The sequence below is a fragment of the Notamacropus eugenii genome, chromosome 5 (genome assembly GCF_028372415.1).
Source record: "Notamacropus eugenii isolate mMacEug1 chromosome 5, mMacEug1.pri_v2, whole genome shotgun sequence".
NCBI lineage: Eukaryota > Metazoa > Chordata > Mammalia > Diprotodontia > Macropodidae > Notamacropus > Notamacropus eugenii.
Window position 1 is genome coordinate 68,477,915 of NC_092876.1, and position 56,915 is coordinate 68,534,829.

Sequence of the window (56,915 nt, forward strand, 5' to 3'; positions counted from 1 at the left end):
CTCATGAGGCCCCCCATGAAACACCAGGGAATCGAGGAGTGAGACCGAGCTATCTCGTGTATTTCCGCCTCTTCCCGTGAGAAACGTGATGGGAGGAGCATCCCCGCCCTCAAGACTGTCCCGGATCTGGGCACACCTATTGTTATCTAACAGGCACGGTATTCAGGTGCAAACTACACGGCCGGAGAGCTTAATTAGGGTCAGGAAAGCCTGAAGGCGCTCTTAGCTCGGAGGGGCCCTGACAGGACAGAAGGCTCCGTTTTTCCTCTCTTCGCTCTCCCCTCCCCCTCTCTCCCCACTTACACTTCTGCTTCCAATCTCTTACTGTAAGATCTTTGCCTCCTTGGGAGATTTCTCTCTTCCTCCTAAGGAAGAGCTCCCCCTGCACATGTAACCAGGACCCTGAATAAAGCCTAACCCTTGTTCGACTCCGGAAAGTCTCTTCTCTCATACGTTTATCCGGTTTGGCCAACCGAAGACCTGGGACAGGTAAGGTAAGACTCGGGTAGCCCTCAGGCCTCTAGGTCTGGCAGGGTGGAGCTGTTCCTGAGGCAACTGGGCAAGGGTAACGGAGCCCCTGTTCTCCTGTGTCTGCTCTCCTGTGCCTAAATGCAAGATGCCCCAATAGGGAAAACAAAATCCCCTGACTCCCCTAACTCAGCTGCGTGATCTTCTAGAAACTGATGAGCGAGATGTGGGTGTCCTCCCCTCCCCAAAGCTATTGTGGCAGCACTAACTGCCTGCCTGCCTTTTGCATGGGATGATTTCAAGTAGAAATGCCTGCCCTAAAAGAGTGTGTGTGTGTGTGAGCGTGCACGCACATGTTTCCATTTTTTACCTTTGCATCCTTATTTCCTAGCATAGTCAGTGGATCAGTAAACATTTATTAAGCCCCTACTATGGCCTCAAACCCTTATTAGCTGTGTGACCCTGAGTAAGTCACTTAACCTCCATTTGCCTCAGTTTCCTTATCTGAAAAATGGGGATAATAATAGCACTACCTCCCAGGATTTTTGTAAGGATTAAATGAGATAATGGTAAAGCACTTAGCTCAGTGCCTGGCACATAGTAGGCACCATAGCAATGTTTGCTGCTATTATTATTATCCCTATTATTTAAAATCCTCCTCAATGTGCTAAGCAATGGAAATACAAAAAGAGACAACAGACAATCTCTGCCCTCAAGGAGCTTATAATCTAACGTGCCTAGCACATAGCATTTACTAAGTGCCTACTATGTGCTGGGCACTGTGTTAGAGATGCCAATTCAGAGAATGAAAGAACCCTCATTCTCAAAGGAGCTTACATTCTAGGGCTTATTGAAGTGAAACAAGGGCAGACCTTTGAGGACTGGCCACCTTAGGGAGAGGGGGTGGAACCATAATAGGGGAATCCACAGAGCACATCAAAGAAGCTAGGGAAGAGAATTTCAAGGAGAAATGGGGGTGAGAGAAGGAAGGCAGATGAGTTGCAAAAGCAGCATGGGGCCATCAAGGCCAGGCCCCCTTTCATGGACATTGAAGGGGCATGCTTTCTCCCCAAGAAGGAGTGCTGCCCCCATCTCATGTCTCCCAGACAGTACAAAACCCAGGATGCTTCCAAGTCCTTCATTCCCGCCCCCCTTCCTGGAGGGATCCCTCTCCTTCATCCCTCCCCACCCCAGGGTCCCATTCCCATTGTCTGATTTCCTGAAATATTCCTCCAGGCTGGGGTAAGAGATGGGCCAGCTCCTTTTTGGGTATAATTCTGCCACAATCAGACTGTTCAATGTGCCACCCACACCTTTTCTCCCCACCCCTCTACTCCCACAAATAAAAGAATTCCAGGTTAGAAATCTAAAAACAGGAGAAAGAGATGCCCACCCACATGCTAGGTGCTAGGAGGAGTGGTGAGGGGCAGGAGAGGCAGTCCCTGAAATTCACGTTCCTCTAGCATTTTGAGGTTTGCACAATCCTTTACATACATTTCACTTGATCCCTAAGTACAGTCCTCAGGAAATTCACACAAGAATTATTGTTCTCATCTCTCAGAGGCAGCAGTGACTGCCCAAGATCACATGGCCACTACAAGACAGAGCTGGGAACTCGGACCCCGGTCTTTGGCCTCTAAGTCAGGCCCATTTCTGCCACCTGACATGAACTCATAAGATCATAAATTTAGAGCTGGTTAGAACTTTACAGATCATCTAGTCCAGGCGTTGAGGCCACATGTGGCCCTCTAGGTCTTCAAGTGTGGCCCTTTGACTGAATCCAACATTTGGATCCAGGTTTGTACTTTTACCCTTTCTTCACCTTTCTTTGTATCACTAACTTCATGACTGAATGGTAAGCAGGGAGTGTGTTGGAGACAGCGGAACCAATCGTTAAATTTTCAGTATATATAATACACTATAACTTGCAAATTGTTTTGGTGAGACTATCAAAACTAGATTTAAGTGGTAGAGCAAATGTTAACAATTCAGATTAAAATCGCTTCTGGTATACATTTTTTTCTTCAAAGAGCTGGTTGTTTAACATTTACCAGCACACCCTGAAGCCTGCGGACTCCTCCGAAGAAGGTTTTTAAATAATTAGAGGAAATGCACAGGTTGGTGAAAATCTGTCATTGTTTTCCTCTCCGAGGTCACAATACCTTTATTGATATCTTGCTTTTACATGTTCTAGAGACCTCCCTGGACCTTTTCCTTAGAGCCGTCCCTTAAATAACAAAGGATTTTTAAATTTATTTTTGATGTGAGACGTGTTTAGGAGAGAGAGGTCAGGGCTCTGGTAGGGCTCTGCATAAGACAATAATTGAGATGGGAACCCATCATGGAGCCTTGGCCCTAGAAGGGTTGAGTTTTGGTCTTGGCTTCTGCTCTGTTCTACTCTCACATACACACATGGATTGCTGGTTAAGAATCTCAGTCCTACCTAAAACAGTTCCAAGGGACTCATGATGGAAAATGCCATCCACACCCAGAGGAAGAACTATGGAGTCTGAATGCAGAGTGAAGCAGATTATTTTCTTTTTTTGTTTTTCTCTCTCATGGTTTCTCCACATCGTTATAATTCTTCTATGTAACATGACTAAAGTGAAAATGTGTTTAATAGGAATGTATGTGGAGAGCCTATATTAGATTGCATGTCGTCTTGGGGAAAGAGAGGGAGAAAATTTAAAACTTAGGAAGTGAATGTTGTAAACAAAAAACAAATTAACTAATAAAAAAATAACAAAAACGGAATGTCGGTCATTATTAGAGAAAATATGTGCCAATGAGACTCAGTGAGATCTGTGATTTAAGAATGTCACGTTGGCAACTGTGTGTGTGTTGGTGGGGGGAAGGACTGCAGCGGGGAGAGACTAGAAGGTAGAGGCCATTGTAACAGACTGTATGGTATTGGAAGTGCTTTAAGAATGTAGTAGGAGATGCATTAGAGGTACATTGGTAATTGACCAATAGAAGTAATTGATAAGAGCTGGCCAGTGGTAGCATGTGAGGATTTGGAGAAGAGGTCTTTGGTGTCACCTCACATTTCAGTGTCTCTTCCAGGACTCTACCTCCCGTTAAAAGACCTTCTCCCTCCACTAGTTTCATCTGAATTTTATTCATCCTTCAAGAAGTGAAAGAGAGAAAACAACCCAAACTGACTCAGACTGCAAACGGCAAGGTGACCAGAGGTTGTTGGTACCAAGGGAATTAGGGGAATTTGGAGAAGGAAGAATTGTGAGGAGATAAATGAGTTGTTTTGGCCAAACTGAATTTGAGACACCTTATGGTACATTCAGCAGGCAAATGGCAGTGAAGCAGCATCATGGTATAATGGACAGAATGCTTGAGTTTGAATCAGGGGGACCTGAGTTCAAGTTCCACCTAAGACACTTGCACAAGTCTCATGTGTCCCAGCTTCAGTTTCCCCAGCCCTAATAGCATGAGGATGTTAACCTGTAGCACTCTCTGAGGTCACTGAGAGGTTCAGAAGGTGCTTTGAAACTTTAAAATACTTCATAGATGTAGGTTATGAAGGTATTTTAAATATACCTTTATCGATATCTTGCTTTTACATGGCCTAGAGACCTCCATGGACTCTTTCCTTAGAGCTGTCCCTTAAATAACAAAGGATTTTTAAATTTATTTTTAAAGTGAGACTAGTGTTTAGGAGAGAGAGGTCAAGGCTCTGGTAGGGCTCTGCATCAGGACAATAATTGAGATGGGAACCCATCATGGAGCCTTGGCCCTAGAAGGATTGAGTTTTGGTCTTGGCTTCTGCTCTGTTCTGCTCTCACATACACATAGTATACCTCAGCCTACCATTTCTCCTCACCCTTAAGTCCCTCCCCTGGCCCCAATCCACTAGACCTTACATGGGGTACAGGTCCAGGGCCCTCTTCCTTGAGTGAACAGTTGCTTTTCCCTTCTTTCTGCCTTGAAGGAATCTAGAGTTAGTGACAACCCACCCCACCACATCACCATATGGCCCTCTCCAGAATGCAGGAAGAGTGATCACAGCCCAGAGTGAAGAGTTCCTTTATTGGAGGACAGCAGCCCTTGGGTAGGATCAGTGAGTATGAGGGAGCTCCCTCAGCTGGCATCAGAACTGGAAGGAGTGGGTAGAAGGCATCTTCCAAAGCTTGACCTTCCTTTTCCTCAGGGTTGGGGCACAGCCCCCCTTTCCCAGGCGGAAGCAGGGCTGAGGGTATACGAGGTCAGAAGAGCCTGGTACTACTGCCTCTGCCCCTCCCCACTCCATCTTGTCCTGGTGGTCAGATCCTGTGATGGAGATCACGGGGTAGAGAAAATATTCAATTGTACCGGGGGGAGGGGGGGACACAGAGGAGAGGGACAGGTCCCCTGGGCTCTGTAGAACACACACACCCCTACCATGAGCCTGCTGGGAGGTGGGTGTGGGGATGAAGATTCTGGCAAGAGTTCACCCCAGAAGGCCAACAGCCACCCTAGGACACCAGCAGTCCCTGATTCCTTGACAAAGATGGTGGCCCAGGAGAGCAAGATGGCAGGTTTTAATATAGACTCTGGGTACAGGGTTTCAGGAGCAGATCCTGCCCCATGCCTCCAATGCCAGGCAGCCCCTCAGACCTGGCTTCATACCACAGCACACAGCACCACACACTGACATCCATCCCTCCCTGCCTCCCTCCCCACTGAGGCTTAGAGGCCAGAATGGGGAGTACCAGTTGGGAGCTACCAGGAGAGGAGGCTGGCCTCTCCTGTCTCCAGCCTTTCCCCAGCTTTTGGAGGGACTGGTTGGGAAAGACTGTCCCCCTCCCTCCCCAGGACAGGAGCTCAGGGCAGGGAGGTGGGGCCTCCCTTCCCTTCAACACCTAAAACAAAGCAAACGGCAAACATTGGTCCCTCTCTAGTAAGCAGGGGAAGGGGCAGATCCCCTAGGAGGGTCCAGGCAGGTCATCCTTTAGGCCAGGACCTACTGGTTCTCCTCTCTGGCAGCGTGAAGGAGACAAGGACACAGGTCCAGGGTTAGTCCCCTCCCCACTGAGGTCCCTTACCCACAAGCCTTGGAACCAGAAGGGGAGAGATGTGGAAACCGGGGAGATGTGGGAACAAAGCTTTCCCCAGGCCATCACCATGCTTTCCCCCCTTCCCTGCCTTGGGAAAAGAGGATTTCACAGCTGAGAAGGAAAAAATAACTTCACACCTATCCCTCCCCAACTTCAGACTAGAAGCCCAAGGGGTCAGACAGATTTCTGGAGCTATATAGGGTAAGGGGAAAGAGAAGCTGGGGAGGGGTGAGGGGAGAAGGGGCCCAGGGACTCCCCCCACCTCCCTCCCCAGTGACCCAAGTGCCTTACAGTGTCTGATAGGTGCTGTCCTTGACCCGGATAAAACGGATGAGGAAGAAGGTTACTGCCTGCAGAGTCAGCACCAGCACTATACCCCCAACAAAGCTAGCCCCATCAAAGCCAGGTGTGTGGGAGTCCAGAGGCGGGACAGTGTCAGGGCTGCCTGGACAGGGCAGAGGAGGGGATCAGCATGTCCTGGCCTCTTCCCTCCCTCTTCCTCACATCATGCCCAGGGCCCTGTGCCAAGCAGGGCAGGGCATGAGCATGGCACAAGAGGACAGAGAGAACTGACCAGGACCTCCCCTTGGAGTACCTTGGGTTGAGCTCCCTCATTTGAATCCCATTGAGATTGAGTCAAACTTGCTCAAACAGCTAGAATACAGGGGAAGTGGGATTTGAACCCAGGACATCCAGTGTTTTCTCTCCTTAATCCACTTTAATTTTCCCACTTGTTCTCTTACTTGATTTTTCTAACACCTCGAGGGAGGCAGGATTGCTGTTAGCAGTTTTACAGAAAGAACGAGGTACTGAAAGCATAGGGAAGGCCAACATCTGCCACAAGAGCTCACCATCTGAGTGGGCAAATCAGACCTCTCTGGGTCTCAGTTTCCTCTTTTGTAAAATAAGGGAGATGGAAAGACCCTCCTGTTGTAAGCCTTCCCTATCCTAAGGACCTTTCCAGCTCACAGCTTGTAACAGCTCAGCTAGGAACCCAAGCCTTGCTGCAGCCTTATAACATTATCGATAATCCCATGTTTATATATGACTTCATCCTATGCAAGCCATCTCAATTCAGGGAACAATTTCTCCTGAACCGATCCACATTCCCATCACCCCCTGCAAGATGGGCAGAAGAAGCTCCTTTTGACAGAGGTGGACATCTTTAGGGATTGTGAGACCTGGCCTAGGGCAGGGGTCCCAGTCCCTCTCCTATGGACGGCTTCCTTCCTGAAAGTCACTCTCCAGGAAGCACTCTGGGAGCAGAGGACTTATGGGCTTTGAACCTCCCTTAGGATAAGATTTCACCTCTTGGACTGAGGCTTTGGGAAACGGCAGGTCTCAACAGGGCAAGATCATCCTGGGACAAAGGGCAGGACAGGTCCCTACCTGAGCCCAGGGATGGGATGGGTAGGAAAGGAGAGACTAGTCACAAAGAGAAATAAGAGTTGACATGGAGAAGCCATGAAGAGGGGAAGAGGAGGAAAGAAGGAAAAAAAAAACAGCAGGAAACCAGGATCTGAGAGTAGGGCCTGCTGGCAGCAGAGAGCTGGCCAGCCTATCAATAATTCAGCCCTTGGGGAGATTTCATTACCCATTGTAATTAACCAAGAGCTCCTACCGATCCCTTCCCCCACTCCCACCCCATTACCGCAGGCTCTGCCTTGTGACTTTTTCAGATGCCCACGTTGCCCCCCAACCCCCATACATAACTCCTCACCTAAAATAGGAGGAAGGCTGGGGTTAGGGACCTCCCCCTTTCCCAAGGCCTCTAGAATTGGACCTCCAATAGCTCTGGCCTCCTTGACACCTTGTCATTCTCTGGGGCCTTAGAGTTTGCTGCCCCAGAGCAGGAACTCCCACCTCCCACCCACTTGCCCCCCACCCCCCCAAGGTTCACCCCATACCTGATGTGAATGCCTTTGGTTCCTGGGTAGGTGGCTGTGGAGCAGCTGGGGAAACACAATCTATTATAATCCAGGGGAAAAGCCTCTGGAATCTCCCCCACTAACAGCTCAAACTACAGGGAGCTTTCCCCTCCACGGCCACCACCTAAAGTCAGCTTTTGTCCATTAACCTCCTTCCCCTGGATACTGGACCCCCTCATTCCTGCTTAGAGTTACCTGGGCATAGACTGGTGTGGTTATAGATAGAGCAGCCTTCCTTGATCTCATCTTCCAGGGCTACACAGTGCCCATGTGCTGGAGGAGAGAAGGAAGGAGGGAAGAGGCTGGGACAGGAAATCCTCTAAAGACTCAGCCTAGATACAAATCCCCAAGGACTTTCTCAGTCATCAGGGTCCAAAGGGGTCCAGGGCCCAAATCTGAGATAAAGGAGATTCTTGGAGGTTTTGAGAACATTGAAGATTTCTAAGTTTCTGGAATGATAAGGGTAAGGAGTGATCTTAGAACGCAGACTATCAACTAGATGAGATCTTGGAATGTGGAACATCAGCACTAGGAGGGAGTTTAGAGAGACCATCTACCTCAGGGCCTCTTTACTTGGGCCTTGTGGATTTGGTTTTTAAAATCTTTTGATGACTGTATTTCAATATAATTTTCTTTTGTAATCCTACATATTTTGTTTTATGTTTTTAAAAACCACATTCTGGGAAGTGGTCTATGGCACACACCAAGAAGGCTGAGGACCCCTGATTAGGCCCACCTACCTCATCATTTATAGATGAGAAAATAGAGGCTCGGAGAAGGGACAGGCCTTGTATGAGATCCAACAGTGGCAGAGCCAGGATCATCCCCATTTCTCCAGGTTCCCAACCCAGGGTATTACCCACTGTATCACATGTCACTTAAGTTATTTATGACAGAAGACTTCTTAAAGTAATAACTGAGAAACTGTGGCGGACTGTGTAGGAGGGGAATGGGGGTGGGTGGGGGATGCTTATAGATTTTCACTGTGACAGGTGCAGGAGTCACACACAGCTCTCTTCCCTTTTTCCAGGCCCTTACCTGGCTCCTCACCCCCACAGTGTTCCCACACACAGCCTGAGAGGTTTCGAGCAGGTTTCCCCTCCACACAGCGCCTGCAGGATTCCAGATGTTTGCATTCCCCAACAGCGGCAGGGCCCCAGATGTTAAGGCCCAGCAGGCCCTCCCTGCCCAAGCCTCTGCCTCCTTTACCTGGGGAAGGGGAAGAAGGACTGAGGCTGGATAGTCAGGGAGGGCCTTCCCCAGCCCTAGCAGACATTCACTCCTCTTTCCCCACCCCCTATCCCAAACGCACATCTGAGGTCTGCTATCTGTTGCCAAAAGGAGTAGGGGCCAGCTGTTTTCCACTCCCCACACCCAACAGCTGGTTCTTCCTGACTCTCATCCTTCAGTCAGAGCTGTGGAATTGCTGGGAGGTCACAGCTGGGGCCACACCAGGCAGGTTCTCTAGATTTAGGGCAAGGTTGGCCTCGGGCAGCTACAGGTTCAGGCCCCAGCTGGAAGGCAGGAACCAGGACTTTGCAATTTGTCTATGAGGATGAGGGAAATAGGGGCTAGTTGCACACTGGGCCTGAGTAGCTAGGGAGGGAGTGGGTAGGGAGAGTCGGAAGCAATCACGTCTCTGAGTGGTCGGACTACCTCCACCTGGCAAGAGGACGGTTGCCTGGGCAGTTTCATGCACCTGACGAGGGTTGATTGATGCGAGAGCCTACCTGGCTGGGAAGGAGGGCCCGCCCACACCTGGCTGCCCCCACCTGTCTCCCAACACTCACCGGCTGCTGCGAGCTGGGCACAGAGCAGGAGGCAGCAGCAGCCGCTGCAGAGCGCAGCCCGTAGGGCTCGGGGCCCCGGCACGGCCATGGACCCAGGGGGAGATGGCTGCTCCTGGCGCTGGGCACGGGAGGGCTGGCGGAGCGTCCCTGCCTAACACTGGGCAGCTGGGGAATAAGCCAGCACCTGGCGAGTCCCAGAGTACCTGGGCAACCTGGGGCGGGGCCAGGGTGCCGAGGCGGAGCCAAGTGAGAGTGGGCGGGGTCAGGTTCTAAGCTGGTGAGGTGGAGGGAGTTGTTTAACTACTGGGAGAGAGTGGAGGGCAGAGGGAGGACACCCCCTACCCCGCCACCTGCATTGGGAAGAAAGACCCCTGAAGGTGGGGCGAGGTCTGGCATGAACATAGGGCGTGGCCAAGAGCTCAAAGGCGGGGCCAATAGCGGGGATTGGGGGCAGGTGAAGGTGGGGAGGGGCCAGATGGAGGAGGAATCAACCCAGGAACACAAGAGGGACCACCTGGGAACGGGGCGCGCGGACCCCCGAATGCAGAGGTGACTTCAGGAACCAGACATACCTGGTGGCTTAAGAAGGTGAGTGGAGGCTGACTTTAGAGGAGAAGATTTGGGGGTTGGACCATGGGGGAGGGACATGGAAGCCGCATGGAGAGAAGGATCCAAGTCCTGGCTCTGCCATCCTGAGGAGACTCTTCTCCCTTAGGACCTGCTCCACGCAAGGTGCGTTTTTCAATCAATCAGATAATTTATTAGGCGCCTACCATGTGTGAGGCACTTTGCAGAGCAATGGGGGGTTCGAAGAAACCCAAAAATATGAGCTTTGCCTTTTAGGAGTTCATGTTCTTATAGGGAGGGTAGCTGGGTGGTGCCGGGGATAGAGCACCAGTGCAGGAGTCAGGAGGACCTGAGTTCAAATCTCACCTCAGACACTTGACACTCACTAGCTGTGTGACCTTGGGCAAGTCACTTAACCCCCAGTTGCCTCATCCTGGGTCATCTCCAGTCATCCTGATGAATATCTGGTCACTGGATTCAGATGGCTCTGGAGGAGAAGTGAGGCTGGTGACCTGCACATCCCTCCCTCACTCAAAACAAAGTCCAGTGCAAGTCATGTCATTATTTCTCTGATGGCATGGTCTTATTCGGCAACAAAGGACGAACACACTGTGAGTTCTTACAGAGGAGACAGTGAACCCCTTCATCTTACAGATAAGAGAATCTGAGGCCCAGAGAGGGCGAAGGAACTTCTGTTAATCTAACAAGCATCTATTAAGCACCTACTTTGTGCCGGAAAATGTGTTAGATGCTGGGAATAAAAGCGAAAGTGAGGTTGACCCTGATCTCAAGAAGATTATTCCTAATCACCCTGGGGCAAGTTAGTCACAGAACACAGATTTGAACCCAGGTAACCCGCCTCCTAATTCAATTCACAAACCTTAAGTTTTGCCTACAAATAACTCAAGAAAGGAAGTGTGTTTTGATGGAGACAATCACAGGGATAGAAGGTCCTGGGCACAGGGCTCTGACCGGGTAGAGACCTGGACTGTAAACCTTTCCTCTGAAATACAAGCAACTTAGACTATAATATTACAAAAGAGTCGGTCATCTTCGTCCTCACTGTCCTGATGAAATCACAGGTCGGGTCAAAATGATGTTCAAGGTCTTGTGCTCTGAGGATCTATATAAAGAAGTGTGAGAGTCCCTGTCCTCAAAGAATTTAGTCTACTGGGCTATGGTGGGAAAACTTGTACACAGATGAAGAAATACACACTCTGTATAAAGTCATTGCCATGGGAGGCAAAAATTGGAGTAATCAGCAAAAAATTCCTGCAGGAGATGGTCCTTGGGCTGACCCATGGAGAGCTCTTGGAGGCCCTGAGAGGCAGGGGTGAAGAGGGGGAACATTTTCGGTATGGGAGTGGGGAGGGGCTAGCCTATGCACACAGATGCAAGATGGAATGGCACATGAGAGGGACCAGCAAGTAAGCCAGTGTGTGTGTGTGTGTGTGTGTGTCCACATGTGTACACACGCATGCATGTGTAATCTGCTTGGAAAGAGACTGGAACAAGACTGTGAAGGGTTTAAAATGTAAAACAGATTAGTTTATATTTTATCTTCGGGGTAATAGTGAGCCATCAATGCTTCTCAAGCAAGGGAGTCATATGATCATACTGTGTTTTTGGGATTTGGATTTGGCAGATCTGAGTGGGAAAGAGTAGAGTCAGGGAGAACAATTAGACAACTGGAATAGTTCAGTGGAAAGGTGATGAGGCATAAACTCAGGTGATGGTTGTGTGAGCAGACAGAAAGGGAGGGAAGAATGAATGGAAAACATGTCTTAAGCACGTACTAGGTGTCAGGACCTCTTAACTTGGAGGGCTTATTTAATTCTTTAGAGAGACAAGAGTTACCAGTTAGCATTTGTAGAGGAGGCTGGGTGGTGCAGTGGTTAGAGTACTGGGCATCAGGAAGACCTCAGTTCAAATCCTACCTCAGATATTTACTAGTTGTGTGACCCTGGGAAAGTCACTTCACCCTGTTTGCCTCAGTTTCTACATCCACAAAATGAGCTGGAGAAGGAAATGGCAAACAGCTTCAGTATCTTTGCCAAGAAAGACATGGCCAGTATAGTCCATGGGGTCATGAAGAGTCACATACAGCTGAATAGCAATGTGTCAGGACACTCTCTTCTGTCTTACCACTCCTGCTCAGTCTCCTGTGAAATCTTCATCCAGACCTGTTTTGCTGACCATGAATGTCTCACACGACTGTCCTGGACCCTCTTCCCTATTTTTGTTTTCTATTTTCTGGAATCTTTTTTGTTTGGTGATCTCATCATCTCCCCTGGATTAAATGATCATCTCTGTGCATCTCTATCTTCTAAGATCTATTTATCCAGGTTGAATCCCTCTCCTGACCTCCAGTCTTGCATTTCCAGCTGTAGATTAGACATCTGGAACTAGATCCAGATAAACTCACCATGTCCAAAACCAAACTCATTATCTTTCCTCCTGAAACATTCACTATTTGACAGCAAGATGGCACAAGTGTATAGAGTGCTAGGCCTGGAGTTAGGAAGCCTGAGTTCAAATCCAGTCTCAGGTACTTTACTAGCTATATAATTCTGGGCAAGTCACTTAACCCTATTTACTTCAGTTTCCTCATCTATAAAATGAGCTGGAGAAGGAGACGACAAACGACTCCAATACATTTATCAAGAAAACCCCAAATAGAGGCACCAAGAGTTGAACACAACTGAGCAACAACAGCCGTGTGGTCCCCCTACCGTTAAAGTCTTCCTATGCTCTATTCCCCTCCACGTACTTTTCTACCCAGTGACCCTGGCCTCTTACTGCTCCACCAAGGCAGTCTCATTTCTCTAGGCATTTTCGCAGACTGTCTCCTATGCCTAAAACACTATCCCTTCTTCCCTCTGCCTCTTGGCTTCCCCAGCTTCAAGTCCCAGTGGGAATGCTGCCTTTCCCCAACCTCCTTAATGCCAGTGCCTTGATTCCCGTTGGGGAATCTGGTCTAGCTTGTTTGCATGTGGCCTCCCTCCTTAGACTGGAAGCTCCCCGGGACGGCAGGGATTGTGCTTAGCCTTTCTTTGTATCTCTACAGCTCCACACTGTTGATGCCTGGGCACATATAGATGCTTAATAAACACTTGTTACTTTTGATAGGGGTTGGACTCTGGGGGCCTCCTTGCACTCCCCTTGGGTCTTCCCATTTGATCCAGCCTTTCTTACTCAAATCTAATCTTCCCATTTGATCCGGCAGTCTCCAGAAGTCCATGGGTTTTTCATTATCGCTGTGCCCAGGTGTCTGTTGCACTCCCCACCCTTTGACCGTATTACCAGTCACTCCCATCAGGATCCTCCCTGGGTTTGACCTATTGAGACCATCCCTGGGACCCCAGACTACCTGGTGACACCTGCTTCCGGCCCAGGCCCTCTATTGTCTGATATTTCCTGATTGCCTCCAGCTGTTTCCAACCTTTGACCAGTCACCCCAGTCACCCCCAGGTCCTCCTTGGACTTCTCCTCAAAATCCTCCCTAAACCCCTCCTCCCATCACCCTAGACTACCAGACCATCCCCAGATCCCTCCTACAGTCTTTTCTGTATTTAAGTTCCATCTTGCCTGCATGAAGGCACTCAGATTCAATCCAGCTCAGACTCTGTCTAACTGAGATTCTATCTGGTCCTCTTGTGAATACAAGCATTACAAATGCTTAGGCTCCTTAAGAGTCAACTCAGTATGGCAAATCTTTAATAAATTTTGTTTTTCTTTGGCTTTAAGAAGGCTTGAGTCGAATTCATTTGAGTAGGACCCGGCATGTTGGTATTTCGGGGTTCCCCAGCACTCCTCAGACCTCAGCACTTTGACTTGTTAGCCATTGATTTAAGGACTAGGGATACAAATAGAAAACAAAATAAGACACAACACCAAGCCCTTCACCCTCTTGCCCCTCCTCGCCCCCATCCACCCCTACCTTACCCCCATGCTCTATATGCTGCTTTCTGCTGCCTGAGTTCCTGCATTCATTGATTTCTGCTTCTTAGAAGCAGACTCTAAGACCTCAGTTCAGTTGTAGCTTGGACTGGGGAAAGAACCCTCAATGTCATGAGTGAGGAAGGGTGGGGGGAGGTGTCCCTAGCCTCAGGAAGTACCCTGGCAGAAATGTGGGTCCAGCCACTGGCCCTCCATGGTCCTGAAGCTGATAAGCTCTATCTAGTCCAAGGGAGGGACCTGGAGGATCCTCTTGGGAACTGGAAAACACTACCTGGGGGGATCAAGCACGGTTTTCTTGTTATTCATTTCCCCCATCTCCACCACTTCCTTAGAGGTACAGTTTTAGGAAGTAGCCTTAGAAAGGACTCACCCTGGGTCTTACCAGATCCCAACTCTGCTCTCAGGCCACGTCTCTCCTCAGCCTGGTCTTCTTAGTACAATGTAAATGTCTGGAGGGTAGGATGATCTTGTTTTGTTTCATCAAAGAACTGGGGGTGTGAAAATGGCAGTGTGTGTGTGTGTGTGTGTGTGTGTGTGTGTGTGTGTGTGTGTGTGTGTAAAACAATCTACATGGTACCTGGAAGGTCAAAGGCTTAACAGTATCCTCCTAGTAAGGATCTCTGGAGTTCTGATCTGGAGAAGAGGCAGAAAGATGGTCCTACCCTCAACAAAAATAGGGAAAAGGCAAGGGTACAGAATTTGGCATCCAAAAGGTCTTCATTACTGCCTTCAAATCCTGAATTCCTGTTCAGCTGCTTCGACACTTAGCACCTGCAAGAAATTGGCCAAATCATCGAATGTCTCGGGGTTCTGGTTCCTTCAGCTCTATGGATGGGAAGTGGGGAGCTATGCATCCGGTTCTAGGCATCACTCAGAGGCTGAGGGTTCAAATAAACTGACCTTTTCCCTACAATTATTACCCTCCTGGTAAAAGCTGTCCCCTAGGCAGTTAAGAGCAGGGCAGGGGACAAAAGTGAGAAAAAGGTTAAAAAGTAATGTGCAGACGCCTTAGAGCTGACATTTTATTCTCTTACTTAGGCAAGCTGCCCCAAAGGGCAGCTTGGACTGGGATCTGTCTAGCTGGGGGCAAAATGAACTCAAACTGCCAAAGATCTGCCCTGGGAAGGGAAGGATCATGGGATGACCTCAAGCCATCCTAGGTCCACCAGTATCACGACTCACAAAATGGGGTGGGGAGTGGTTTAAGGGAGTTCTCTCCTCAGCTCCATGAGTTTACAGAGAGGTGAGCTTTTGTTTGGGGCTTTGATTGTCTCTTCCTATGGAGGATCTGTGGACATGCCCCTTGGGTTTCACCAATGATGGCTTTTTTTGGTGGTGACTTGCTTGGCTCCTGCTCTTGTGGGACAGACTGTGTGGGAAGAGCCCGCACCATCTGGCTATGGCATCACTGTGCTGCCAGACCTCCCCTCTCCCCTCATGTCTGCCTTTCTTCCACAGAAGTCCTGGGAGCAAAGCAGAGCTAATGGGGAAATTGGATCCAGGGCAGGGGTTGTTCATCCAGTCCTCCTTCCCAGCTCTCACCCCTACTCCAAAGAGCCACATAAATGATAGACAGACTTACTGGCATCATGTACCCTTTCCCTCTAGCCTTGGAGAGTCCCTAGCATAATCTCTCAGCCAAGCCGAAGCTATCAAGAGAGGGGAGCTATATGGTCTGAATAGTGAGGGTGTCTTAGCAAAAGGGGGATTCCTTGGAACTCCAATGTCCAGAATTCAGGGATTCCAATTTCTCTCAGGAGAAAGGGGATTTCCTAGCCAATATGACGCTTGTCATGCTCCCCGGTGCTTGGAAGAACAGTGAGTGGTAAGGGACTAAAGCCATGATGCTGGGGGAAGCAAGAGACCTGACCTGACCTTTGTACCCTGATTACTGGAAATCATATGGACAGTGGGGGCAGGAAAGTACTTCCTATCTAACAGCCCCAAACATTTTTCTCGATGAAGGGAAATCCAAACAGTAAACCAGTATCATGAGTCTGGAAGACTTTAGGATCCTTTATAGGAAAGGGAACACAATGGAAACAGAAAATTGTTTTTGATTGTTTTTGTGTCTTCTGCATAGTTTATGGGCTCCTGTGGGTGTCCTGCATTTTCTGTAGGAAGGTATAATGTTTGTTTGTCCTCTACTCAGATGAATTGTTACCTTGAATGCTTATATGAGATCTGAGAATCCCCTTATCTTAGTCTACAGAGACTTATATGTGAATGAATGGGGCTGGGGATAGTTCCCAGGATTGGGACTTGTCTGTGCCTAAGGTACTGAGCCACACAGACTGCATGTAAAATAGCACGTGGGTATTGGGGGGAGTTGGATTAGGTAATCTCAAAGTCTCTTCCAACTCTAAATCCATGATTCAAGCTCATCATCTCCCCCCCAAAGCCAGACCCCCTTTCAACCAATCTCTGGCTCCTATCAGCTAAACTCCAAGTATGAGCGGTATCTTAGATTCCTTCCTCTCTCTAATCTATCATAAGTCCTGTTTTTCTTCCTTCTCTGCGAGTTTATCCTTTCCCTTTTCTCCCATATACTCCATCCCTAGTGCAGGTTTCTATCACTTCTATGGATTGGATTATGGAATAGATAAATAATCTGACCCCAGTCTCTCCCCTTCCCAGCTGTCCTACACACTAGGCTATAATTATATAGCTTCAGAACCTCCAAGGGCTTCCTAGAATCTATTGGATCAATTTCCAGCTTTTTGGTTTGGATTTCCTAGCCATACCCACCACAGCCGTACCTATCCAGCTCATCTCTCAGTTTTTTCCAAGATCCTTAGCACCATCCCTTCAGGTCAGGTCTCTTACTCAGTGCCCCTCTTCCTATGTATATATACCTTAGAGCCATACCTCTACTTAGTCTTTTTGTTTTTGAGGCACTCAGGGTTAAATGACATGCCCAGGGTCACACAGTTAGTGTCTGAGGCTGGATTTTAACTCAAGTCCTCCAGACTCCATGGTCAGTGCTCTATCTACTGTGCCACCTAGTTGCCCTTACATATTCTTCATACCTGAATATGCCTTGCCCTCCTACCTCCCATCTCCCCATCTACTGGGCATGCTTCCAAGAGCCTTCCCTGATCACCTGAGCATAATATAGATCTCTCTCCTCTGACTTCCAGTTAGGGCCATCTCAAACCTTCACTGTATAACAATGTGTCCCTCAGGGCTCCTTGGGATGAGTGTTTAGGGGAACAGAGACTAAACGGTCTATATCTTCTGCCAAGTATCTAGAGGGGTTTAGGCTCTTGTTTGCCAGTATATACAAATCAATAAGCCAAAGGTACATTTTGTTACTGTTCCTTAATGAGGCCCAGTGCTGACCTTCACATGGGGATGAATTCTGGCCACAGTGCTAAGCCTGGCCCAACTTGTCCTCTAGCAGCTCAGCTGCTTACCCTCTAGGGGAGAACTCAATCTCTGGGCACCTGATGTCTCTCAGCAAAAGCCTGGGTCCCCAGTGGGGAGAGGTCCAGGATTCCATATTCTCTCTCTCTCCCTTTCTCCCTCCCTTCTTCCTCTCCCTCTTCCTCTCCCTCTCTTCCCCCTCCCTCTTCCTCTCCTTCCCTTCCCCTCCCCTTCTCCCTTTCTCTCTCTCTTTCTCTTTCCATAGCCTGAACTCCATTCTTTCCTAGTCCACAGTGAGAATTGAAATTCTGGACTCTGGAGTTGAATTCCATCTAGTGGCCATCTGAGGGACTGATGGTATTGCTAAGCCAGGAAACTGTCCTCTCATTCAAACACAAAAGACCTTTTCTTACATGGCTCAAGGGATCCCCACCAGAGACCCTGACTAGGCCCAGAAAGAAGCAGATACACTCTACATCCAACTCAGCAAACATATATTAAGGGTTACTATGTGCAAGGATACTGTGCCAGAAGGAACTCACATTCTATTGAGAGACACAATATATAAATAGGTAACTATAAATATACCTTAATTTGAGGAAGGAGAGAGCATTAATAACTGGAGGAGGGAGGAATCAGAAAAGCAATCAATGAAGAAGCATTAGTTAAGCACCTTCTTTGTGCCAAGTGTTGTGTTAGTGCTGGGAGTACAAACAAAAAGGAAAACAAGCCCTGCACTCAGGGAACTTAGAGTCTACTGAGGGAGACCCCACACACACACACACACACATGTATAGAAACCCTCCTGAGTAATTCCCTCACCCCCAATCCTATCAGCAGCCCCAGTGCCCAGCTTAGTTTCTAATAGGCAATTCTGAGGGGCTGGATTTTTCTGGGACTATCACAAGCCTTCATAGATGTGTTTCCCGTGGATTATCAGCCTGATTTAATTAGCTTTTAAAAATGGTATTTACTAAGAACAAATATAGCAAGGGCAGTTGTTACAAAAAGAAAAAAAAAGATTCCCCCAATCCTGGGAACACACTCTCCCCTTGCACACACATGGACTTATAATAAAAATGGTAACATGAGGCACATGAATAAGGGAACCCATGTGCCAAAGGTTAACATAGCTCCAAGTTACTGAAATTTCTTTTCTCTTTGTGAGTTCCCCTCCTTTCCTCTTAGGTGTCTAACTCTCAGCTGGACCTTTTCAGAGTCTTGAAACTGACTTTCCTTGGAGTCTAGTTCTTCCTCGATGCGAGTCTTAGCTCCTGATGTAAAAGCCGCAGGTTAACCATCATTTGCTCAGGGCTGCTGCTGCTGGCTTGGTTCATCACCTGATCGATTCTATCTTCACACACTCATGCTTTTCCTTTTATCCCTCAGCATATCTGTACTCCCAGTTGGACATGTTGTCCATTCTCTCCAATAACATGGTCACTTTCTCTTCCACCACCACCCCACTCCCCAAAAGCAATTCCCTTTCAGAGGCTGAGAATCCTCAGCTTCTGAACTTGGAGTCCTTTTCTACTCAACTGACTATCTCCAAACCAGCTTGCTATCAAGAGGTATGGCTTGACTGTCTTCGACCAATGACAAAATAGTTCGTGTGTGACATCATCTGTCATTAGCCAATGATCCAAAGCCACTATATTCCTTTCAGACTCATGATGGACATTCATAATGGGATAACTTTTGATTGACTGAGGGATTCAACTGAGGTATCTGTGCATTCTGTGATTAATCAGTGTGGGGTGGGCTCCCCACTTTTCTATAAGGATACACAAAATAAATATAAGATCATTTGGGAGGAAGAGGGCATGAGCAGATACAGGGTGGGTATCAGGAAAGACTTCATGTAGTAAGAAAGAGAAACTGGACCATGACCTGAGGCTTGAAGGAAGCCAGAGATTCGCACCTAAGAAGCTGAGGTGGTGCATTCCAGGAATGGGAGCCAGTCTGCATGACGGCGCTCCAAAGGGAGCTACTATGCTCAGCTTGGCAGAAATACTGAGTCTATGTTAAAAGAGCAATGGGAAATAATCGTGGAAAAAGAGGTTAGAGAGGCATTGTGAAGAACTTTAAATGGCAAGCTGAGAAGTTGAGAGGCATTATGGTCTTGTGCAAAGGAGTCAGAAAGACTTGGCTTCTCATCCTACTCAGAGGCTGACTAACTGTGTATCTGTGAACAAGTTAGGTAACCTCTCTGAGCCAGTTTCTTCATCTGTAAAATGGGGTGGTCTCTTCCAGCTCTAAAATATAGGATTCTGTTAGACTATATTTTATCCTAGAGGCAATAGGGATCCATTGAGGATTCTTAAGCAGAGGAGGGACAAGTCTGTTTTGGGAATGTGTGTTTTTGGTGTGCTCTGCTTCCTCACACGTAACATTCCTTCCATTTCTGTATTTCCCATGCCTAGAATGCACTCCCTCCTCACCTCTTCTTTGGAATCCTTGGATTCCTTCAAAACTCAGATCACTCAGTACCACATTTATTAGGAAATGTTTCTTGATCACCACATCTGCTAGTGACATTTTTGCAAGATTACTTATTTTCTTCTGTATATATTTTTTCTATGTCTACGTGTATATCCATGTGCATGCACATATGTGCTGTCTTCCCCATCAGAATGTAAGCTTCACTTCTGTCTTTGTATCCCAAGTACTTGTCACTTGTCACCTGGTAAACGGTGGTGTTGAGTAAATTCTCATTGATTAATTGATCGATTGGGAGCTATGTGGAGAATGGATTTGAGAGGGGAGAGCTGGAGGCAGAGGGAACCAGGTAGGATCCTATTATATCAATTGCAGCAAGAGCTGATGGGAGCCTAAGGTAGGCTGGTGCTAACTCTGTGTGTGTGTGTGTGTGTGTGTGTGTGTGTGTGTGTGTGTGTGTGTGTGTGTAGAGAAGGGAACAGATGTGAAGGATATAGTGGAGGTAGAATTGACAAGACTTGGCAAGTCATTTGCTATCAAGGGGGCTGGGAGCAGTGAGGGAAAGAAAAGAATCCTGGATGATTTGGAGTTGGAAACCAGGGAGTCATGGAGACAGGACTTTTTTTTCGTTAGTTCTTATGTGCAAGGGAGCTTGGATAGATGGCAGGGTCAAGTCTCTGAAGGTAGGGAAGACCTGGACATGTTTGTAGACAGCAGAGAGGAAGTTGATAATAATATCAAGCCTTTATATAGTGCTTTACAACTCCTCCTTTTCTCCCTTTATCCTCACAATCCTTACCTGTGAGGTAAGGGCTATTATTATCCCCATTTTATGGAAGGGGATTCTGAGGAAGACAGTGGTTAAGTGACCTGCCCAGGATCACATCACTAGGAAGTATCTGAAGTCAGATTTGAACTCACGCCTTCTTTACTGTAGGTCCAGAGCTGTATCCACTTCCCCAACTAGCTGCCTCAGATGAGGAGGTTAGGATAAAATATGTTTGACTGATAAAGAGAGTTGAGGATGGAAATGAGATGATCCAAGGAGCCCTATTGGGATGGAGGGCTCTATTGGAGGGCTGGAAGTGATGGCACTGCGGGCACAAGGAGAGAGGGTGGCTTTGGAGAGAGGAGCCACCTTTTCCTCAGATACAGAACCAAACAGGGGAGATGAGGAGATGATTTCGTGGGATTTCAAGGTATAAGGTAAGGGGGCTCAGGATGGATGGACTCTGTTTGGGGAAGGGAAACTTCTGCTGAGAGAAAAGAGGTGGAACCAACTACAGGAGGGGCCAGGCTGCAGAGATGCCCAGGGCTGGGGGGTAGAGGGAAGGAGGAAGGGATGTCCCAGCAGCTGAGGGTCAAGTGAGCTCAGATAATGACAAACAAGAGTGGACTAGGCTGCTCACTGTGTGACTTCCCATACCTGTGTGTAAAGTTGTGTGACTTCCCATCAGTGTATGTGAAGGGGTGTGACTTCCCATGACTGTGTATAAAGTGGTATGACTTCCCATGACTGTGTGAAATTGTATGACTTCCTCCATCAGTGTGTGTGATTGTGTGACTTCCTCCATCAGTGTGTGTGATTGTGTGACTTCCTCCATCAGTGTGTGTGATTGTGTGACTTCCCTCATCTTTGCTCAGCAGGATGAGAATAGGAGAAAAGAAAGTCGAAGGTGCAGGGTAAGTCAAGCTTTAGATTTGACAAGGTAGGCCCAGGGGAAAAGGAAGATTACAACTTAGCCCAGGTCTGGTGGAGTGGGCAAACAGGGAGGAATCATCCATTCCAAACTGGAAGGAACCTAAGGGGCCAGCCTGTCCAATTTATAGATGAGTACACTGAGGGTTTGCCCAAGTACTTTGCCCAAGGTCATTCAACTACTATCAGAAGCAGGATTTGAACCAAGGTCTTCATGACTGCAAGCGTATCATATTGACTTTACAATCCTGCCTCTCCATGGAGGGAATGAAGGAAAGGGTGAAAAATAGGGTTAGAAGGGATAAGCTAAAAGGTAGATGAAAGGACAGGAGGTTGTAGTCAGGGAGAATTTCCAAAATGACGGATCCTAGAGGAAGAAGAGTTAAAGATGGTGTTGAGATCAAGGGTCTGTGTGACTGAGGAGGAGTGGAGGTCCAGGCCATGGGAGCTGGGAAAACTGGAGAACTGGGAAAGCGCCATGTTCACAGGAACGTCAACGTGTACTTCTGTAGTGGGGAAACAAGAGTGGAAGAGACTGGAAGCCCACTAAAGACATATCAAGGGACAACGAAAGGACCCTGCTCCTTCCTTTGGAGCATGCACAGACACCCTGGTTCTGTTCAGCTGACCATGTGATGAAGACACCAAATGTTGACCGACTGGGAAGCCAAAAGCCAGAACTAGGGCATGTCAAAAAGGCACAGCTAAGCAGCCAAAGTGAAGGGATCACTGTCCTCTTACTTCCCCATAGAAGGGATTTAAGGGAATCTAAGAGAAGACACATGCTGGAAGCCTTTGGATAGGAAGAGGTCTAGACCTAGTGCATCTGGGGTCAACATGTGGCCTCTGTTCTCTGCCCCTTGCCATTTGTCCTTTCCTGTTTCAGGGGAAGGACAGAGAGAATGGCTGTAATTTTGAGAACTTCCAAAGGTCAGGAGAGCGAGTCACCAGAGATCCAGGAGCTAGTTCCATGCTGGGATTTAATGGGGAAGCCAGATGGTGAGGAACAAAGTCTCAAGTGACCTTCCTGGCCCAGTGTAGCAGCAGTAGAGAGATGCAAACTGATTTATCCATTAGTCATGCTGCGTTTGGAAGAAAACTTTCTGGGGAGAGAATGCTACATGGAAACCCTGTGAAGTGAACCCACTGGCCCCAGGGATTGAGGTAGTAGAGGGGAGAGTGGGGGGTGGGGTAGAAGGGGTAGATTTCTGTTCTTGTTTCCTCTTCAAGGTAAATATCTTTTGGTAAAATCCAATTGTGTTAATTAGATGGAAAGAAGAACACTAATTACTGGTGGCTAAGAGGGGGGGAATGGGGCTAAATTATAGCATTAGAGAACCCCCATTCCCTCTGGGCTAGAAGCCTGAGGGTTAGATGTGTCAGATATAATCTGGGAGAATGAGTCCAGAGCAGGATCGGAGAACCTATGGCCTCAAGGCCTCAAACCTGTGGCCCTCTAGGTCCTCAAGTGCCACCCTTGGACTGAATCCAAACCTTTATTAAGGTATTGCTGCATTTACTCAATACTAACTCTGTGCCAGGGGCTGTGCTAGTCACTGGGACTACAAAGACAGAAATGAGACAATTCCTGCACTCGATACACAGCGAGATAATGAGACCCTTGACGGCAAAAACATTCTTTTACCTTTCTTTGAATCCCCAGAACTTATCACAGTGTCTGGCACATAGTAGGCACTTAATATATGCTTACTGAGTAAATTAAGGGGATCCATATGAAATGAGTGGAGAAGTAGGTAGGAGCCAGATTATGAAGGTCTTTAGGTACCAAACAGAAGAGTTTGTCCATTTGCCTAAGTTCTGGTAGAACTCAAGGATAGAACCCTAAGGGAGGCTCATAATTTAAGGCTAGGAGAGGGACTAGGGAGCCACTGAAGATTTTTGAGCAGGAGAGTTAGATGTAGGTTTAGGAATACTGATCCGGTAGTTGGGTAGAAGATTGATTGGAGAGGGGAAAAATCAGGAGTAGGGAGGTAAATCAGGAAGCTATTACGGGACTATAGTCCAGGAGAAAAGTGATTAGAAACTGAACAAGAGTGAGAGCTGTGGGAGGGGAGAGAAAGGTCTGCCTGGGGTCAAATCTCAGCTCTAACGCTTGCTAGTTTCCATGACTTTGGGCAAGTCACATAGGCTCTGTGCCTCAGTTTCCTCATCTGTAAAGCAAGGAGGTTGGATCACATGGGAGATGTTGTGATTGTGGGGTTAATAATACAGGAATGAGGAATAAAGAGAGAAAAAGAGAGGGAGGAGAGACAGAGAAAGATAGATGGAGAAGAAGGAAGAAAGAAACAGATTTTTACATATTTGACACAAAGAGAGAGGGAAAGAGGAAGAGAGAGACAAAAAAGCAGAGAGGGGGGAGAGAGAGAGAGAGACAGAGAGAGAGAGAGAGAGAGAGAGAGAGAGAGAGAGAGAGAGGAAGAGGAAGAGGAAGAGGAAGAGAAAGAGGAGGTTTGGTTTCAGACACATTGACAGGATTCCTGGGCTTTGGTTTCTGTGTAAATTAAATGAGGGGGCTGGCCTAGTCCCCTTAGTTCCAAAAGGGAATTACTTTAGAGATCATCTTGTTCAACCCCTTCATCTTACAAAGAAAATAAATGAGCCCTAAAGTGATTTGCCCAAAATAACTCAACTACTAAATAATTCAAGTGGGGATTTGAACCCAGGTCTTTTGTCCCCTTCCATTCTTCTCTCTTCCTCTGGCTCCAAGAACTCAGAGGATAGAGTGGAAGGAGAATGTGCTCCTCCTCCCATTTCTCTGGCATAGAGAGAGCTCTTAGGAACTCTCTGTCCAAGCCACAATCCAGAGTCCTGTCTAGCCTGAGAGCACAATGGCGACTGTCCACAGTGAGATGACACCTCAGGCCATGTTGCAGCTCAGGATGACTGAAATCTCTAGTTCTTGATTCTGCTAAATCCTATGGCTTTATCTTGACTCCGACCTTAACTCATAGTGCAATACTGCACCTTGGTCCTGGCTCAAACCCCAACTCTGGTCTCTCATTTAATATACAAGAGAACTAAAACCCAGGAAATCAATGAATCTATGAAACCAGACTCATCTCTTCCTTCCTTCCTTCCTTCCTTCCTTCCTTCCTTCCTTCCTTCCTTCCTTCCTTCCTTCCTTCCTCCCTCCCTCCCTCTCTCTCTCTCTCTCTTTCTTTTTCCCTCTCTCCTTCCCTTCCCTCTCTTTTTCTGCTCTTGAGCTAGCAGGCTAGAAAGGGGAAAAGAGACAGAATGCCTTGGGTCCCAAGACTTCCCAATATCCAGCTCTGTGGAAGGTGGTTTGAGAAGCCCAAGTCAAGGCCTTCCAAGCCCCTCTCCTAGGTTTGGGGGGAAGGGTAACAGTACTTTAGTCAGGGAAGGGGAAGGTTGAGTGAGGGAACCATGTTATGTAATGCACAGAATGTCAGGTTTGAAGTTTGAGTTCAAATTCTGTTTCAAACAATGACTAGCTCTTGTGAACATAGATGAGTCACCTTCTCTGAGTCTGTTTTCTTATGTGAACAATGGGGATAAAATCTGACACCTAAGGACTACAAGTGACACATTGTATATACCCCTTGAGACCTTTGGGGGCACTGAACTGGGGCAGAGTGATGGGAATTTCAAATCATCAAGTTGGCTTCTGTAAGTCTATGGAAGATCAAGAAGTAACTATATTAATTATATCTATGGAGGAAATCTAATATTTGAATTATCTACCTGGTGGTGACTTATACAAGCCATGGGCCAAGAGGCCTCATGTTATGGCCATACAAAAGGTTGCAGTTTCCCCACTGACCATCAAAGAACACAATTTACAAATGCCAGTAGTTCTTAAAGTATGGTCTAGGAGTCCCTGAGGGGGGACCACAAAGTCAAAATTACTTTCATAGCAATAATAAGATATTTTAATTTCAAATATGGTTTGTATCAGTAGCTATAACCCACATAATCAAAAGCTCTTGGAAGTTGTTTATTGAGTCATTTCAGTTGTGTCTGACTCTTTGTGACCCCATTTGGGGTTTTCTGGCAGAGATACTGAAGCAGTTTGCCATTTCTTTCTCCAGCTCATTTTACAGATGAGGAAACTGAGACAAAGAAGGTGAAGAAACTCGTCCAGGGTCACACAGCCAATAAGTGTCTCAGGCCAGATTTGAACTCATGAAGATGAGTCTTCCTGACTCCAGGCCCAGGACTCTGTGCACTATGGTGCACCCTAGCTGTGCCCCTCAATAATTTCTAAGAGTATTAAGGGGTCTTCAGGCCCCTGGACTTACTCCTTCCTCAACTCTCCTTTGCTCCCCACTCACCATCTCCCCCCACCCCAATCACGGTCACCATTAGATTGTAAACTCCTTGAGTAAGATGTTGATAGCTTATATTTGTATCCTTAGCGCTTGGCACATAGTAGGTGCTTAATATTTGCCATTCATCATTCAAATAATTAGCTGACATTTAACAACTTTTGCTAGTTGGTTTCATAATTCAAGCTAAGGGGTGATTTAGAATAACAAAAATATGAAATCTACTGTCTGCACCCAAGTAGAATACCCTCACCCACATCTGAAGCATCTTCTCTCAGATGATAATCCCTCCCTGAGACAGGACACATGTATTCAACATATTATGGCCACATCATTTATTGAATGTAGCAAAAACACATGAAATCCTTTGTCTCCAACCATCTCCTAAGCCTCCTCCTGCTTGTCCTCCCAGATCTTAAGGGTTGGGTTGGGGTGGAGGCTGCTCACAGTACCCATCCCTGTTACAGAAAGAAGAGGTTGCAGGTTGAGGACTCTTATCTCAGGATCAAAGACTGTGAGCAACAGGGAGCAGGAGAAACACGATGTGAGAGAGTCATCATTTTCTTCACCCCATCAGCCAGTGGGATTTTCAATAACTGCCAGTCACAGCCATTCTGGTCCTATCTCTCAGCTCCAGGTTCCCTCCCTAGCCCCACAACCACATAGGTCAGGATGAGGCTACCATAACTAGCTTGGTGGAGAAGGGAGGTAGTAGCCCAGGCCAAAGGGGACCCCTGCTGTTTTTCTCCTTCTGATATAAGAACATGGAGATCTTTGGGTGCCTTAGGTTCAAGGTCTCAGCTCTTTCTCTTGTGGCCTGGTGCAGTAGCAGAATCTTGGGCCTCAGCCGCTTGGGGCCACCATGGCCATGAAGTTTCAATCCCCTAGATTCTGTCTAATGGCAGTAGCTATGCATTCACCATCCTCTATGAGGCAACCATGGAGGAAAGAGACTCCAGGTCTGTATGGATGCATACAGATCCTGATACATCTCTGTCCTATTATGTGGCTTCTGGTCTCTTGTGAGGGGCTCTTCTGTGTAGTCCTACTTACCTGCCCTCTCTGTTCTGCAAAGGATCAGGAAAATTTTCCTCTTGGTAGCAGTTCACAAACTTTACTCTCCCTGTCCCCCTCTGTGGGAGAGCATCTGAGGGCCCTTGAGTCCCCACAGAAATGAGGACTGGCATACCGTACAACTACCTGCCTCACGTGGTTGTCACGAGGAAAATGCTTAGCAAATCTTAACACTGAAAGAATGTGAATTACAATGGCCAGCAAGAGAGCAGCAGAGAACATGGATAAACATACACAGACTTAAACATACGGGAGGACACAGATGCAGTCATACACACGGGCAGATGACTCACCCTTGCACAACCCATAACACTGGGCATATATAGAGGAGTTCTGGATTTGTAATCAGGAAGACTGGCTTCAAATCCTTTCTTAGAGACTTGGTGTTTGTCCTTCATTCTCAAAGAGGACCATGACATCAAGATGATGACATGGCTTGCAGTTGACTCGGATTTGAGTGAGGGAGGGCTGTGCAAGGTCACCAACCTCACTTTCTTCTCCTGAGCCATCTGGGTCCAGTGGCTTGATATTCATCACAACAACTGGAGCTGGCCCAGGATGCAAGGTGAGACCCTGGCCCTTTTAGGCTTGGAGTGAGATCATTTCTAGAAGATGCTACTTACACCCTGGCTGTCCTCCTCCTCCCCTTCCCAGCAGATCTCAGACTTGGCCCCCTGGGAAGCTGTGAGCTTTCAACCCTTATCTTGTTGGAAACAGGCATTCCCATCATTTCCTGGCCATTTCCAAACCAGGCTGGTGTGGCTGCTGTACTCCACCCCCCAGCTCCCATTTGTTATTACTGTTCAGTCCTGTCTGACTCTTTGTGACCCCATTTGGGGTTTTCTTGGCAAAGATACTGAAGCGGTTTTGCTATTTCCTTCTCTAGCTCATTTTACAGAGGAGAAAACTGAGGCAAATGAGGTCAAGTGATTTGCTCAGGGTCACAGGTAGGAAGTGTCTGAGGCTGGATTTGAACTCAGGTCTTCCTGATTCCAGATCCAGTGTTCTATCCACTGTGCCACCTGTCCACCATTTATCCCCATTTAGCTTTCCTGTATGTTCTGTCTTTTCTCCATTCAAATGTAAGACTCTTGAGGGCAGGGATGGTCTTGCTTGTTTATAATTAGACAAAATGCCTTACACATAGCAAGTGCTTAACATTTATTCAAATACTAGCTGCCATTTTAATCTCTCTGGGCCTCGGTTTCCCCATATGTCAAATAGGGATAATAATAGAACCTATCCACAAGGTTGTTTTAAGGACCACAAACACACTTAAAGTTCTTTGTAAACTGTATCAGTTATGCTCATTTACGGTCATTATAACTCCTGCCTGCCCCATTGCCCCCTGGAGAGATATTACTCCTCTGGGAATAGAAAGCTACCCACCCCAGTCATCTGCCCTTTTGTCCTCCCCAGCTCCCCAACCGCATATAGGTCAGTGGCTGAGATTGTGGTGATCACTGGTGGGGAAGGGAGCTAGCTGGTGACCCAGGACCAAGGGGCCACTCCTGTTTTGTCTCCTTCCGGCGCCCCGTCCCCAGAGACTAAGGCTGAGCCCTGGGACAACAGGAAAGGGGAAGGACTCAGCCACTTCTGGGACAGCTGAGAAGCTGTGTGGTGTGAGAAGGTAGGGAGACGTCATTGGAATGAGTCTCCTAAATGCTAGGAGGGTGAGGGGGGATTCCTTTTTGCCCCCTCCTCCTCCTGTTTCCTCATTTCCACATAGAGATATCAAAACGAGTAATGGCAGAACCTGGAATCTTTAGAATCAGGATTCCCCGTTCTCACGCTTTTCTCAGCTGCTATCCACCCTTTTCCCATCGCTAGCTCCTTCGGGGAAGTGGCCTTTCCCTCCCTTTCCCCAACAACACTGGCTTTCCAAGACCATGAATAATTGAGTCCCTGAAATCCTGCCCAGACTAGGGGCCAAGGAGAGGAAGGGAGGAAAGGCAGGGACTTTTCCACTATTATCCAGAGTGCAGGTGCCAAGGGGGGGTGATGTCACCAGCAGTATCCCCCCCAGTATCTGTCAGTTCCATGACTCCCCCCTCCCTCATGCAGCATTGCCTGATGCATAATACCACCCCAGAAGTTCATCGGGGGTCACTGCCACGGCCCTTCTGGGGTGCTCAGCAGCTGTTTCATCTCAATTCTACAAGCATCTCAAGAGTGCTGTGGGACTTTCAATCAGAAAGCCCTGGGCTCAAGTCTTCCCTGTGCCAGGCCCTGGAGGATCAAACCAAGACAGACCCTGCCCTCCAAGAAATGACATCCTAAGGTGGATAAAACTAGTCCATAGATAAGAAAATGTAAAGTAGCCGCAAAATTCAGAGCTAGATGGGACATTAGAGGTATTAGTCTAACTCTAACACCTTCATTTTACAGATGAGGAAACTGAGGCTTGGAGAGGTCAGAGTGACTTGCTAAGGGTCACAGGTAATAAGTGTCAAGGGGAAGATTTGACTCTATCTTCCTGACTGTGGGCCTAACTTTAATCCATAGTGACCCCCCTTCCCCTTCAGGATCAGGCAAGGACTTATGTAGAAGGGTGCTGGGGCTGTTGGAAGGGTGAGGAAGGAGAGAAGCCTGGGAGAACAGCCCAGGCACCCTGTATCCCCACTATCATGATCATATTGTCACCCCGTGACTGGCATCACAACCCATCAACCCTCCTTGATGTAGCGTCCCCCACCTTGGGAACTAATCAGGGACAGCAAAGCAGAGCAGCAAAAGTCACAGGATTATGAAATTTGGAGCTGAAATCACGCAAGCCTGCATCTGACCATATCACTCCCCTCTGTGATGATGGGACATCATTTCCTCCCTCTGGTCCTGAGATCTCTGGTCCTGGAATCAGAAAGACCTGAGCTCAAATTTGGTGGCCTCAGACACTTCACAGCTGGGTGACCCTGAGCAAGTCACTTAACCTCTTGTCTGCCTCAGTTTCCTTAGTGTAAAAAGAGCATAGTAACAGCACCTAACTCTCAGGGATGTTGTGAGGATCCAATGAGATATTTGTAAAGTTCTTTGTACAGGGCCTGGTACACAGTAGACACTACATAAATGCTTTTTTCTTTTTTCCTTCCCCAAGTTGTAAAATAAGGGGATTGAACTAGATGACCTACGAGGTCCCATCTGTCTCTAGATCAATAATCCTAAGCCAACCCCTCTCATTTTATAAAAAAGGAAACTGAGTCTCATGGAGGTTAGTAAGCAACAGTCAAGATTCAAACCTAGGTCTTCTGGGGAAAAAAATCCAAGGCTCTTTCCACTATCCATATTTGCCTCCCAACAGTCCATATACCTGTTCTGGGACCTGAGTTCTAGTCCTAGTTCTATCACTTATTAACTCAGTGACCTTGGGGAAGTCACTTCTCTGAGAGTCCTCTGTAAAATGGGGAAAATAATACCTGTTCTATTTACCTTTCTGGAATGTTCTATGACACAAGATAATGTGTGTAAAGTGGATGGTGAACCTTAAAACTCCTTGTAAATATCAATAATTATTCTTTCTTTTCCCTCATCTGTAAAATGACTTGTGAGATTCATTCTAGCACTAGTCATGGTCAATCAGGATCAGCACTTGTGGGCCCCACTCGGCTCTCCCGGCCTGGGACAGGGACAGAGACAGGGGAATCTGCCCAGAAGCTCCCTTCCATTTCCCATCTCAGCCTTTCCTTTACCCTAATCCTACCCTTTATCATGTCCTAAAATCATGGCCTGGGCTTGGGAGACCTGGATTCGAGTTCTGGCTATCTGCTCACTTGTTCTGTGAACTAGGACGAGTTGTTCCTTCTTTCAAATCCTGCTCATTCTTTTGTAAAATGACAGGGTTGGAACATGACATTCTATGTCCCAAGGTTCCTTCCAGTTCTCATCTTCTATGCTTTAACATTTTACATTCTAAGATTCCTCTCAGGCCTGATATTCTGTGTTCTAAAGCCCCTCCCAGCCCTGACATCCTGTGCTCTAAGGCCCCCCCAGCTCTGGCACCCTGGGTTCTAAGGACCCTCCTGGTTCTGACCTCCTGGGTTCTAAGGGCCCCCCGGCTCTGGCACCCTGGGTTCTAAGGCCCCCCCGGCTCTGACCTCCTGGGTTCTAAGGCCCCCCTGGCTCTGACCTCCTGCGTTCTAAGGGCCCCCTGGCTCTGACCTCCTGGGTTCTAAGGCCCCCCTGGCTCTGACCTCCTGGGTTCTAAGGCCCCCCGGCTCTGACCTCCTGGGTTCTAAGGGCCCCCCGGCTCTGACCTCCTGGGTTCTAAGGCCCCCCTGGCTCTGACCTCCTGCGTTCTAAGGGCCCCCCGGCTCTGACCTCCTGGGTTCTAAGGCCCCCCGGCTCTGGCACCCTGGGTTCTAAGGCCCCCCGGCTCTGGCACCCTGGGTTCTAAGGCCCCCCTGGCTCTGACCTCCTGGGTTCTAAGGCCCCCCTGGTTCTGACCTCCTGGGTTCTAAGGCCCCCCGGCTCTGGCACCCTGGGTTCTAAGGACCCTCCCGGTTCTGACCTCCTGGGTTCTAAGGCCCCCCGGCTCTGACCTCCTGGGTTCTAAGGGCCCCCCGGCTCTGACCTCCTGGGTTCTAAGGGCCCCCCGGCTCTGACCTCCTGGGTTCTAAGGGCCCCCCGGCTCTGACCTCCTGGGTTCTAAGGGCCCCCCGGCTCTGGCACCCTGGGTTCTAAGGCCCCCCGGCTCTGGCACCCTGGGTTCTAAGGCCCCCCCGGCTCTGGCACCCTGGGTTCTAAGGCCCCCCGGCTCTGGCACCCTGGGTTCTAAGGGCCCCCCGGCTCTGACCTCCTGGGTTCTAAGGCCCCCCGGCTCTGGCACCCTGTTCTAAGGTCACCTCCAGCTCGGCCATTCCCCGGGCCCTTGGCATCTCTGACACTGCACCGTAAGGTCACCTCCGGCTCCGACCCTCCCCTCTCGCTCTCAGGCCACGTTCTAGGTCTCCCCCAGCTCTGACGTCCTGGGTGCCAAGGTCGCCTCCGGCTCCGACCCCGCTGTCTCCCCATCCCCGTCACCTAGCCGCGTCACTCGGCCGCACATCGCCGTCCCTCTCCCGCTCCACCTGCATCATCCCCATCCCCGTCACGGTCCCGCCCACGCCCCCCGGCCCCGCCCCCCAGCCCCGCCCGCAGGCCGGCCCGCAGAGGGCGCTGCCTCAAGGACGGAGCGGGAGGGGGCGGGGCTGGGCGCTTTTTATGAATGGGCAGCCGCCGGCGCGAGGCCTCATTATCATGCCGCGCGGCGCGCGCTGCGCCGATTCCCGCGAAGCCCATTGGCTGGGCCGGGCCGCTGACGTCAGCGAGCGGGCGGCTCAGGGCGGGGCCCGGCGCGGGTGAGTCACGCCGCTCCGCTAGGCGGGGGCTTCGGTGACCCGAGCTTAGACCGCGGCCCGCGGCTGCAGCAGCGGACGACCCCCGGCCGGGGACCCCAGGCCTGGTGAGTGACGACCCCGTCCCTGAGACCCGGGCGTCTGGGATGCTGGCGTGTCGCAGGATCCCGGGCCGGCCTGGGCGAGCCGGGGCCAGCGGGGGCAGCCGAGGGGGGATCCCTAGGCTGACCGCGGGGTGCAGTGGGGGGTCACTGGGGCGGCTGGCACACGACCCAGGCGTCCGGCCAGGGAAGCACCCCAGGTGTTGGGCGGGAGACGGGATGGGAATTCAAGAGGGGCTGGGGGGTGCACGGTCCGGGGACACACAGGTCGGGGCCGGGGGGGAACCGGGGAATGGGGGTGCCTGGCCCAGAAACACCAGTGTGGTGCGAGAACAGGTCTGGTCTTAGAGCATCCTCAGCCCCGGGGGGGAGAGGGAGCTGCGAGGGGGCCGGAGGAGGGGACACCCACCCCTTAACTTCTCCTCTGATTACCTTAGGGGTCCCCAGGCTTCTAGGATGGCCTGAGTGTCAGGGAATCCCCCTTTCCTTTCTTGAATAGACTGGGGGGTTTAGACCCTGTTTTGTAATGAATTCACCCGAGGGGACAGCAGCTTGTAGGGAACCTCAGCAGGGGGTAATTCAGCTATTCCCTAAGGAAAGTAGAGAGGGGATGGCCCCCATGAGCATCAGGGCTCTGGTGTCCCTCAGAATCAGGGAAGAATTGGGCACCACCACTCCTCCCCTCCCCCCATGTAGTATCCCAGGTGTCAGAAGATAGCGTTCACCCCAGCCCTTTGGAACAGGACTCTCACCTAACCTTTTCTTCCGGCAGGTAGCACAATGCAGGGGGTAGGAGGCCCCCTGGATTGGCTGGCGCCAGGGAATGAGAGTGGTGTGGAGTCCCCACGGGACACCAGCCCAGCCTCCCCTTTGCCCCTCCCCACGGCTTGGGACGTGGTGCTGTGCATCTCTGGGACCCTGGTGTTCTGCGAGAACGCGGTGGTTGTGGCCATCATAGCGGGTACTCCGGCCTTCCGGGCTCCCATGTTCCTGCTCATTGGTAGCCTGGCCTCTGCAGACCTGCTGGCCGGCCTGGGCCTCATTCTGCACTTTGCCTCCAAATATTGCATTGGCTCCCCAATCCTGAGCCTGGTCTTGGTGGGAGTCCTGGTCACTGCCTTCACTGCCAGCATCTACAGCCTGTTGGCCATCACCGTGGACCGCTACCTGTCCCTCTACAATGCACTCACCTACTACTCTGAGACCACAGTGACAAGGACATATGCCATGCTGGTGTTGGTGTGGGGGGGCGCTCTGGGCCTGGGTCTCCTTCCCGTGCTGGCCTGGAACTGCCTGGATGAGCCAGCCTCCTGCGGCGTGGTGAGCCCACTGACCAAGAACCACCTGGTGGTCCTAGCCGTGGTCTTCTTCATGGTGTTTGGCGTGATGCTACAGCTGTATGCTCAGATCTGCCGGATCGTCTGCCGCCATGCCCAACAGATCGCGCTCCAGCGGCACCTGCTGCCCGCCTCCCACTACGTGGCCACTCGCAAGGGCATTGCTACCCTCGCTGTGGTTCTGGGAGCCTTTGCAGCCTGCTGGCTTCCTTTTGCGGTCTACTGCCTGTTGGGTGACTCCCACTCACCCCTGCTCTACACCTATCTCACCTTGCTCCCAGCCACCTCCAACTCTCTCTTCAACCCTGTCATCTATGCCTTCCGAAATCACGACATCCAGAAAGTCCTGTGGGCTGTCTGCTGCTGCTGCTTCTCCTCCAAGTCCCCCTTCCGTTCCCGCTCCCCCAGTGACGTCTAGTTCGGATCCCTTCCTCCTTCCGGCTTCTCCTCCTGCCCTCCTTCAGTTCTGTACCTTCAGAATGATGTGTCTTTGACAGTTCTATACCAGCCTCAATCTCCCCCCCATCCCCCAGCCACGTCCAGGCACAGGATTCTGCAGCTTTGGAATGCTTTGTCTGGTTGGGAAGGGTTCCTTCTCTTCCAATCCCATTCCTCCCCAGACCCCCCAGGCTCCAGCCAGTGGAGCTCTGGAAATGATGTGTCTTGAAGAGTCTGCTTCTCTCCCCACCCCCTTCCCTATGTCTTGGCTAAAACGCCAGTAAGTTTTGTGTGTGATGGGCCTGGGGAGACACTAAGTCATTGGGCCATCTGGAGAGAGACAGAGAATGAGAGCGAGGAGATGTATGTATATACACATACAAAGACCCTATTTATTTATTTATCTGAATATTTATTTATTTACGTATTTGTGATGGTGTATCTATTTATTGGGGGGAGGGATGGAGGGAAGGGACTCTGACCTTGCGAACCAATCCCTGTCACCCACATACCTTTGTTCTTTGGAAGGGGGTGGGGGGAAGGGGAGAGAAACCATTTATTTTGTTAATTTTGATTTTTTTAAACAAAGAAATAGATCAGAGACACCAGAGCCCCTGGTCTCCCCCCTTCACTCCCTGACCTCTCACCCTCCACTCCTGGGGGTCTGCAGAGGCGGGGGAAACACACCAGCTTCTAGGGGTTTATTTTTTTAAGCCGTCCTCCCAAGGAATGGAGAATTCTGGACAAATACCCTGGCTCCAGCCTTCTTTGGGGCTGTGCTGTCCTCTGGTGGCTACCAATGGGAACTGCAGCCTGCAGTGCCATGGCTTGACATGGGCATCTTCTTCCCTCTCCTTCCCCCCCCCCAAAAAAAATTCTTCTCTCTTCCACATCCACAGTGGGCAACTGGACTCCCCACCCTTCATGCAGGGTCACAGCCATGGCCTTGGCAGGGGAACTACCCTTTCACTGGCCCAGGGGAGGGTGGGCATGGGATGATATATCCCCACTCTTTGGCAGTCTTTTACCTTGGGTAGAGTACCCCCTTCCCAGTGCCTCCCACCCACTCCACCCCTCTCTCCCTTACCTTTCCCTGACCCAGACTCGAAATAAAAAAATAAGTTTGTGATAAGATACGCTTGAGTTCATGCCTGTCTGCTGTGGTGGTTGGTGGCAGTTGAGGGTTAGGGGGAAGAGAATGGAGGGAGGACTGGGAGCCCCATAGAGGAAAATTCAGCAGAAAGTGTGGTGGGGTTGGGTTCAGAGCAGAATGGGGCCTGCTGAAAGACCAGCTCTGTGACCAGCTGCAGTAGGTAATGGATGATGCCTAATCCTTGATGGCATTTTCAGCTGGGTTCCATTGTCCATCTGAGCTGTTCCCCAGACGTTGCCCACAGTCTGTCCTCTGGACCTTCTGGGAGACCAGAATCTCTACTGAGGAGGAAGGAAAGGCCCTGGGCTGTTCTGATGCTGTCTTTCGCTGGCCAATGTATCCAGGTGGAGGCCAAGCCCAAAGGGAACTGGAGTCTGGAGCACTTTACTTTCTAAGGATTTGGTACATAAGGCCTGATCATCCTGGGCCTCCTTATGACTAAGGGCCCCTATTGCAAAGTGACCCATTGGAGTTAGGCCTCAGCCTGGGACCAGCTTTGGGCTCAGGATGAGGGATTGGTTTCCATGGGGCTAGGGTCAGTTTTAGAAGTTGAGGAATCAGACAGGCTTTGGGCTCAATCTGCAGCCTGGGGTCGGGGTGGAGAACAGTAGAGCGAAGAGGGCTTATGGTTCATGTTAGATCTGGAGTCATAGGCAGCTTACTAAATATGGACAAGGAACATCACTTTCCAAAGCCTCAGTTTTCTTATCTGTGAAAAGGAGAGTAAAGACTTGTGAGCACCTCCCTGGAAGGATTACAGTGAGGAGTAAATGAATTAATTAAAGCTTAAAGCTTTAATAGCTTAAAATGACACTGAGACTTTTGGGATATCCTGTATATGTGAAGTATTTTGTAACCTTTAAAAGCACCATGTAGATGCCAGTTTAATTATTGATGTTCTTAATAATAATAGCTAGCATTTATATAGTACTCTTAGGGTTTACAAAAACACTTCAAATCTTCTCAAAGTAGGTGCTATTATCCCCATTTTACAGAGGAGACAACTGAGGCAGATAAAAGCTAAGTGACTTGTCACATAGCTAGTAAGTGTCTAGAGTGGAATTTCAACTTGGGTCCTCTAGACTGTAAGCCCACTGTTCTATCCAGCTGCTATTGCTAGAACTAAGTCCCCATCCTTTATCACAGGTACAGCCAGTTTAGGGCATCAGTCCATGGTCAGGGTTGATTCAGTCATTTTCAGTTATGTCAGACCCTTCGTGTCCCCATTTAGGGTTGTCTTGGCAGAAATATAGGAATAGTTTGTCATTTCCTTCTCTAGCTCATTTTATAGATGAGGAAACTGAGGCAAATAGGGCTAAGTGACTTGCCCAGGATCACACAGCTAGTAAATGTCTGAGGTCAGATTTGAACACAGGTCTCCCTGACAGCAGACTCAGCATCCCCTGAGGCACCTAGCTTCCGTGATTGTGGCAAGTCCTAGAGTGAGTCAGGGTGAAGGATCAGTTTGTGACCTGTGTTGATATGAGGGGTCAATCAAAGGCCAGTTTCAAGCTCAGGCAGTTTGAATAAATAAGTCAGCCCAGGGATGGAGCCGCTTAAGTGGACCCTGAGTTTAGGTGGCCAGTTCGTAAACAATTTAAAGGAGCTGATATTGCCAGGGTTAGTCTAAGGGAGGGTATGCCAGGCTGGAAATAGCACTGGACTTGAAGTCCAGAGATATCTAAGCTCAAATCTTGCCTCTGAAACTTACCAGAAAGGAAATACCTACTATGTGCCAGGTACTGTGCTTAGTGCTTTACAGTTATTGTCTCATTTGATTGTCACAACAATCCTGGGAGAGGTAGGGGCTGTTATTAATCCCATTTTACAGATGAGGAAACCAGCCCAAGCAGAGGTCACACAGCTACAAAATGTCTAACCTGGATTTGAATTTAGGTCTTCCTGACTTGGGACCCAGCTGAAAGATCTTGGACAAGTCACTTAAACACTCTGAGCCTCAGTTTCTACATCTATAAAATGGGGATAATAATACCCAAGAGACAGTGTGTCATGGATGCAGGGCTGGATTTGGAGTCAGGAAGACCTGGGTTCAGGTCCTATCACTGATTCTAGATAAAGTCATCTCCCTTCTCAGAGTCCTAGGCAATTCCCAAGGTGATTTCTAAGATTCCCTCCTAACTCCAAATCCCAAGAGCCTTTGATTAAGTGCAAAAGAATCAGACAATGTGGATTCAAATCCGGTCTTTGCCCCTTCTTATCTGCATGACCCTGGGCAAGTCACTGTCAGGACTTCAATTTCCTCCTCTGAAATGATCCCTTCTAGCTCAAAATCCATGAGCCTATGGACAAATGGCTAACTGCACCTTTGGAGAGAGTGCCTACACTGGAAGACCCTTGCAATGGACCTTGGGGTCCATTGAGAAAAATACCTGTAGTGCCCACTTTGCTCGACCATCATAAATCTCAAATGAGAGAGATCATGTAACTGTTGCAACCTTAAGGCACTGTAGAAATTTTACTTAATAATACCACCATAACAAGGCAGTTTAAGGTGGCAGAGCACCAACCCTGGAGTCAGGAGGACCTGAGTTCAGATCTAACCCCAGTCACTTGACACTTACTTAGCTGTGTGACCCTGGGCAAATCACTTAACCCTGACTGCCTCACAAAAGCAACCCATCGCTCTGATTAGCTGAATCTTTGGTCAAGATTTAGCTTCAGTGGTTGACCAATTACAAAGGTCCAATCTGAATTCAGGGTTTGGAGCTCAGTCTGTGCCCGGATTAGGTGATTGGTGAGGGCTGGTTTGAAGGGGGACATTTTTTTTTACCAGCATTAGGGGGTTCAGTTCAGGCATGGGATTAGGATTTCGTTTTTAGCCACTTGGCAGGGTGGGCTATGAATCTGTCTCTAGATTAAGGGTCAGTCTAGTGGCTAGGAATGGGGACTAGCTCTAGCACCAAACTTTGGATGCTTCTGCTGCCAGAATTGTCAGTCTGTGGTCAGGTGTTTGGTTTGGGTTCTTTTGGGGGGTGGGGTGTCAATCAATGACCAGAATAATGATTCCCTGAGGTCAGGTGAGGACTCTAGTGTGTGGCTGAGGTCAGAGGTGAATTTCTGGCCAGTTTTAGGGGGAGATATGAGCTCAGCCCTGGGCCAGGCTTCATTGGCAGGTTTTGGCTCTGCCAGGGGTCAGACTCTGAGAGAGATTAGGACTTATTCTGGGCCCTGGGATTGATGTTAGTCTATAGCCTCAGAATCACAGAATTTGCAAGGTGGAAAGGACCTCAGTGGCCATGGTAACCTACACATGAAAGGAATCCCCAGGATTACCTGACAAGTGTTCAGGCCAGCCCCTGCTTAGAGACCTTCAGGATGGGCAGCCTCCTCCTCTCCAGGCAGCCCATCCCCTTTTTTGATAGCACCAATGGTGAGAAAGCTTTTCCTGACATCATGCCTACATGTGCATTTTTGCATTGGGCAGGCTTGGGGCTCAAGTTGCCCCCTCCAATGACCTCCAAGTTGAGAGAGGAAAGAAAATGGCAGTTTGGCTTCATGGATCATTCTAGATTTAGAGCCATGGGAGACCCAGGTTCAAGGTCTACATATGACATTCTCACTGCTCTTGAGTCTGCTTTTGGTGCTGGACAGAACAAGCCTGATCCCTCTTCTACACAGCAGCCCATGTGGAATATGACACTGCTTGAAGAGAGCTAGGATAGCCCCCAAGCCTTCTCTCCTCTAGACTAAGCATGCCTATGTGGCGCCATAGTGGATAAAACGTCTGGAGTAAGGAAGACTTGAGTTCAACTCTAGCCTCAGATGCTTCCTCGCTGTGTGACCCTGTGTAAGTCACTTAACCCTGTTTGCCTCAGTTTCCCCAACCATAAAATGGGGATAATCAAAACACCTACCTCCCAGAGTTATGAGGATCAGATGGGGTAATATCTGTAAGTGTTTAGCACAGAGTCTGCCACATACTAAGAGCTATATACATGTTAACTGTTATTATTATTCAACCAACCCTCATGGGCTTAAGACCCTTTCCTATCCCGACTGCCTTCCTCTGGATGCTCTGTAGTTCTTCATCTCTTTTGAACTGTGGTCCCTAGAACTGGATGCAGTACTTCAGGTGAAGTCCAGCCAGGGCAGAGGACAGTGAGACGATTTTAGGGAGCCAATATCCAGAGGGAGCTTGGGGTCTGTCAGTGGCTTGGAAAGGATTCAGTCTAAGCCCAGCACTGGGGCAGGGTCTGGCTCTTGCCAGCCTCAGGGATCAGTTCATAGGCTGTTTAGTTGGCCATGGATGGATAGAGTCAGCCAGTCTATGGCCAAAATTTGAGCTTGACCTCATGGATACTTTTAGGAGGTGAGTCTGTTACCAAGATTTGGGCAAGTCTAGGGTTGAACCAACGTTCATGGCCAATTTTCATTTCTGTGGCCCTTTTTTTAAATAGCTAAAATGTGTCAGCCTATGGCAGAGGTCAACAGTCAGGCTATATAGGTCAGGTTGGGGATTGGCTGTAGGTAGATTGAGGTTTCAATCCCAATGAGAGGAAGGACTAGTTGAAGGGAGTCAAGCTAGGACCATGCTTCAGGGTCAGAAGACTGATCCAAGATGATTGGGCCATGGCCAACGTCAAGATTGAATGTGTACCTACTTTTATGGTTGGAGTTAAGGGTCAATCTGGATTTCTGTTGAGGGCAGGAACCAGGCTTCCAGTCACGCAGGTTCCCAACCTCACTTTGTCATCCGTGATTCTTCCTTCTCCCTCCCTCACCTTTCATATGTTGTCAGTTGCCAAGTCTTGTTCATTTGACCACCACATTTCTCAGATTTATCCCTTATGTTCCCCACATGTGATCACCACCCTCATTTGAGCCTTTATCGCCTCTTGCCTGGACAGTGGCAATAGATGCTGAATGGCACAAAGATATAAGGGATGGCTAATACACCGGATGCAAGGGTCAGCATCCAAAAAGATGCCTGATCAGGACTCCAGAGGACTCAGGGTGAAGTAGGCTACTCGCCTCCTAAGGTAATAGACTCAGAGGGCAGATTGAAATGGATTTTGGGGGACATGACCAATGATTGCTTGACTCTAGATGCCTGTAGCAGGGCTTTTATTTTGCTTTCTCAATGGAGGCAGGGCAGGGGGAGGTGGGATAAAGAGAAGGAGGGATAAAAAAAGGAAATTTAATTTAAATAATTTGAAAACAAAAAGATGTTGTCAGGCTAGAGCACTGGGCTGAATCTAATATGATGAAATTCAAAAGCAACAAATGTAAAGTCTTTCTTTGAGGTGCAAAAATTAATTTCACAAGTATAAAATGGAGGAAACGAGTAGACAGTGGTTATTCTGGGAAAAGATCTAGGGGTTTTAGTGAACCAACAGCTCCAAATGAGTCAGCAGTATGATGTGGCAGCCAAAATGCTAATGGGATCTTGAACTGCATTAAGGCAGGCATAGCTTCCAGGAACAGGGAAGGGATCACCCCACTGTACTCTGTCCTCATCTAGGCTATTGTGGTCAGATCTGGGTATTGTGGTTTAAAAAGGCCTTTGATAAATGAAAGAGTGTTCAGAGGAAGGCAGCCAGGACGATGAAGTCAATGACATATGAGGACAGATGCTTAGTCCAGAAAAGGGGAGACTCAAGGGTTCAAGACTCAGAGCTGTCTTCAAGTATTTCAAGGGCTGTCAGATGATGAAGAATTAGACTCATTTTGTTTGGCTTCAAAGTCCAGGACCCAAGACATTTGTAGAAATGTAGACTTGATGCCAGTGCAAACTCCCTGATAATGAGAGCTTTCTAAAGGTACTCTGGGCTGTCTGGGGAGGCAGTTGGTTCTCTGGTTTAAAGGGGAATGGAATGAAGTTAGTGAAGACTTCTCAGTGCTTAACAAAAAAAGGCTTTTAGTAGATGATTAGGCCTAAGCTTTGGCTTCCCAGAAATCATGTGACTTTTGGGAATATGAAACTTAAACTACCCCCCTTGGGTTGCCATATCAGTATAACACAACCCCCCGCTTGGGTTGCCACGTCAACATCCACATCAACATAATGTCTGTTGGTTATTCCACTGCTACCTTGTCCCCTATTCACAGGGTAGACAGTCGTGATTAGATTGTGAGCCAGCCTCCCAGTCAATGGGAGTAAAAGGTCGGGGGGCGGGGGGGAGATCTGTGTTAGGGCTATATAATCTCTATTTTTGCCTTTTGTAATTGCCTCTCTCTCCAGATTACTTATCAGAGGAGATGCCCTTTCTTGAGAGATCATAATAAAATCTTGCTGCTTTGCTTCTACCTTGAGAAGTCTTTGATTTTTATTTGAGTTTGTGGTCTCTGACCCACACAAAGGTCTTTAGGCAAAGGGTGGATGATTACTAGAAAAGAAGAAGAAGAAGGAGGAGAAGAAAAAGGAAAAGAAGAAGGAGGAGGAGGAGAAGGAGAAGGAGAAGAGGAAGAAGAAGGAGAAGGAGGAGAAAAGGAAGAAGAAGGAGAAGAAGAAGAAGGAAAAGAAGAAGGAGAAGAAGAAGGGGAAGGAGAAGGAGGGGAAGAAGAAGAAAGAGAGGGGAAGAGGAAGGAAGGAGAAGTGAAGGAAAAGGACAAAGAGAAGAAAAAAGAGGAGAAAGAGGAGGAAGAAGAGAGAAGAAGAAAGAGGAAGAGGAAGAAGAAGATGGAGAAGGAGGAGGAGAAGGAAAAGATTCCTTCCAAGTTTCAAGTATTGTGATTCTGTAATTCTGTTTTCTTGCCTCAGATCTCTCCCCTCTCAAATCCGTCCTCCACAGAGCTGCCAAGGGAATATTCCTAAAGCACAGGTCTAACTAGGGCACTCCCCTTCTCAATGAACTCTAGTGACTCCCTCTTGCTTCTAGGATCAAAAACTAATTATTTAGCTGACTCTCACAAATGCGTTGAGTGGATGAGGTTCAGTTAAGTGGCGCAGTGATTAGAGGACTGGTCCTGGAGCCAGGGACAACTGAGTTGAAATCTGTCTTGAGATCCTTCCTAGCTGTGTCACTCTGAAAATTCACTTCACCTCTGTCTGCCTCAGTTTCCTTAATTGTAAAGTGGGCATAATAATAGCACCTACCATAATAGCACCTACCTCCTCAGGTTGTTGTGAGGTTAAAATGAGATAATATTTGTAAAGTGCTATATAAATGCTTGTTATCATTATCATTAAATATTTGATATCATCAGTTATTCATTTTGTCGATTACTTAGGTGGCTACAATTTTTTTTAAATGAATTTTCATGTTTTGGCAACTTTTCCATGTCCTATCACATATTTACTGGGCAGATGGGTGACACAGTGGGTAGAGCACCAGGCCTGGAGTCAGTAAGATTTAGGCCCCAGATACTTCTTGGCTACGTGACCCTGGGCAAGTCACTTGACCTTGTTTGCCTCAGGTTCCTCATCTGTAAAATGAACTGGAGAAGGAAATGGCAAATTGCTTTAGCATCTTTGCCAAAACAACCTCAAATGGGGTCACGAAGAGTCAGACATGACTGAAACAATTGAACGACAACGGCAAAAAACACATATTTGTGTGAACAAGCGTTTTCATTTTATTTTTGTCAAAGAATCAAAACGCAGGATTAAATTGGATGCAAAACCAGATTCAAGACTATGTTTGCCTGATGTTGAGCCAAATATTTCATATCTTTGTTCAAGTAAAAAAAATCAATATCAAAATCAGGTTTCCATATGATTTATTGCATTACTATATTTTATGTTACTATATGATATGGTTACTATGTTAAACATCTTCCAAGCTGTAAGTTGTTTCATTAAAAATGTTATATATATTCAATAAAATTTGTGAAATAAAGAAATTTAATATGAAATCTTTCAGATAACAGTAAGCATATGAAACCTTGCTAGATTACTTTTAATTTTTGTGGGATGTTCCACATATAATATTCAAAATTATTTTATAATAGTATATTTAGAGTTTTCATAATTATAGGAAGAATCAAATTTAATGTTTTCTACTTATAATTTTATAACATTTAATTTGGAGCTATTTGGGAGCAAAAGTTATCATTGTCATTATTGTAAGCACTTAATGAATTAATCTAAGAAATATTAAGTAGTATATTCAATTACCCTGGAGGTTGACAACATATTTTTCTTTAATCAAAAGGGGTTTGTGGAAGATAAAAAATACTGGGAACCATTGACATAGAGGGTTCATTTGTGGCTTTATGGTTTAATGTTTAGCAGGGATTAAGATTCAGTCTGCAGCCAGAATTAAAGTCTTGGTTTATGGCTGAAATAAGGGGTGGGCTGGATCATTTTGGGGATCAGTCTATAGCTCACTTGGGGGGTCGTCAGTCTATAGTCTAGATGCTTTATATCTCAGGTGATGCTTGGATCAGGTCTTCCTCTATGTCTTGTGTTAAGGATAAGTCAATGAAAGGCAACATGGGTGATGCATTGAAACTGCCAGAGGGCTCCACAGTGCACAGGACACTGGACCTGGAGTCAGGAAGACCTGAGTTCATATTTGATCTTAGACACTTACTAGCTGTGTGACCTCGAGCAAATTATTTCCTCTTTGTCTGCCTCAGTTACCCCAATTGTCAAATGAGGATAAATAACAGCAGCTGCCTCCTGGGCTTTGTGAAGATCATACGGGACCATATCTGTAAAGGGTCCTTAGCATAGTTCCTGACACAGGGGAGGCACTGGACAAATGTTCATTCCCTGCTCCCCCACCTCCCTCTAGTGAAAAGACTATTTGGTCTGGAAGTAGAAGAGTTCAGGATTCAAATACCATTCTGACACTAGCTGTGTAACCTTGGGAGAGTCATTTAGGTTCTCCAAGTCTCCGTTTTGTCATCTCTAAAATGGGGCCAATAATACCAATATGTATTATCACTATGGTAGTCTCAGTGTTGTTATGAGAATCAAATAAGATTATGGTCATAAAAGGGCTTTGCAAACCTATAAGGGGTAGAGGCTGGACCTTTGATCTCACTGGGATAAAGAGCTCCCACATCAGGAAGCCCCCTCCGCCAAAGCAGGTCAGTATGTTATCTGCAACTTACAGTTTTAGAGAGCTATGGGGGTCCCTGAGAGGTTCAGTGACTCACCCAGTATCCCATAGCCAGGATGGGTTATAAGTGACCTTGAACCCAGGTCTTCTTGACTTCGAGTCTGGCTTTCTGTCCACTGGGCTACACAAACCTTAAAGTGTGGCCGGTGAGGATGATGGTGGTGGTGGTGATGGTGATGATGGTGATGACGGTGATGATGGTGACGATGGTGGTGATGATGGTGGTGATAATGACAATGATGATGGTGATGATGGTGGTAATGGCGATAGTGATGGTGATGATGATGGTGATGATGATGATGGTGGTGATGATGGTGGTAATGGCGATAGTGATGGTGATGATGGTGATGATGATGTTGATGGTGATGATGGTGGTGATAATGTTGGTGATGATGGTAATGATGATGATGATGGTGGTGATGACAGTGATGATGGTGATGATGGTGGTGATGGCGATAGTGATGGTGATGATGGTGGTGATGGTGATGATGGTGGTGATAATGTTGGTGATGATGGTAATGATGATGATGATGGTGGTGATGACAATGATGATGGTGATGATGGTGGTGATGGCGATAGTGATGGTGATGATGGTGGTGATAATGTTGGTGATGATGGTAATGACGATGATGATGGTGGTGATGATAATGATGATGGTGATGGTGATAGTGATGGTGATGGTGGTGGTGATGATGGTGGCGGTGGTGGTGGTGATGACTGTGATGAAGGTGATAGTGATAGTGAGGATGATGATGCAGCAATAGCATTACAGATGACAAGAAGATGGCTGGGATGGAAGATCCAATGAGATTGGAAGCATGATTTTGAAGCTGGGACTGCTGGATACAGTGGGCCATGTAAATGGCCCTGTCTGACTCACCAGTGAGGACAGCATTTCCCTGGGCAGGGGCTCCAAAGCTGAGTGGACTAAGTCACCTCAAGATGGCAAATAAGTAGCCCACAAATGCCCAGTAACCAGATTAAAGTGTAATTGGGAAAGATTTAACAAAATAATAAAAGTACAATTAAACACAAATGATGCAGTTGCCGGGATCTTTATGGACAGATTAGTGACCCCCATTTCTACCTGAGCTCAACAACTTTGACCCAGAGCATGGTCTCAGGAAGTCTGGTGGTTGAGAGGGAACCTCAGCAGAGTGGATGACAAAGAGACAGAAGGATGAATTGTCAGGAATGTGAAGCCTTATTAAAGGTCAAGAGTTGGGGTCAAGAAGCAGTCCTAGACTAGGGTCAGGGGTCATTCGCTCTGTAGTCCTAACTTCTAAATGTAAACAGTTTGAAGGGGTCATTGTCTAGCTGTTAGTAAAAGTCTATTAAGTACCTACTGTGTGCAATGCATTGTATTAAGTGCCAAAGGAAGCAAAAGACATTCCCTACCCTACAAGAACTCACAGTCTGATAATAGCTCGGGCTTGGCATTAACCTTTGCTGGGGGCTAAGATGGTTGGGATTCAGTCTGGGGCCAGTTTTGGGAGGGATATCAGTCTGTGGCTGGGGACAAGAGCCATTCTAGAGTTAGGATTTCAAATCAACCTACAGCTTCAGTTGGGGATCAGGCTGGCGCCAGTATTAACAGGTCAGTCTGTGGTTGAGGCCTGGGTTCTGGCTTTAGTTAGGGCTCTGTTTTTGGATGGTTCAAGTCAGGCAGGGACTGGCATTAAGGCTCAGTCTTTAGTCAGTGTTAGGGAGTTAGGCACTGGCAGGAATTTAGGCTAAGTGAATGGAGGCCAGACTACAGCTGAGGTGAGGAATCAGCTTGAGGCCTGAGTTAGGATTCAGTTTGTGCCCAGATCTTAAGAGGTTCAATCTACATCAAATTAAAGGGGCCAGTCCAGGACATGCGTCAGGGATCCTTTTGTGACTAGCATAGAGATCAGCCTATAAGCAGTTTATATGACCAAGCCATCAAGTGGTTGCTAATCAAGAGGCAGAGTTAAGGCCCAGTGGAGAGCCACAGGTAGGATGTTGTTCTGTATTCAAATTGAGGGCTCAGTCTAGGGCTGGGTTTAGAGCCCAGTCTGTGATGGGCTTTGGATCAGTCTCTATCAGGGGTGGGGAACCTGTGGCCTCGAGGCCACATGTGCCCTCTGTGTCCTGAAGTGCGGCCCTTCGACTGAATCCAAACTTCACAGAACAAATCCCCTTAATAAAAGGATTTGTTCTGACTGGGATTAGGTTTCAGCCTGGAATAGGGGTAGGACAAACCAGCGGGCCATCCAGGAGCAACCTGCAGCCTCTAACATACAGGGGCTATCCTCTGCATGAAGCTTTTCTTGATTCCCTCCCCCCAAAGAAAACTATCTAGTAGATATTTATTCACTTAATATTTCTGCCCTCTCTATTTCTACATGTACTTGCTGTCTGTTTCATTAGAATAAGCTTCTTGAGAATAGGGATTTGTTTTTGTACTTATGTCCCATAGCTCACAAAGTAGGTGCTTAATAAATGCTTAGTCCACTGATTGTCTGCAGAGGTGAGGGCTCCATGAGCGCCCTGATGGAGAGGGTCAGTCTTGTTGCAGGACTGAGCCAGCACCATGATTCAAGCTCCGGAGGGCTCAGGCCCCAGCTTGTGGGCAGGGTCTGGGCTCAGTTAAATTGAAACAGAAAAAAGCAAGTGTGGCGTTAAAAAGTAAAGCTAATCCAGGAAAAAGAAAAAAAATGATGGCATCCTATGGATAGCAAGGCAGATGCTTTTAGATCTGGCCAAATGTGCTGATAATTGTTTGACTCTTTTTATTTGTTCCAAGGAAAGGTTCTAAGGGGTGGGGGAGAGTCATCAGAAAGCAACAGTGACATTGATATAAAGGAGGAAAAATACAAAACTAAAATATTTAAAAGAAAGAGGAGAGACAGACAGAGACAGAAAAAGAGGGAGAGAGAGAGGGAGAGAGAATGAGAGGAAGGAAAGAGAGAGAGGAGAGAGACAGAGAGAAAGGGAGAAAGAGAGAGAGGAAAGAGAGAGACAGAGGAGAGAGAAAGAGAGAAAAGAAATTGGGAGAGGGGGAGAAAGGAAGAGAGTGAAAAGAAGAAAGAAAAACAAAAGGAAGAAAGGAAAAGGAAAAGAAAGGGAGAGAGAGAAGGAGAGAGGGAGGGACAGAGAGAAGAGAGAAAGGGAGGAGAGAGAAGAGATTGGGAGAGGGGAGAGAAAGGAAAAGAGAGTGAAAAGGAGAGAGAGTGAAAGGAAGAAAGGAAAAGGAAAAAGAAAGGGGGAGAGAGAGAGAAGGAGGGAAGGAGACAGAGAAGGAGGGAGGAAAGGAAACAAAAAAAGGAAGGATGAAAGACACACAGATAAACTACATTCTTGGTGATAAAAGAAATGGTGGTTGTGATTACTGAGTCATTAACTTTGAAAATGATCTTTGAAATACCCTGGAGAATGGTCCAGGTGCCAGAGGGCTAGCGAAGGGCCAGTGGTCTGATTTTTCCACACAAAAGAGAGAAGATAGTGAATCTAGGGAACTTCATTAACTTCAATTCTTGGTGACATTCTAGGACATGTTATTAAAGGTATAACTGGTACCCCTATTTTATCCTCCTGTCTGAATTATTGTTGATCCTGGACCTGAGAGGGGGGAGACAGTGATTGAAAGAGAAAAAGATCAGCAAGATGGTTTCTGATGATCCTGGTATATTAGAGACTGATTGCTTGGCCTTCTGTGGGAGGGGTGTTGGGTCTTGGTGAATTCTTTCTTGCCGCAGAAAAGAAGTCCTGAAATTGGAAGGAAGAGTGGAGGGTGGGTGTCATACTCTGCAGGCTATGACATTCAGGGTTCAATTGCCTGGCTCCTTTGTGCTGACCTGGGACTTGGAATTCCGGGCTTTCGTGAGGGAGACAGAAGTGTCCGGGGGAACTGTTGTTGCTCTCGAGAAAGCATAGAGATTCACTTGGGGCTGTCCTAAGAGTGCGGTCCCCTCAAAGCAAGAGCCCCAGAAACAGGCCCTACCAGAGAAGTCCTGATCCTGGAGCACAGATGGGTACCAGAAGCCCCAAGGAGAGGAGAGTCTGACCTGCCGAGTCTGCCAGCTATGGAAAATTCTACAGGGCTAGTGAGCTGGGGGAGTAGATTTCCCTCACTGGCTTCCCCTCATTCATAATGTAAGGGGGTGCTGGCTGACCCCCATTGTACCCTGTCCTCCTCGCATGCATGTCAGGATCTGCCTGCTGCTAGTCTGAGTGTGTGTGTGTGCGTGTACATAGCTAATGGTGAGCCTTCTTCTGGGAGTGTAAGATGACCTGTAACAGAAGGGCCCTGCTTCCTGGCTCACAGCATGCACAGGGATTTTGTGACTGCTTTCTGCCTGTTGACTGTGTGCTGATGAAAAGCTTCTGAGTCACAACTGAATGCGTAGACATTAGCCTTCCACTGGAGCAACTTGACCCCTTTTCCTTCTCTGGGAGCAACTGGGGATAAAGTGCCACAGGCCCTGGTGCAGCCCCTGCCTCCTGGCCTGCCTGTTTTCTCTTTCAGTTGTTTATCCCTTCCTGCTCTGAGGAGGTGAGACCTCATAACCTTTACAAGGTCAGGAGAGCAAGCTGCCAAGAGGTCCAGAGACCCGACTCCATACCCCAGTTAGTCAGCAGTCAAGCCAGGTTTTTGAGATGCCAGGGGAGCCCCAAGGAGTGACTTGTTTGATCCCCCCAGCAATGTATTGACTCCAAGCACTCTGTCCTGCCTCAGCAAAGGACTGACCTCTCCAGTGACTATGCAGCAATCAGAAGTGAATTTGGGGAGGGAGCAAATGCTCTGTAGAAACCCCTTTAAGCTTGAGCCCAGTCTCCCCAAGGACTGAGGTCATATAGAAGAAAATATAACCCTAATAGTGGTAGGGGGAGATAATCTTCTGCCTTCTTAGTAAATATTTTCTGTAAAAGCAAATTGATATTAATTAGTTAAATGATAACTGGGTCACTAATTACTGGACCAATCAGTGAAAAAGGGGAAATGCTAACTATACCAGTGATCAAAGTTGGAGAAAACATATTAGAACAGAGGCTTGTACCAGTAGCTGCTCCTCAGGAAGACTCCTTGAACCCAGATGAAGATATGCTGCTTTACCAGCCATCTGGGGAACTGACTCATCAGTATGAGTGGGAGCAGGGCCTGCCAGAACTATGATGGAAGCAGAGGGCAATATATTTAGAACTGTGAGAGATCTTGGAAGTTATCTAATCCTTCATTTTACAGATGAGGAAACTGAGGCCCAGAGACCAAATCAATTGACTTCCCTGAGATCACACAGGTAGGAAGTGGGAGAGCCCTGACTCCAACACAGGTCCTCCTCTTTGTACTACCTACGAATTAATGGAGAGAAAAGTTTCTAGTCCATGAACCTGAGATGGGGAGTAGACACCCTCCATCCAATAATTTTATTCCTTTCCCATAAACCATGGAAATATGTGTGTCTGGAATCCTTGTGAGCTACACACAAAGATGTTGGAGGGTAACCAGAGAGAAGCTCAGGAGATGACTGGAAGTGTCCATATGGGAGCACTTAATCCATTTTCTTTCCATTTTATGTTATGTGAAATAAATTGCCTCTGAGTTCTGTGAATGCACAGGGCTGAGAACTGAGAGAGGAGAACCTAGAGAGGGTGGGGATTCACTAGCTAATGACAAATGGCAGGGGGTGGCAAGGTAGATAGAGCACCAGCTCTGGAGTCAAGAGGACTTGAGTTCATATCCAGCCTCAGATACTTACTAGTTGTGTGACCCTGGACGAGTCACTTAACCCTAATTGCCTCAAAAAAAATGGTAGGCTTCATATTTTAATATTTTGTGCAATATTCTATTTCATCTTCTAGAATGACTTTATACCAGGCCTAAATGCTTAGTCGTCATGAATTTGGGGTGAGGTAAGGGGGTAGGGAAAAGTAGTAGTCTAGGTGCTGGCAAGCTGAAGGCCCTCTGGTCACCAGCAGGGACATCACAGCCTCCAGAGAAACTGACAAGATCACTGAGTTCGTGGCTCGAGTACAGCACCACCTGGTTGTCAATCCAGATATTGCATTACCTTGCCATGGTACCATCTTCCTATAGGAAACCACCCAAAATTCAAAGATGCAAAAGGGAATCCAGAGTGTCCCAGAGTGACAAAAAAAAGATGTCTTGCAAGCACCCAGAAAGGGAAGGGGTGAGAGCCATCATGCTAGATTAATCTCTTTTCCTTTTTTGATAGGATTACCTGAATGGTAGATCAAGGCATGCCATAGGTACAGTATACCTATATTTTGTCAAAACTCTTGACAAAGTCTCTCATGCTATCCTTGAGAACAAAGCAGAGAAATAAGGGTTAGTTGACAGTATGATTAGGTGGGTTCAGAACTTTCCAAAAAATAGTCATCAGTACAATAATGTAAATTGAATAGATATCTTTAGTGGAGTGCCCCAGGGATCTGTCCTGGCCTCCAGAATATCTGACGTTTTTATCAATGACTTGGATACAGGCACAAATGGTACAGTTGTCAAGTTTGCAGATGACACAAAGCTGAAAGGGATAGCTAGTATTGTAGAGTGACAGAATAGGGGATAAAAAATAAACAAATCATACAGACTAGAACATTGGGCCAAATCTACTAAGATAGAAGTTAATGGAGATAAATGCAAAGTTCTACATTTGGGTTCACAGAATGAGTTTTAAAAGTACAAGATGGAAGGAGAGAGATAGAATTCATACAGATACATGGATAGATGGATACATGAACAGGCATAAAGGTAGATATATAGATAGAAAGATGATAGAAAGACAGAGCAAACAATTATTAAGTACCTGCTATGTGCTAGGTACTGTGCTAATTGTATAAATATAAGCTGGATAATCTTTTCCTGTATGGAACTTACATTCCAGTGAGAGAAGACAACTCATAAAGGAGACCTAGAAAGGGGTGGAGGAAAGGAAAGATGCCAACATGCCAGAGACCCTCCTGAAATAGCTGCCCAGTCACTGGTCAGGACAGTGGGCTCTCTGGGCAGAGGTTTCTCCATGGAAGACAAAGGACAAGAGAAGAAGTCTGTAGTGTGGAATCAGGAATGGAAAAGATATGAATAATATCTAGAGGTTATAGTAGATGTAAAGTATAGTAAACGTTAAGCTTGATGTAAATCAATGTGATGTGGTAGCCAACAATGCCAATAATGTCCCAGACTACAGGACTGGGGAGACAGATAGTCCTCTGCCCTGGTCTGATTGCATCATGTTCAACTCCAGGTGACACATTTTAAGAAGTACCTATAGGAGCTAGAATGTGTCCAGAGGAAGGTGACCAACAGGGGGTTATCATATAGTCTGGAGAAGACTCAGAGTAGACATCATAGCTATCTTCAAGCATTTGGAGGACTATTGTTTGAAAGAGGGACTGGATATGTTCTGCTCAGCCCCAGAGGGAGCTGTTACAAGCAATGAATGGAATTTGAGTTTAAGAGAAGAAAAAAACATCTTCCTAACCATAGTCTAATATCAGAGTGGGTTTCCAGGAGTCTTACTGAAGGCTGAATGACCATTTGGAAGATGTTGGAGAGGGGATTCTCACTGGTTGGAATAGAGGATCTCTGCTGACCATTCTTGCTCTGAGATTCTGTGAATCTGTAGCCAGTGTTAGGGCTTGGGTTGTAGGAGGATTGAGGGGTCAGTGTGTGGTCATATTTGTGATTCCACATATAGTCTGTTCAAGAGTTATTTTGAGTTTGGATTTAGGACTCAGTCTGATGTTGAGGTAAGGGGTGAATTTGTGGCTAGACTGAGACAGAAAAACAGAAGAGACCATGGTGACCATCAACTCATACTTAAATGAGAATCCCCTTTACTATATATCATTCAGCCTTTGCTTAGAGACCTTCAACAAAAAGGAGCCCTCCTCCATCCAAGGCAGCCCAGGCCACTTTAGGATCCCAGTAATTATTAGGAAGCTATTTCTTAAATCAAGACTAAGTTTGCCTCTTTGGAACTTCCACTTGGCAAACCTTGGAGTCAAGAAGACCTGACATCTTGCCTCAGACCTATCCTGGTGACTGATCCTTCATAAATGACTTCCCTTCTCAGTGCCTGAAGCAACTTTCAAAGACTATAGTCTTTGCAGGTGAATTGTCAATCTGCATTGGTGGAGGATATTTACACACTGGGAGTTTCATGAAGTCATAGGTCTGGACCTCTCCCACTAACAACCAAAAACCTTCTACATATTACCCCTTGTTCTGCTCTCTGAAGCCAAGAAGAACAAGTCTGTTTCCTCTTCTATGTATGTAGGTACATATGTGTATATGTGCATATGTATGTATGTATATATGTAAATGTATGTGTATATATATATATGTGAGTACATATATATATTTATATGTCATCTTCCTTGATAAAATGTCAGCTCTTTGAGGGTGAGAACTTTCATTTTTTTCTTTGTAAGCCTAGCAGCTAACAAAGTACTTGGAACAGAGTAGATACTTAATAATGCTTGTAGACTGGTTGACCTAGGAGTTCCACCTATTGAATAGTATGGAATAGAGAGAGGTTAGTGGTAAGACGGGTCAAGTTCAAGGGCATATCTAGTCCATCGTGGACTACTTCTGTTTGAGATTTTGGTGTTATCCCTGATTATATCCTTTCTTTATTTTTTCTAGTACCATTATTGAAGTGCAACCTGCTGCCCCCATTTGGGAGAAGGTTGTGACTTTAGATGTGGAGATATTGGCTACTGGGCCAACTGGGGAATGAGCGCCATGCTCATATCTTTTTCTTGTTGCACCTTCCTGACCTCCCATGCTGTTCTTAACCTGTGGTGTCTACAGCTAAGTCTCATATTCTTCTCTTAAATGGCCTGAATAAAGGCTTATTGCTTTCAGTACAGAGTGGCTGGTGTCTTCTGTGAATACCTTTTTTAATTTCCAAAGGAAAAAACTTTTAAATGAAAACAGGGTGGTATTATTACATCTCTAGTTCTGTACACAGTGCCCTCTCTTCATAGCGTTGACGTGGAGCTGTCCCTTAGGCATAAAACGTTACCCACCTTCCGACAGTGAGTGGGAGGATGGAATCAAGATTTGGAACCAGACAGATATTTTGGTCACAGTCACTTTGGGTCTTGTTTGGCTTGACTATATTTATGTGTTATAAGGGCTGATTTTTTCTGTTGGTTTTTTTTTTATTGAGAGGGTAGAGGGTGTGGGTGCTAAGATGGTGGTTTCCCCTACCCACCCCCAAAAACGAAAAGAAAAAGAGGAGGACCGCTAAAACATTTTAAAAAGTGTACAGGGTAAAGAATAAAGTTCAAAAGGAAACACAGATAAACCATACAATTTTGGATACAACTGGCTGAATTTATTATCTACTCTAAAAAAAACAAACAAACCAAGCAGGTTGTAATAGAAATCTGCTGTTTTCATATTCAATCCTCTTTTTGTATTTCACTTTGCATGTGGAAATGCTCATGGTTTGGGTTTTTTTTTTAATTTTGTTTGTAAGTTCATATGTGTTTATTATGTCCAGAATAAGGAAAGATAGCAGTAGATGTTTTGGCCTCCATGCCCCATTCTTGGATCATATAGAACCCGTAGTCTCCTAAAATGTCTGTATCTTTTAGATGAACCTGGTTTTGCCTCCCTGATCTTACCATCATCAACCTCCCCAGGAGGCCCTTTCCACTTTTTGGATGACTAAATTGCTGGGAAGATTTTCCTTATATGAAGCCAAAATCTGCCTCTGTGCAACCCATTGATGTCCTGGAATCAAGAAAGACCATAGCACTCAGCTGAGGTGGTGTCGCTGGTGGTTTGAGTTTTGTTTTTTTTTTTCCTTTGAAGGTAAATATCACCATCTGCTGGAGGACAGCATTTATAGCAAGAAGGATCCATTTGTCCTGACAGGGGTGGGGAGTAGGAGTGGTGGAGCACGTGAAGAAGCCAATCCCAGATTTTCCCCTAGTTGGCTGGGGCCTCACTCAGGGTCATATTGTAAATAGACATCCCTTCTATAGGAGTGTGGGAACCCCAGAAGGATAGGTCATTTGACTCACCATAAGTTCAGATTATGGTATACATATAAGTATATTTTGAAACCTTAGGAGCCCCAGTGCTTCTAAGGGGTGCTCATGGCCACCCTTAGTATTTCTGCAACATATGGAAATTCTTAGGTCTTCACTATCCGGGGGATACTGTGGCAAATCAGGAAGAGGTCCTCAAAGGCTAGCTGGCTTCTCACTTTATTATATTCAGCCAAATAGGGGCAGATCCCTCTTAACAACCCCCCCCCCCCCCCATATATAGACAGAGAGCACAGGGTGAGTTGAATAAGAAGGGATGATATCTAAAAAACTAAAATTAAAGGGTGAGAGGGGAATATATTGGGAGGAGAAAGGGAGAAATGTTAGTTGTAATGTTAGAATTGTGACTGAAAGGCAAGTAGCCTTGATATGTAAATCACTCTGGCTCTATGCATGTCTATTAAGGAAAACTAAATGAATGTTATCATTAATATCACTTCTTGTAATCCTCAGGAGACAACTTGTAACACTGAAAATTTAACTTCCTTAAATAAACATATGAAGAGTACCCTACAACCCTTAAAAAAACCCCTCCGTTGTATTTAGAACCCAAGTTTGTCTCAAGGAGAGTAAGGGGGAGGGCAGTCAGAGGAGGTGGTACCATTTGTGGAGTGGGGTCCTGTGGCAAAATGTATGATATAGTATGATATAGATGGTGTGTGTGTGTGTGTGTGTGTGTGTGTGTGTGTGTGTGTGTGTGTGAAAGGCAAAGGCCCAGCCTGGATAGCCACAGGAAGTCTTGCCCCATGGAGGGCCAGTCACCAGTGGGAGGCACCCCTCTATTTCCCTGATCTTGGATAACTCCCTGGAAGAGAAACTCTTTTCTCATTGCCTGTGCTCAACAAGTTGCTTAGGTGAAAAGCTACCCTCACCCTCACCTGCTTTGAATGGGAGGGAGCTCTCAACTACAGCAAGTCCATAGACAATTATTGCCCTTAGCCCTGAGTCAGGGCAGAGTTAAGGGAGAAGGGAGCTGTTCCTCTATGCTCTGGAATTCTGGAGGAGGGCTGTTTTTTCTGTGCTGTCTCATATCTAAGTAATTCATCATGCTGTGATCTCTAACCTGGGAGAAGAGAGTCCAGACATTCTGTCTGATGGGCCTGTCTGCCGGTGTGTGTGCTGGTGTGTGTGTGTGTGTGTGTGTGTGCTGGTGTGTGTGTGTGTGTGTGATGCAGTTGGGTCTCAGGGCAGCTGTGTCTTGAGCACACCCCAGAAGCAGTCTGGTAAGCTCCAGGTCCCTCTTGAGTCTCCTTGACAAGGTGTGAAATCCCCTGAATTTTTTGACAAGGTGTGAACTTGCCTTGTCCTGGGTCCTCATTACCTACCTCCACTTGGCCCTTTAGTTACACCCTTGATTCAAGGTCGAAGGCAGACAGGCAGAGATAGACCAGCAATGGGCACCTCAACCACCTAACCTCAGGTGGTAATGAAATTCACACACCTGGGCTTCCCTGGGAGATAAGACGAATTGACTGAAGAAATGCACAGAGAAGGCTGGAGAAAGACCTGCCTTCAGCTGGAGAAATAGAGAGCAAGGTCCAAGAGGAGAGATATTCAGCCTCGGTTTGTTTAGAGGGGGAGAGAGAGGGAAAGCACCTACTATGTGCTAGGCCCTGTCCTAATCACTTTACATGTATTATTTCCCTTGATCTCACAACAACCCTGAGAGGCAGGTATTATTATCTTCATTATGCAGACAAGGAAACAGAGGTTAAGTGACTTTCCCAAGGTCATTAGGAAGTGTCTGAGGCTGGATTTGAATTCAGGTCTTCCTGATTATAGCTAGGTAGCACAGTAGATAGAGCACTGGGCTTTGAATCAGGAACACCGCTCTTCATGAAATCATATCTGGCCTCAGACACTTCCTAGCTGTGTGACTCTGGGCAAGTCACTTCACCCTGTTTGTCTTAGTTTCCTCATCTATAAAATGAGCTGGAGAAGAAAATGACAAACCAGTAGCTTTGCCAAGGAAACCCCAAATCGAGTTGCAACAGAAACAAGTCAACAACTTCCTGACTCCAGACCCAGCATTCTATACACCTTACCACCTGGCTGCCTGGACAGGTCCATGGGCATACATCCTCTGTCACTCCTTCCATTTCCTGGCACTCCCTGAGACCTGGCTCCCTTCTCATGACAGTCTCCCTCACCATCCTGTCCAGTACACTTTCCAGTGTGACCCTTTGAGAGTCCAAACTTTGGATTCAGTTAATTGAGGACCTAGAAGGCCACATGTGGTCTCCATACTGCAGGTTCCCCATCCCTGGATTAGACTTTCCCTCATACCCCCAAGTTAGTAGACAAATTTTTCCACTCAGAATTCTCTTGCTTGAATTCATTTGTATTGGGAACCCACTAGAGAAAAATTTTGCTCTATTTTCTTTCTTTTGTTTTAGACCATAATCGCACAGCAGTCAGTTTTCTGGTACATTTCCTTATGTCAGACCAGGTTTGGTTTTGTTTTTAAATAACTTGGGTTTGCTTGAATGCCAATTTACTGATATCTGTTGTATTACTGTAACCAGTCTGAGTATTGCGGCTAATATGAGAAGTATAGATTTTGCATCCATCAAATGCTAGTATCCAGAAGTTTGCCCAGAGCATGCCATGATAGCTCATAAATGTTCATATGTTTTTCTATTTATTCTGAAGCAGTCCTAGACTGTGACATGAGTCCAGACAGCCTGTCTGAGATCCTAATGGGCTGCAGGTTCATAGGATAAGGTTTACCTGTTGGCCTAGCAACTCTGAGTAACCAACTCTAAGTGTCTCATTCCTTATGGGGAGTCTTGTACCACTTTGAGAGTTTTCTAAGTATGTTTCTTAATCTG

General features: G+C 47.3%; 2 protein-coding genes across 4 annotated transcripts; one reads left to right on the forward strand and one right to left on the reverse strand.

The window, feature by feature from the left end:
- Nucleotides 1-4,490: 4,490 nt before the first annotated feature.
- Nucleotides 4,491-9,448, reverse strand: CD164L2 (CD164 molecule like 2). Of its 3 annotated transcripts, XM_072609517.1 has the most exons (6): nucleotides 9,235-9,443; nucleotides 8,483-8,653; nucleotides 7,640-7,717; nucleotides 7,424-7,468; nucleotides 5,808-5,961; nucleotides 4,491-4,749 (listed from the first exon to the last, which is right to left on the reverse strand). In XM_072609517.1, the coding sequence occupies exons 1-6, from the start codon at nucleotides 9,320-9,322 to the stop codon at nucleotides 4,743-4,745; spliced, it is 543 nt and encodes a 180-aa protein (XP_072465618.1). In that variant the 5' UTR covers nucleotides 9,323-9,443; the 3' UTR covers nucleotides 4,491-4,742. The 3 variants fall into 3 exon arrangements, with proteins under 3 accessions (XP_072465618.1, XP_072465617.1, XP_072465619.1); XM_072609516.1 differs by lacking the exon at nucleotides 5,808-5,961 and having other exon boundaries at nucleotides 9,235-9,448; XM_072609518.1 differs by lacking the exon at nucleotides 4,491-4,749 and having other exon boundaries at nucleotides 5,804-5,961; nucleotides 9,235-9,417.
- A 22,464-nt stretch (nucleotides 9,449-31,912) lies between these two features.
- Nucleotides 31,913-34,984, forward strand: GPR3 (G protein-coupled receptor 3). The gene is made up of 2 exons (XM_072609519.1): nucleotides 31,913-32,083; nucleotides 32,850-34,984. Exon 2 carries the CDS (start codon nucleotides 32,858-32,860, stop codon nucleotides 33,830-33,832), a length of 975 nt encoding a protein of 324 aa, XP_072465620.1. The 5' UTR covers nucleotides 31,913-32,083; nucleotides 32,850-32,857; the 3' UTR covers nucleotides 33,833-34,984.
- The last annotated feature ends 21,931 nt before the right edge of the window (nucleotides 34,985-56,915 follow it).

Excerpts from the sequence above, each read along its gene's own strand:
- GPR3 (XM_072609519.1), top strand. The coding sequence starts at position 32,858 with ATGCAGGGGGTAGGAGGCCCCCTGGATTGGCTGGCGCCAGGGAATGAG.
- CD164L2 (XM_072609516.1), bottom strand. The coding sequence starts at position 9,322 with ATGGCCGTGCCGGGGCCCCGAGCCCTACGGGCTGCGCTCTGCAGCGGC. Across the intron at positions 8,654-9,234 it reads TGCCCAGCTCGCAGCAGCCG|GTAAAGGAGGCAGAGGCTTG; the intron begins GTGAGTGTTGGG and ends CCCCTTCCCCAG. Across the intron at positions 4,750-7,423 it reads ACCAAAGGCATTCACATCAG|GATCTGACCACCAGGACAAG; the intron begins GTATGGGGTGAA and ends TCTCCATCACAG.